Here is a 72089-nt window from a genome sequence, read left to right as displayed (position 1 = left end):
TGTCATGGAATATATATTCTAAGTACTGAGATGAAGAAATCAGAATTTTCAGAGGAGAAAGAAACAAGCCATGAACAGGAGAAAAAGATGATGGGTATAAAGTGCTATTGTGGTAAAGACAAGACACTTTTTAAAGAGATAAAAAAGTATGTGCCAGCTTCTTTCAGTTCTACACCTCAGGTCTTTTAAACATGTGAAATAAATATTTAAATCATAAATAGCAACAGCTTAAATGTGATCAATGTTTAATTCTCTTTCTTCTAAAACAAGAGGTAAACAATTCTAAGTACTTTGTGCTCAACCATTCTTTGCCCAGGAAATTTCTTTCTTTCTGTGAAGAATTGTAGTCCCAGATGATCATCCAATTCCAGAAATCCTGTGTGAATTTTCAGCATGAGTGGGGAGGAAGAGTGTCAGAATAGTACATATGCTAACTATTTATATGGCTTCCCTTTTAATAAGCTTTCCTCAGCCCTACCTAATAATTTCTACTCATATTTTACTGTCCACCTTGAATTACAAGAGAGGCTGGAAAATTGTCTTTTAGCAGGACACATTGCTCTCCAGAATAAAGTCACAATCATACTACTAAGAAAGATGATAGAGTAAATCTCACAAAAGCAACAAGAAGACGCTTCCTCAAGCAACAAGTTTTTATTTACTTGAAACCTGAGATATTGGAGTACTTGAAATAGAGACATGAGAAACTTCTATCAAATAGCATTAAGGGGAAGAGTATAGTCGACAGCTGCCACCCCCATCAGTCAAGTCAGGTACTACACTTCTGTGCATTACTGTGATTTATTATTCACCATTTAAGCTTCTTTAATGAAATTGACAGGAAAACTTCATTAACTTTTATTTAATTAACCTTATCTGATAATTAATTTAAAATGTTTCTACCTCCATTTATAATTTAATTACAGAGTGAAATAATAAAGTTCACTCTGATTTTCATTAGTCTGCACCAATACAATTCAGTTTATTTAAAAATTTTTAATAACATATATTTGAAATTTAGCTATAACCTTTAATAGTTTTAGAATTTGAATCAATGTCTTAAAATTTGTTTCCTTGTTTGATCATTATTGCCTTACTAATTAGCAATTGTTAGTAGAGCAAAATACTTATCTAGAAATTATAACATTATTTAATAGTGATAAAGGTAGTAATAGCTATCATTTGCTTCTTGCTTACTACGTACCAGACATTTTATCAATCTTCACAAAAACCTTAAAATAGTACTGTTTGTATCCCAATTATATGAATGAGGAAACCAAAGCTTAGTTAAGTATTCTGCCCAAAGCCACACATGTAGAGTTGGGGCAAAGTTCTGAATATAGGAGGACCTATACTTCTAAACACCATATGACTGACCACAATTCCTGATATTGAATCCCTAAGAGAATTCTAGAATCAGTATCTCCAAGTTTCCAGTAACATGAACAAAATAAATCATTATTTTGTAGGCCATATTGTTATGATATCTTATTAATCGTAGGAAGCTAAACTATAAACATCTGTGAATAAAATCTATTTTTCACAATAGAAAGGGTAAAAGATACAATTATAGAATGATATGAGGCAAAGTTTTTGTCATATATTTCATAAGAACTAAAGAAATATTATCAGATTTCTAAATGATATCTACCAAGCCAAAAATGGGAATACTCTTGAACATAACAAGTAGTTTTTTAAAAAAATTATTCTTATTAAATATTTTTGCAAGTTTAGAATTATTAATTATGCTTATCATCACCTATCTATTTTTAATGAGAGCTTAATGGTATTAATCAAGTAGTTATAATCTTTAGTTAATTTTAATATGTATCATCAGTTTTCTTACATCTTTGCTACTTTCAGCCTTGATTTTTTTTTTTATTTTCAGTCAATAATCACAACATAAATGTCTTTTGAGTCTTTTTTTAAAATATAATGTCTGGATGGCAACTGAGCTTAATGGAAAAAAGTTTTTTTTTTCATTTCATTTCTCATTTTTCACTCAGAGCTATTAAAACTGCTTTATCCTTGTCTATCATTTATTGTTAAAAAATTCTGTCTTTATTTTATTTTCCTTTAAGTAAACCTTTTTTTAATTCAGAATTTTTCATGTCTTTACTTTGGATTGTGTATGCATATGTGTGTATGTTTGTATTTTTTTTTCTTGTAATTATCTTGTAACACAGTGAAACTTGTCCTGAACCTGTCTTTATAGATTTGGAATATGTTTAACGTTGTTAATAATATTTTATCCTATTAATATTCTTTTATTTAAAATACTTGTTCCATATTTTCACTTTGCTTATTTTATAACAGCTAATATTCATGATTATATCTTCATGTATGTTATCTATGCCTACTATCCCCACTCCATTTTCTATGCATTCTGGAAGTGTTTCCCAAGTTTATTTGTGTTGTTAGTCTCCTATTTACTACCTCAAATTTTAGCCTCTGCATTGTTGAGTTCATTATTCTGTCTCATTATCTAATCATGTCTTCCTTTTATTTTAGTCTATTGTTTAAGAATAGAGAGGCAATGTTCATATGGTTAAGCACACAGATTCTGGGGCCATGTACACTAACTAATTGTATCCTAGGACAAATTACTGAACTTCTTTGTATATCAATTCCTCATTTTCAAAATAGAAGAGTAATAGCAATTTCCTCAAATGCAGTTGGGTGTTGAATGAGTTAATACATGTAAAGTTATTAGAAGACTACGTGGTACATCATATTGCTATATAAATACATACTGTTAATCGATATAATCTACTTCTGCATCTGATTAAGGGTATTAAATGGTCCACATTTAATATTTTTTTACATGTTCATAGCAGCTTTATTTATAATAGCAAAACACCAAAAACAACTCAAATGTCCATCACCTGGTAAATGAATAAACACCGTGATAGAACCATACAATGCGATACTAAACAATAAAAAAGAACTGCATTTAATATTTAATTATGTTTCCTGAAGTACCTATTCTTGAGAAAGACTTTTTAATAGGATATTTAGAAATTATTCTTCTCTTTTTTAGGTTGGAGAATGTTTTCACTTTGCCACAAGCCAAGAAATTCACCCCAGATAAAGAGAACCTGGATTTAGAAGGCATCAGGAAATCTGGTAACTTTGTTTATAAAGTCAAATGCAGAATTGAGAATATAGGGAGATTTTTCACAGAAGAAAGAGATCTTATGTTCTAACTCAAGACTCACAATATTCATCCTTATTTTAGAAAATGCTCAATGTCAGTCTCTGCCTTCACATGCCTATTATATGTCAGTGTTGTTTTAAGTACTGATGCCCTTTTCTCTTGGAGCTTAAAAATTTAAGTTTGGAGATACCAGTGATGATGATAATAATAATACATTTTCTTTAGAAAAGATAGTCATTAAAAATGTCTTGAAGTAGCATCAGATGAGCTCAGATCCAAATAACAAGAAGTAGTCAAACTATAGAAACATCTCAAGAGGGGGTCTTTCAATGTCTGACATCATCTGATGAAGTCTGTTGGGCTCAAGAAACAAAAGAAAGCCCATAGGACTATAAAAGTGACCAAAGGAGAGAGCCTTGACATGAGGTCAAACAAGATGTTGAAAGGAGGAAATCATATAGCAATGTGTAAAGACAAAAATATTATTTCATTTTAAAAGCTTATGAGATTGCTGGATCAAATGGTAGGTCTACTTGAACCTACCATTTGATCCAGCAATCCCATTATTGGGCATATACCCAGAAGAACAAAAGTCATTCTTTAACAAAGACACCTGTACCCGAATGTTTATAGCAGCACAATTCACAATCGCAAAGATGTGGAAACAACCCAAGTGCCCATCAATCCACGAATGGATTAGTAAACTGTGGTATATGTATACCATGGAGTACTACTCAGCTATAAGAAATAATGATGATACGACATCTCTTTGGTTCTCCTGGAGAGAGCTGGAACCCATTATATTAAGTGAAGTATCCAAAGAATGGAAAAACAAGCATCACATGTACTCACCAGAAAACTGGTTTCCCTGATCATCACCTAAATGCACATCGGGGAAGGATATCAATTGGATATCAGACTGGGATGGGGGTGGGGGGAGGGGATGGGTGTATGCCTACATGATGAGTGCGTTGCACACCCTCTGGGGAATGATCATGCTTGAAGGTGCAGACTCGGGGAGGTGGGGAGGGGAGGGGATGGAGGTATGACTACATGATGAGTGCCAGGCGCGCTGTCTGGAGAATGAGAACGGACGCGCTTGGGACTCTGACTCAGGGGGATGGGCAGGACATGGACAATGTATATGACCTGAACTTATGTACTCCCATGATGAGCTGAAATAAAAAAAAAAAAAAAGAAAAAGAAAGTAAATACTGAAATGCAATTTATTGCCATCATGCTATATTCTTCACATATTTTAGATACTCATAGGATGCTTTGGGGTAAATATAATTAAAACCAAGGAAATATAAAATGATTTCTCAGGAATTACATTCTAGAATAATAATTGAATGCTTATGCCATGCTAAAAGAGTTAGGACTAAATCTGTAGAACTAAGATTTGGGGAAAAGAAGTGGTGAGATTAGCCCACTGATTGACAGGCCAGAGGTCGTGCCTGTTAGTTTCAACGAGGCCACCGTGACACTAGAGATGCCCTGGTCTCCTGATAGGAGAATTAAGCTCTGATTTGCAAATGTTCTCAAAAGGAATAAATGTTACAAAAAAAAAAAAAAAAGCTTATGAGAAGTTTGTGGCTGAGTAGAATGAGTTGAAGCAGGAGCATGATATGATATAATTATTATGTTTATTTTATGGAAACTTGATTAAAGGGTCAAATATGTATAGGGTGGCAGAATATGACACACCAAAATATGCCACTTTGATATAAGAATGATTTTGAGCTGAAGTCAATTAAGAAGAAGCAGATATAAGAAAAACTTTCTGCCCTCTCCTATTTGTCTAAAAGCAGGACATAAGTTTGTAACAATTTTCCCCCTCCCCTTTCTACCAGGACAGACAAAAACTAATCACCACTGGCAATTTATGACACTTATCTATATAACAAAATTTACTAACTAGACATTATCTACCATTAGTTTCCCAGATTTTTGCTTTCCCACAATTTGTCACCCCTAAAAACTCAAAAGTCCTTTTTCTTTGTCTAGTTACAGTCCTAAAAATTCTTTTTAGATTTTGTTTTGTTTTATTTTGCTAAAATAAGCCCCTGTTCTAATCAATTCTTTGAGTTACTCATCTCTGAGTGCTCCCATGTGCAAGGACCATACACATACTAATAAATTTCTATTTGTTTTTCTGTTGCTGATCTTTCTTTTGTCAGTCCGATTTATAGGACCCCAGACAGAGAAGTTGTGAGGATAGTAGAAAACAATTTTTTTTATCCCTTACATATGATTAAATAAGCAAATACATTGTGGATAATGGAGCCAGGTGAAAGGAGCTACAAATACGGAACAGGTAAGAGAGTAAACCCTGCAGTACAAATGTGTAAACATTAACACAGGGAATCTGGGTGAAGGGTATAAGGGAATTCTTTGTACAATTCTTGCAACATTTCTGTAAATCTGAAATTATATCAAGAATTTAAAAACATTTAAATATGTTCTCGAATTGATCAATCTTCTCCTTTGCTTTTTTGTACACATACTTATTCCCTATTCAATCAAATATTCACCTATATTTACTACAGACTATTTTTATATCTTTTTTTAAAAATGGAGGTTGAATTTTATCAAATGTCTTTTTGCTTCTATTGAGATGATCATATTTTTCATTCTATAAGTTTTAAGTTTGTTGACACTCCTATTAGTTCTTGAATGTATTCAGTTTCAGTTAATCTTGTATGCTATTTAAATTCATTTTCTTTGGAGGCTTCCATTTTAAAGAGAAATTTGAAGGTGGCATTTCTCATGTGAGTACTTTCTCTGACCTCATAACAATTAATTTCTTTTAATATGAATTACAGTAGTATAAGATCAGAATTATTCAGGAAAAATCCAGAATAATATACAAATACATACATGTATATACTATATATATTGATGTATGCTTGTTAGAGTAAGTCCAATCCCCAAAATATAGGTTTACCTAAACAAGAACTAAAGGTATTGGTTTATTTCCATAAAATGTTGCAGAACATCTTTTGCAGCTACAGGTACTATTCAACATTCCACATGTTAAAAGTTACAAGTTATTCTACAGATCTGTAAACAAATAATACAAAGACACAGGTGTATCTAAATTGAAAGTTATCAGAAGACTTTCACCTAAAAATTCATTATTCTTTTAGTGACTGCTGAAGTTCTAAATATGTGGATTATGATTTTTGAAAATAACTAATTCAGAGTAATCCCTGATAACATTATCAGAATAATGGCAACTTTATAATTAAAGTATCAGGTGGTCAAAATTGTTCTATACTATTGTTTCAAAACTCAAAATCCCCAAGCAATGCCTGCTGTTTCTTTCTATTACAGCTTATAGAACAAGAGTAACAGAAAGCAGAAAAATAAAGATGTTCTTCCTGCTGTCAAGAAGCAGGAAGTGCTTCTAAAAATGAAGGAAGTGGTGTAAGGACAAGTAAAAATATAATAGAATTCATCTCAGAAAAATTAGTACCACAAACATAAATTAAAAGCAAAGTAGAACTAATGAGAACAGGGCAGAGAGATGGGGAATGATACAGAAATGTAGCAGATAAAAGTATAACTTGTTGCTGAGAACTGAAAATTGGAAAAAAAAACCTTTTTTTTTTTACAAAAGTTGCATTTCAGTTGAGCATTAACAGATTTGAGAGCAAATGGACATTCACATGTAGGGATAGAAAAAAATAGAATGTAGCAGTTTATTGTCCATGAAGCATATATTGTCTGTAGGAGAGTAGGGAGAAGTCAGACTGCAGAGGTAGATTAGGATTATATTTTTGAAGAACTTCCTACACATGGGGTGGCAGAATGAGGGAGATATTTTTCAGACAAAGTTTTAAATAAGAAAATCATTTATTAGACACAGTGCTTCCTAACATTAATTTGACAGAAATGGATTGTGTATGTAGAGGTAGGGAAGGTCTGGGAATTGTTGTACCCAGTTAGAGAGCTATTGCAACAGTCCAGGTCAGTGTTTCCTAAATTTACATAATGAGAGGAAATGTAAAATATGCTGGCTGCTGCAGGATAACTTCTGATGCAGAGAATAGGCTACACACTCAAAAACACATAAAACTATAGCAACAAATAGTGATTATAAGATAGGTGGGGTTTGAACAGGGCCAAAGAATAGACAAGAAATAGAGAGATAGGTAGAAGAGATAATGGAGGGAGAAGGAATTGCATGCACAAAAAGGAAAGGTCAAAAACTAAAAGATTGTTCAGGGAGCAGAAAAGGAATAAGTTAGTCAAAAGTATAGAATTTTTAACGCATTCTTTGCAGAAAATGATAAAAATTGGTTGGAGATAGGTAGTGGGAGGAAAAAGCAGTCATCAAAGATCATTGAGAAAAAAATTATTAAAAAGTGGTATTAAGAAGACTATTCTTACAACAGAGTAGGCATCTGGTAAATGCTAAGGCTGAAATCAAAGAAACAAATTAGGAGGTATAATATTATAGTAGTCTAAGTAAGAGATGACAAATACTTGAAATATGGTCAGGAAAGGAGGAATTGAGCGTAAAATATAAATGCTAGAGAAACCAAAAAAAAAAATTCATCTGGAAGTGGTGATTGATTATATTATTAAAGATTAGTAAGTTTGGTCAGATAGAAGGAAAAAACAAGCTTACTCTAAGATTTAGAGGCTGTTTACCTGGAAGAACAACGCTATCATCAAAAGATAGGTATAAAATTTGACATGAGGCTGTCTCCATACTTGAGTCTCCTATGAAATGAACTACAACCAAAATTAGTTCTTGAACAAACTGAAACCTCTCTTTTGTGTGTGTGCATAGATAGATAGATAGATACAGATATAGAGAGAAGATAGCCAGATCTTATCCAATCACAGTGAAGCTTCAGCCAATTACAAGCTGCCAACTGATCAGAGCATGCCCAAATAATGCAGATTCCTGACTATAACCAATCAAGCTATTTCTGAAATTTCCTTCCATGTTCTGTCTATACTCACTGCATAGTTTGCAGGGAGAAGCTCTCTGAATCTTTTCTGTATCTGAGTGCTGCCCAATTCATGAATTGTTCTTGCTCAAATATATTCTGTTAAAATTATTTTGTCTAATGTTTTTCTTTTAATACAGAGAAGCCTTGAGTGGGTGTCAGTTTGAGAGAGAAGGCCATGAGGCATGTTTTAAACATACTTCATTCGAAATAATGGAATGATAAGCAGGTATAAATGCCTAATTATCTTCAGAAATGTACCATCTTTCAGAAGGGAAGGAGGTTGTAGATGTAGATTAGAAAGTATCTGCATAGAGGTGATAACTAAAGCTATGAGATAACTAAGGTCCCTAAGAGAGAGAATGGAGGCATCATTTCTAGAAATATTCTGCCCTTGCCCTTTCCATTGCTTTGTAGAAGTTCATAAATATCTAGCAGCATATAAGGGAGTAAACCTGCTAGAGTTTAGCCATTTTTAAATTCATGTTTCTAAGTTCCATTTACATCACAACTACCACCAAAGTCATGTTCTTCATAAGTAAGGATAAGACAAGGTATGTGAATAGATTTTTCTTGGTAATTTCAGTATCAGCTAGTTGTATTTCAGATTTTTTTTTATTCAAGACATTTATATTCAGTACAGTACCTTTAAAGTCCACTTCTCTGTGATAGCAACATGTAAAGTGGGAACTAAATTGGTGTACATAATTTTATGTACCATTTTTACTATTTTCCATTTATATTATTAACTATTTTTACTATTATTTAAATTAAAAGGAATGAACCTTTATGGTTGTCCGTCAGAAAATAATTAAATATGTACTCTTTAATGGAGTAAATGCCATAATTTTGTTAGGTTACCTTCTTCAACTGCTTTAGAAAAAAATTTAACAAACCCTTTTCAGCTTTATGATTCTCAGTAATACTGTGTCTTGGTTTTTCAAGAATGATGGTGACAGAAAGGATCAATAGAGATAATCTGGCCTATACCCTATCTCCTAAACTGAAATCTCTCAGATAATAAGTATTTGTGTGTGTATCTCAAAGTTGGGAAAGTATATCAGACTCATTCAGGTGTTCCTTAAAAATAGAGATGCTGATCTCTTCCTTCAGAGATCCTGACTCAGAAGCCTGGATTAAGGAAGGAATCTGCATTTATTCCAAGTACCCCAGTTGATGCTGATACATCTGGTGAACCAAAATCTATTCAAGACTGATTTATTGAACCTTCACAGATTGCCTAGCATTGTATCCAATGACATAACTAAAAAACCTAAATATCTAGATGATTTTGGTTAATCATCAATTCCGCAAAGATTGTCTGCTAATTTGTACAGCACAAATTTAGGTTACATTAAAGGCCTAGACTGAGTACCTTTTATAGACTGACAAAGTGCAGGCCATTATCCTGATATGCAATTTGTTCAAATCAGTCAGTAAATTACTTTCATCTTCATAAGACTACTCAATATAATTTCTTCTTCATATGACTCATTTTCTCAATTATTTCTTAAATTTTTTAATTTTATTATTTTATATATATATGTGTGTGTATATAGTATTTAGGGTAATAGCAATTGATTACAATCAATATTCATAAGCTTATCATGTATTACAAAAGATTTAGACCACATAAGATTTTAGGTCTTCTCTAGTTTTAAAATATTCAATAATTACAGTGAGTGGGTAGGAAAAAATAAATTATCAATCTCCTAGATGATTTTTCCTCAAGCCTTTTAAAAATTCTTTTTAGAAATCTATTGTTTCAAAATCACACCTCTCACAATGAAAAACAAATTAAAACAGTCTTTAGGAGTGCTCTAAAATAGTTGTTAAGCAATGAAATGAGGAGAAATGTGATTTTGGAGAATTAGAGAAATTCATTAAGAGATGCTCTGAGTGGATAGTTGAAATTAACTACCATTTAAATTTTGAAAAAAAAAAAAGATACTGACTTTGACTGAAGTTATTGAAGGATCTAATTCACTTCTCCTCTTTTTGCCAAATTTCATTTAAAATTGAAGCATACCTGCAAATTTTTAATATATGTGAATGACACACTGAAATGGCAGACAATAGAACAGTTGTGCTTGTCTTTCAGAGCAACTGATATACATCCTGAGGAAGCCCAGCACCATTGGAGGTGCACCTAATGCTGTTGAGAACAATTCCCTTAGGCCTAAGCTCAGTTCAGAGACTTGAATATTTATACAGAAATCTCATCCTGGGGTCCCTCCTTACTTTGCTTCCAGAAGCTTATATCAATGTTTATAAAAACAATATACTTCAAAAAATGCCTAGTTTACATGGGCAAGGGGTGAAATTGAGCCACCTATGTATGATCTGTTATTTTTAATTTATTGTCTAGTGTTCTCATGAAAATGTATAGCTAAGTGAAACAGAAAGTTATTTTAGAAATTGCTGAGGTATTATATCTATGGATTCTTAGGGTACTCCATTTATATTTGCTAAACATTTTTTCCACAAAGATACAGTGTAAACCTAAACTTCATCCATGAAAGTTAATTAGAATTTTTATTTCAAGAGGCAATTACAGCACACCTAACATAATCTGTGATGACAAACCATAAATGTATATTCTGCCAGCATAACATATTATTTTGGAACTTCACACTTCATGCAGCTAGAAAATATTAAGAGGTAAATAAATAATATGTGAAGAATTGATATTAGTCCTTGCCTGACTAATCATAGTAAAAACATATATTTGTATATTATCTAGGATCTAGTTAAAAATCCACAAAATATATTTTAGATATAAAATTCTTGAATTAATTTCATAGCACAAGGATAATAATTCTCATAATAAAAAATAATATTTTTCTCCTGATGATGTATTCTAACTCTACTTCCTTGAAAGAAGTTTTAGTGTTTATATGCAGGTCTCTTCCTATTCTGTCATAAACCTACATAAATTCCTAGACTGACAAACTGGCTCTTGTTCATATGGTGCTGCCTTGCAGCTATGCACTCTAATTAGTCAAGGTCATTTAAATACATTTTGCATGATGCACCTAAAGCTCAATGTGCCATTTTGTGTATTTATCAAATTACTAATCAATATGCTACACCACAGTTACCACCAGGCTTTCAGCTACCAGAGAATGCCACATGAATTAAAATTGTCCAAGCTGTCATCTGCATAAAGAAAATTAGTGTATGTCATTATTTTTCATGGTACAGAGCAAAGGAATGTGTTCTAAATAGAAAGAATCACCATCAGTATTTTACTTAAGCTTAAAATGCTTGATTTTAAACTTTAACAAACCTAGTATTAAACTGGCTTCGATTTCACTTTCTTTCTCCACATATTACCTCCACTGTATTGGTAAAGTAATTTATTCCATCCTCTGTGGAGAGCCGGGATCTTATTTGCCAGCATATTTATCTTTCCTGCCACTGCACTGTCATTCATCTGCAATCTCCACAGAGGACCAGACCTGTGCAGAATTGCAATTAGGATTGATTCAACTAAATCCAGGCCGCAGAACTAATGCTGACAGGGTGACCTCAAGAGAATTTAAGATCTTAGGTTAGAAAACACATACACACACACAGAAAGAGAATGTGTAAATTCACAATTCATTAGATTCTTCATGTACTTATAATTTGGACCAGAATAGACTTTTTTCCATTTTTTGTACTACAACGAAAAGATCAATGGCTTTTGAGCAATTTTGAAAACCTAAAAAAAAAGAAATCCATGCAAATCTCTATGTTGAAGCTTAAACGGCACTTTGTAATGAACAGAAACCTGAATTCCACAGAGGTTGTATATCTTAAGCTTTCTCTTCCATCTGTGTAGAAAGGAAATAGAATGCAAAGCAATACAGATAAAAGTTGCTCTGCCTTCCCACCCTTTTTGTGACAGAGCTTTGGCAGTTTTATCATAATCACCGAAAGAGTATCACCTGTGTGTCAGTTAAATGGTCTAATAGAATTTCCTAAATAATTCTTGGTTCAGTAGGACAGTTTTGTGGTTTCAAAAGGCAGTAGCTGCAAGCACAAGCAATAACCTAAGAGTTTTTCTGACCTATCGTATATAACATGTCATATCAATCCTGAGTTTTTGTATTTTACATTACGAGTCACCTTTATAGATGACATGTCCTCATCCTTGTTACATAGTAGAAGGGAAGAAAGTTTGCCATTGGGGAATGAGTCAAACTTACTCTGTAAAGTAAAAAGGAAATTGGAAAAGGATAATAACAGTAGCTGAGTAATCTTCTCTAAGTAGATTTTCTTTACGTTTTTCTCTCGGGAGACAGAATTTTGTTCTCCCAAAGGGATAATGTTGGATGGGTAAGAACAATTTGATTTAATCTAATAAGGGAAATGAGAACATCACAGAAAGCAAAATTCAATAAGGGAAAAATCAAACTGTGCAAAGGGGAGGATTATGTAGTTTGGTGAATAGAATAGGGGATGAGGTGTCAAAACTCCATCATTCTTTTTCTTGCTTAACCAAGTCACTTCATGCAAAGGAACAAAAATAAAAGATCTCCTCCTCCCCCACAATATAGTGAAAGTCTGTCAAAAAGTGTCATCAAGGGCATTAAGATTTTAAGCTTTATTTTTGAAAAGGGCACTGCAATTAATTTTGTGAAGGAAAGAATCATGTATTCCATTCTCCCCACATAAAGACCACATTTTTCCCTGTAGTGAAAGAAACTATAATAAGCAATCTTTCCTATCTTTCAGTCTTGGGTCAAGAGAACCACTGAAATAGCAGCTGACACTTTACATGGAATTTTCAAAATTGTCCATAAGAATTCAAGAAGGAGAAGGTAAGATTTCATTGAATGTCAGTGAAACTCTTTCAGTTTGTGTTTACTGAAATCTTAGTTTTCAGACCTTTAAGTAAAAGACAAACTCCACAACATATATCTTTCATATTCACAATAGTATCATACATATAAACACTTTTTAGAGAATAATGAGATAGATTGCCTTTTATATGCTATACTACTTACCCACATTAATTTAAAGCATGATTCTATAAATATTTATCATACTGCTTTCCATATTTTCTCACCACCAATCAGAAAAATTGCCAAGTAAATATGTGCAAATTTTTTGTTCATATACTTGCTCCCTTGATATCTGAAGTAGCAAGAAGAGGAGGAAAGTATAAAGTATCGACAAGTATTCTACAAAATCATAAAAACAGTTGAAGAGGTACCATGACCCCACTTACAAAAGGAAATTATTTCCTGTTTCTGTTTAGAACTATTATACTGCTCTTATAAAGTATTCAGAAGTTTCACTAGAAGTGAAATTACAGAGCAGTTATGACACTCAAGCAGTTAAAATGATTAGAAAGAGAAAGAAAAAATATTCCATGAAGTATTTGCAGCAGTAGAGGCACTACACAGTCAAAGTTTGATTCTCAGTTTTGCATCATAGAAGCTTTTATAACCATGAGATGATTGGGGATCTAGGTAAGTGAGTCACATTAAGCAAACTCCCAAAACATTCATTTATACTCCTGAGTACTACCTTTTTAAACAGAGAATATGGGATATACATATTTAGTTAACAAAATGCAACAGTTTGTTTCTTGTAACACTATCATCTCAAAGTAAGATACCTGAAAAAATTGAACTTATAAAGTAGTTATGTGTGTGTGAAGTCAGAGCAAAGACAGTTTAATAGTTTTGCCTGCTACTCGAATTCATCTATGGTAAAGCCTGAAGCATTTTTAATAATAGTGATGATCAGAAATAGCATCTGAATAAAGTCTGAGAAGTACTTACTATCCATCTTCAATATTTCTTTTTGTTCAATAAAATTTTGTATCATTAGAACATTTCTATATAATGGACAAGTTTTCATTATAGATTTTTTATATTAATTACACTTCAGTTGTTGCTTTTCCTTTTACAGACATTCTTTAATGCCCTTATGAGATTAAATAAGGGACTGTAATCCAGTCATAATTGTTAATTACTTGATGCCCTCTTTATGCCTCAGAAGCTTTTCCTAGGTGGTTAATCTTATCTACTTTATGTTAAGTGTTTTTTATTTTTAACTTCTGGTATGCTTTTAAAATTGTAGGGTGTTAACACATTAAAACCTGAAGACTACCATGTGCTGACAACTACAAGTGTTATCTGTGTGGGTAGGATGGATGGAAAACTCCATAAAAAATTCTTATGCATCAATGATTATTAAATAGCATTTATTATTTCATAATTGATAATAAAAGAAATTCATGTTACAACAGTTTCTTCTAGAGTTCTTATGGCTTAAAGAGTTACATTTAAGTCTTTTATCCATCTTGAATTAATTTTTGTGAGTGGTGAGAGACATGGATCCTGTTTCATTCTTCTGCATGTGTCTATCCAATTTTCCCAGCACCATTTATTGAATAGAGCTTCTTTTCCCCAGTGTATATTGTTGTCTGCTTTCTTAAAAATCAGTTGGCTGTATGTGGATGGTTTTATATCTGGTTTCTCTGTTATGTTCCATTGGTCTATGTCTCTATTTTTGTTCTAATACCATGCTGCTGTTTTGGTTACTATAGCCTTATAGTTTGCAGTCTGGTAATGTGATGCCTCCAGATTTATTCTTTTGGCTTAAGATTGATTTGGCTATTCCGGGTTTTTCTGGTTCCAAAGGAAGCATAAAATTATTTTTTCTAGGTCTGTGAAATATGACATTGTATTTTGATGGGGATTGCCTTGTATCTGCAAATCACTCTGGGCAGTATGGACATTTTAACAATGTTGATTCTACTGAACCATGAGCATGATATGTTTTCCCATTTTCTTGTGTCATCTGTGATTTCTTTCCCAAATGTTACATAGTTCTCTTTGCAGAGATCTTTCACCTCCTTGGTTAAGTATTTCCCAAGGTATTTATTACCTTTGTAGCTATTGTGAATGATACTGAGTCTTTAATTTGACCCTCAGCTTGACTGTTATTGGTGTACAGGAATGCTTTTGATTTGTGTACATTGATTTTATGAACTGATAGGGAAGCAGAGGAAGTTAAAGAAAAGAAAAAGGAATAAAAGAAGAGATTTTATAACCTCAGATTTTGCTGAATTTATTTACGATTTTCAGGAATCTCTTGGTAGAATACTTGGAATTTTCCAGATATAAGATTATATTGTCAGCAAAAATGATAGTTTGCCCTCCTCTTACCTGATTTGGAGACCATTTATTTTTTTCTCATGCCTGATTGCTCTGGCTCGGACTTCCAGCATTATGTCGAATAGAAGTGGTGACAGTGTGCATTCTTGTTTTGTTCCAGTTTTTAGTGGGAATGCTTTCCACTTTTCCCCATTCAGTATAATTTTGGCTGTGGGTTTGTCATACTTGCTTTTATAAGCGTGAGACATGTTTCTTCTATGCCTTCCGTGTTGAGGGTTCTTATCATAAAAGGGTGTGGGTTTTGTCAAATGTTTTTTTGCATCTATTGAGATGATCTTATGGTCTTTGTTTTTACTTCTATTTGCATAATCACATTTATTCATTTACATATGTTGAATCATCCTTGCATCCCCAGGATGAAGCCCACTCCTAGGCAAAGAATTTATTTAGAAGACCCCAATGGCAATCACAGCAACAACAAGAATAAACAAATGGGATTTGATTAAAGTAAAAGGCTTTTGCACAGCTAAGGAAATAATCAACAGAGAAAATAGACAACCTATAGAATGGGAGAAAATATTTGCAAGCTGTATATCCAATAAAAGGCTAATAACCACCATCTACAAAGAATTCAAGCAAATCAGCAAGGAAAAAACAAACAACCCCATTAAAAAGTGGGCAAAACACATGAACAGAAGCTTTTCAAAAGAAGATAAGCAAATTGGCCAATCAACATATGAAAAAATGGTCAGCATCACTAATCATCAGGGAAATGCAAATTAAAACCACAATGAGATATCACCTTACCACTGTTAGAATGGCTTTTATTAAAATGTCCAAAAACAATAGATCCTGTTGTGGATGCAGAGAGAAATGCATGCTTATATACTGTTGGTGGAATGCAAATCAGTGCAACCCCCGTGAAAACAGTATGGAGATTCCTCAAAGAACTAAAAGTAGACCTATCATTTGATCCAGCAATCCCACTACTGAGTATTTACCCAAAGGAAAAGAAGTCATTTTATCAAAAAGACACCTGCACAGGAATATTTATTTCAGCACAGTTCACAATTGTGAATATATGGAATCAACCCAGGTGCCCATCAATTCATAAATGGATTAACAAAATGTGGTATATGTATATTATGAAATACTACTCAGCCATGAAGAAGGATGAACAATTGCAACAATTTGGATGGAACTGTAGACCATTATCCTAAGTAAGGTATCTAAAGAATTGTAAAACAAACACCACATGTACTCACTATTAAATTGGAACTAACTGATGAGCATATATGTGCACAGAGGGATGTAAGACTCAGCAGAAATCAAGCAGGGGGGAATGTGGAGGCAGGTGTGGGTGAAAACCTACCTAATGGTTACAATTAACACTATCTGGGTGATGGGCCCATTTATAACCTAACTCAAGCATAACAAAATTGATACATGTAGCCAAAACATTTGTACCCCTGTAATATTTTGAAGTAAGAAAAAAGAAACTCATGTTGTAAAAATTGAGATATTTTCAACTGCAGATTACAGAAAATCCTAAATAAAATGGCTTACAAAATAAGGATATTTATTATTTCATGTAACAAGAAATCTGGAATGAGTACCATGCCATAACTGGTATATTCTCTGCCTTAATGACATCTTTAAGAACCTATGTATTTACAATCTTTCAATTCAACCAACCTCAACATTAGGAGATATTCTATGTAATGGTGGTAAAATGGCTACAGCAATTCTTGGAATCACAAGCAAGATATCAATACCCAGCCTGAAAAGGGTCTATTCCTTCTTGCTTGTTATTTTATAAGAGCAAGTATATCTTTCCCAGAGGCCTCCTTAGCATATTCCTCTCACATCTCATTAATTAGTACTGTATATCATGCCCATGTCTAAATCAAGCACTAGCAAGGAAAATGAAATCAGAGTAATTGTTTTAGACAGACTAATAATTCCCAAACTTTGCCATGCATCAGAATCACCTAGAGGAATTGTGAAAACACAGATCACGATTCCCAGAAAAAAATGCATATTCTATATTTCTTAATGGGATGAGATAATTTACATTTTCATAAGTCCACAGGTGATGCTAATGCTGTTGCCCCCAGAACTACACTCTGAGAACTATTGTTTCAGCGCATACACCAACCAGTCCTCTTGTCGAATCTGGGAATACCTTTTACAACAGAAGAATCAAATTCAGTGCCCATTATGATGAGATATGCACAAAAGTTAAGTTATATTAAGAAACTTAAAAATAAATTTGATTCAAGATTCACACTGGTAGGAAAATTTTTTATGAGAAATTATGGCAATTTATTCAATGCATATTAAGAAAACACATTGTATTTTGAGTTTGTGTTCAAGCTCAAACTGAGACCTTTTGAAACAGGAAATGTAAAAGCAAGTACCAAATATCACTTAAAAACTCCAAGTATTTTTTCTAGTTTGCAAAAAGAGAAGAATCTGTTGAAGACCAATAGTTTGTCTGGAAAAAACAATCTTAATGGACCATGGGTAAAATTCTCAATGTAAATGAGATAAGAGAAGCATGGGAATTAACTAAACTGGGTTTTCCTTGGTCTCCACAAGATCCATAAGAATATCCAGGTACCTGCTGCTCGGACTTGCAACACCCCTACACTGGCGGAGTTTGGAACAGAACCATCATACAGCGCCTCTCAAACTTTAATGTGTTTGCGTAGCATGTGGGATGCATGTCTTGTTCAAATGTAGATTATAATTTGGAATGTCTGTAGCAAAGCATGAAATTCTGTGTTTCTAACAAGTTCCCAGATATTGGGTCAATGCTGTTGTTATCAGAGCTTATTTTGAGCAGCAAGGTTTCACAATCGGTTTCAAATACAAGTCTAGGTGGACCTACTTACAATTGGCTGTCTGTGTAAGAATTACTTAGGGACCTTATAAAATAGCAATGGGGAACTAGCGAATTGCTTTAAGAACGGAACTGAAGAATGAATTAAGGAGATTATGATAGGTAGTAGGAAGATGAGTAAAAAGAATATCTCAGCAGTCCATGAAAAAGCTGATGAAATTCTGAGCAAACTAACCATGAAGTTGAAGAGGAAGAAACATTTTTCAAGAGATATTTATGAGGTACAATAAATAGAAACTGGTAGATATAATTTATTGTATGTGTGAATGTTTGTGTGCACACATGCATGTGCATGAGGGAAAGCCAAACAAAGATATGACCAGGGCTGAAAAAAATTGGTGTTCACCAAGATAAGGTACAAAAAGAAAAAAAAAAAAAAAAAGGTTTGGAGAGAGATATAATGAGTTCAGCTCCCAATGTTTTGAATATTTGAAGCTTGAAAAGTACATATACTCAGGAGAGAATTGCATGGCTGAGTCTGTAGCCAGGCTGAGATCAAGATTTTGAAAGTGTCAGCCTGTAAATGATAGTTGAAACCACTGTGGTAAGATCATCCAAGCAAAGAAAAAAAGAGAGAGAGAAAAAAGATAAGAAGAAAATCATAAGCAATCTTAACATTTAAGGGACCCACTGAGAAAAATAATCTGACAAAAAAAAAAGTGATCAGAGAAGTAGGGAATAGTGAAATGCAACGGTTGCAATTATTTCAAAGAGGACTCAGAGGTTAAGTAAGACAGAGACTGATTATAACACACTGTATGTGGTTATTTAAAAATCACCAGTGACCTTGGCAGAGGGGGAAAAAAGAAATGGGATAAAAAGGATAAAGAATTTAAGCTTTTTTGAAAAGAGGGATAATAGTGTTAGATTGAAAAAATATGGTAGGGATTATATGTACAAGATATTATGGCATCTACAGAGAAAAGCAATATCTTAAGGGGGGGCACCTAATGGATGAACTCAAGGGAAATGTTTAACCTAGTTCAAATTCCCAGGAGCAAGGAGTTTTGCTAACACTTCCACATTATTAGAGCACTTGGATTTACATTTGAAAGTATGTCAAATAGAAAAAAAAAACTAAAACTGCTAAGAAGATTTTTGATAAGTCCACTGAGCTAAGACATTTCATGAATAAAGTCTGAAACGAGCAGCAAAAGCAGCAGACACAGTAGCTTGGTTAAAAAGATATTGTGAAATATTAACAGCCTCAGAAAAGTGGCAGATTGGTTTGGATTTTAGACTAGAGGGAAACAGAGACAGAGACAAAGGAATATTTCACTCTGAAAATGAAACAATCAGTCTAAGTCTGCTAAATGATTTTGATTTAGAGGTAAAGAGTATTAACTGATATAATGCACATTTGCTATAGATGTGGTTCAAGAACTCCATAGAATGTAATATGTAGTTAGAAATGGCCCAAGTGTTCAGGACACTGACCAAGTAATGTCATTCTGTTATCAGGGGTAGGACAAGCAAAAACACTTTAGTACAGATTGTCTAAGAACAAGAAGATACCAAAAGGATACAAATAGAGCCAAACCAACCTCAGAGACCCAGAATTAAAACTGAAAATGGAAAATCTTTTAGCATTGGCTCAGTAAAATAAAGGTAAGTGGGAGTAGGAAAGCAGACCAAGAGGACTAGAAGACAGTAATATAGAGCTTCCACAGAAAATAATGTTGGGATTAAGAGACTAGAGCAATGCAAATCTGAAATTAATGGAGAATAACCCAAGACAGAGTGTGGGCCTGTTTGAGAAAATACAATTATACTCCATGCTTATAAAGAATAGTTTTTGTTTTGGGGAAACATCTTGGGAAATTAATGAGGGAAAAGAAAAGCAGATAACTATAAATTCTCAGGAATTTTTACAAAAGTAAAGAAAGAAATTGAAGTGGGAAATAAAAGAGCAATAGAAATAAAAGGGTTAAAGAAAATAACATCTAAACCCAGCAAAAGATTCCGCAAATTATAAACCAAAGGCAGGAGTATGTAAAATAGATTACTTACAAAGAAGGCTGGAGAAACTGCCTACATAATTGAAGGAAGAACTGGAGAAATAGGAAGAAATACATGGAATTAAGTCTGTTGCTGTCTGGAACCCCCACCATATGATTGAATGCACAGATAAATTTGTTTTGCTTGTACTGTGTCAGTCTTTAGGAAGAATTGTAATTGTAAATGAGTTACATAAAAAAGGCATTTTGTTTTTTTAAATATATGGTGAAAATCAGAGGAGATAATGCAAGTGAAAGTGTTTTGATGAAATTAAGTGCTCTATGTGGAAGGTGTTATTATTATTATCTTTATCTTGTGATTTCAGTGCTGATTTTCAGTCCTTATACCCTTACTCATAGCTAAGCAATTTTAATTCATTCTGTGGCTGAGATGTCATTATCTTGTATCTAATGTTCTGCTAAATTTTAAATATATTTCATCTAAGTGTATATACCTTCTGTCAGCTCATTTTCAATACTATCAAGAAAATCTATCAAACAATTTGCCCAGCTTCACTTATTTTTGATTAAAAAAACTAATTTCCATGTACTTTCTTAAGAACATGGTTAGTTCTTAAATATTTGTGTTCCCACTTCAACAAGAAAAAAAGAGAGGCTGTAAACCAAAGACACTATTTTTGTAGGCTGAAAAACACAAGTAAAATGAAGCAGTAACCAGCATTCTAGAATTCTGTTATAAATAAATTCCTACTAAAACACAACTCTATCTTCCAGTTATGTTATTATAGCATAATTACTTCACAGAAATATAAGAAAATCAGAGAACAGTATATATTTTCTTTTTCTTTAAAAATGTATTTAGAAAATTGTCAGGTCACCCACATTGGAAAAAATATTATAGTTGAACCAAGTGAAATGGCTAGTATTTGAATTGTGTTTTTTGCCTACAAAATATCAATTTCTTATGTTTAAAACTATATCAAATATCTCTGATTATTTAGCATTTTGAAAAATTCCATCATAGCATAGTACCATGCTATTTAGTTACTATAGCCTTATAATATAATTTGAAGTCATGTAATGTGATACCTCTAGCTTTGCTCTTTTTGCATAGGACTACATTTTCCTGATGAAAAGAATCTGGCTTTACTCTATCCATATTAATCTCTTTATCAAGGAGTTACTTGGCCACATCCTTGGTATTCATTCCTGCTATTTTAAAACGCTGATAGGCTGAGAATTTTCCAAATCTTTATGTTCTGCTTTTCTTTTGATTATAAATTCCATTTTTAACTCATGTCTCTTTTCTTGCATTTTACCATAAGCGGTTAAGAGAAGTCACGCAGCACCCTTCGCCCGATATCCTAGTTCCTGGCTCTTAAAGTCTGCCTTCCACAAAGCAGTAGGACACGCACACAATTCCACCAAGTTCTTTGCCACTTTATTTATAACAAGATGAACTTTCCTCCACTTTCTAAAAAGATATTCCTTATTTCCTTCTAAGGCTTCATCAGAATTGCCTTTACTGTTCCTATTTTACCAACATTCTGATCATGAGCATTTACACTGAGGCTCTCTCAATAGTTCTTCATTTTTTTGAGCCATCACAGAATTGCCCTTAATGCTCTGTTCATGGCAATCTAGGCTTTTTGTAGCCTGCTCCTCCAAGCTCTTTCAGCCACTACCCATTGCCCAGTTTCAAAGGTGCTTCCACATTTTTAGGTATTCATTATAGCAATACCTTACTTCTCATCATCAATTTCTGTCTTAGTCCCTTTATGCTACTACAGCATAATACTTGAGCCTAGGTAATTTATAAAGAACATAAAGTTTATACATATGATATATACCATATATATGATTATATACCATATGTTCTTTATATATATGATATATACCATATACATGAAAAGCAACTCAATCTTGAATGCTAATCCACCATGCTGACTTCTGATTAACCCCAGTTCCCAGAATGCCTCTAAGACTTCTACTTTTTCTACTATTACAGTAAATCCTGCCCTTAAATTAGAATAGCCTAGACAATAAATCCTGCCCTTAGACAGATTCACATAGCATTCTTGCCTTTCCCTGAGGAATCAACTTCAATTGTCCTACACATTCCTTCCCTGGGGTCTATAAACCCTGGATCTGGGGGATAATGGCTCCAGGATCTATCTTGTCTCCTATTGCCACCACCCAAGACATGGCTTCTGTTCATAAGTCCCTATATAATGTTTCTTTCTGAGAAACTGGATTTGCTAGCCTCTTTCTTTGGCTTTTCAGCTTCCTCGGACTTTGAGGGTAGGTTTGTATAGATCTGCTCAACATGGAACAATATCTGAAGAAATTTTTCATGAAAATTGGTTTAGGCAACTATGGAGGACAAGAAGTCCCATAATATGCTGTCTGCGAGCTAGAGAACCAAGAAAGAAAGAGGTGTAATTCAGTCTGAGTCTGAATGCCTGAAAACCAGTGGAGCCAATGTAATTCCAACTCTAAGGTTGAGGGCCTTAGGACAGTGCGGGTGAGAGATACTTGTATAAATCTCAGAGTCCAAAAGCCAGACAAGCAGGAGCTCCAATACTGGAGGCTAGGAGAAGATGGATGTCCCAGGTCAAGAAAAGAGAGCAAATTTGACTCTCTTCCACCTTTTTGTTTTATTTATGCCCACAATGGACTGGATGATGCTCAACCACATTGGTGAGGACAATCTTCTTTACTCAGTCTACAGATTCAAATGTTAACGTCTTCTGGAAACACCCTCACAGATACAACCAGAAATAATGTTTTGCCAGCTATCTGTTGATTTCTTAGCCCAATCATGTTGACACATAAAATTAACCCCTAGCGATCTACCCTTAACAAAATATGTGTAGGATCTGTAAGCTGAAACTTATAAAATGCTAATGAAGAAAATTAAAAAGAAAACCTAAATAAATAAATATATAATGTTCATAGACTAGAAGACTCAACAGAATAAAGATATAATTTCTTCCCTAACTGATTTATAGACTTAATAAAATTGCCATCAAAAACCCAGCAAAGTTTATGTAGACATAGTCAAGTTTATCCTAAAATTTGGTGGAAAGACACAGACCCTAGACTAGGTAAAATAATCTTAACAAAGAAAAATAAATGGGAACAATTACTCTATTTGATATTAATGCTGACTATATAGCCAAAGTAATCAAAATAGTGTAATATTGGCTGGAGGCTAAACACACAAGCTAATGAAACAGAATAGAGAACCTAGAAATAGATGGGCAAAGATATGCCTAATGATTTTTAACAAATGTGTAAAAGCAACTCAGTGGAAGAAAGATAGCCTTTTCAACAAATGGTGATGGAGAAATTAGACATCCATAGGCAAAAATATGAACATGGGCCTCACTGAAAATGATGACAACATTAAATATAAAATGTGAAAGTATAAACTTTAAGGAAAAATAGAGGAGAAAATTTTGGAGTTTAGTATTAGCCAAAGAGTTCTTAAATGTGACACCAAAAGTATGATCCATTAAAGGAAAAATTGATAATTTGAATTTCATCAATTTTTTTTAATTTGCTCTATAAAATCCCATGTACAGAGAATAAAAGGACAAGCTGTAGAATGAGAGGAAATATTTGCAAACCACATACTCAACAATGGACTGAAATCCAAAATACATTAAAAACACTTAAAACTCAGCAGTAAAAATAAAAAGCTGATAAGAAAATTGGTGAAAATATGAAGAGACACTTTGCCAAAGAGGATATACAAGTGGGAAATAGCACATGAAAAAATGTTCAACATTAGGAAAACTGAAAAAAAAAAACCACAATGACAAACCACGATACTAATGATGAAATGAGAAATACTTTTCCCCTCAAAACAGAGAACAAGGTAAGGATGTCTGTTTTCACTATTCTGAACACTGGCAATCCTGGTGAGTTTAATAAGTCAAGTAAAAGAAACAAAAGAGAAACATAACAGAAAGGAAAAAATAAAACTGTTTTACTCAAAGAGGACATGATTGCCCACATAGAAAATCCCAAGGGATTTACACCCCCTCAAAAAAACCTCCTAGACCCTAATAAGTGAGTTCAGCAATGTCACAGGATCAACACACAAAAATCAATCACATTTCTGTATACTAACAATGAACATGCAGAAACTAAAATTAAAACAGTAGGAAGGGTTCTGGTGTGTATCCCTGAGTCCAGAGGCCGGACAACCAGGAGTTCCAATGCTGGAGAGCAGGAGAAGATATATGTTCCAAAAAAAAAAAAAGAGAGAGAGCGAGAGAGCAAGCGCCCGCATGTTTGTCTTTTATGCATGTACCAAAATTGCACATGGGTCTCCTAAATTTGTACAAATAAAATCCCATGTGAAGAAAATGAAAAGACATGTTACAGAATGAGAGAAAATATTTGCAAACCACATATTCAACAGTGGACTAGTATTCAAAATGTATTCAACACTTTTAAAACTCAACAGTAAAAAAACTGATAAGAAAGTAAAAATATGGAGAGACCATTTACCAAAGAGGATATACAGATGGCAAATAAGTACATGAAAAGATGTTCAACATTAGGAAAATGCAAATAAAAATCACAATGACAAATCACTAACACCTATCAGAATGACTACAATTTTAAAAACTAGTAAAAACACCAAATGTTGGCAAGGATTCAGAGAAACTGGAACATTCCTACATTGCTGGTGGGAATCCAAAATTGCATACCACTCTGGAAAACAGCTTTATGGTTTCTTATAAAAGTAAATATGCAATTACAGTATGACAATTGTACTGTTGTGCATTTATCACAGAGAAAAACTTATGTTCACCCAAAAACCTGTAAATGAATATAGCATTTTTCTTCATAATAGTCAAAAGCTAGATAGCCAAGTACTATTAATAGGATGGACACCCTTCAACACGTGAACATGTGAACAACATGTGACCTATTAAAGAGTTACATACACTGCGGAATACTATTCAGTAATAAAAAGAAACTCTATTGATGCATGCAACAACCTGAAAGGATTTCCAGGGAATTATGGTGAATGAAAAGATCCAATTCTAAAAGGTAACATGATGCATAATTCCATTTATGTAATGCTTTGAGATAACAAAATTTCACAAATGGAAAATAGATTAGTGGTTGCCTGAGGTTAGACAACATGGTGAGTGGTGGTGTGTAGAAGGGACATAGATGTGATTAACCAAGTGTAAGAGCTATATGAGTGATCCTTGTGGCCATGGAACTATTCAGTATCTTGACTATTATGGGTACTCAAATCTCCACATGTGTAAAAATTATATAAGACTAAATAAATGTAGACACACACACTCACCAGTGAGTACAGAAAACACTGGTGAAATCTGAATAAGACCAGTAGAATGTACCAATGTGAAATTTTGGCTCAAAGTTGTGCTACAATTTTGCAAAATGTTACCGTTGGGGGATACCACACCTGGTAAAGGGAAAAATGGGATATCTCTGTTATCTGAGTCTATAATTATCTCAATAAAAATTTCCAGGGCCGGGCGCGGTGCCTCACGCCTGTAATCCTAGCCCTCTGGGAGGCCGAGGTGGGTGGATCGCTCGAGGTCAGGAGTTCGAGACCAGCCTGAGCGAGATCCCGTCTCTACTAAAAATAGAAATAAAAATTATCTGGACAACTAAAAATATATATAGAAAAAATTAGCTGGGCATGGTGGCGCATGCCTGTAGTCCCAGCTACTTGGGAGGCTGAGGCAGTAGGATCGCTTAAGCCCAGGAGTTTGAGGTTGCTGTGAGCTAGGCTGACACCATGGCACTCACTCTAGCCCGGGCAACAAAGTGAGACTCTGTCTCAAAAAAAAAAAAAAAAAAAAAAAAATTTCCATTAAAAGCTATTATATTAGAAAGAAAGAAAATTTACATTAGAGAGACAAAAGCTAGCTATATTTGAACCATATTGCCATTTTTTCTCTCAGGCTGTCTATAAAACATTTTCTTATTATGTCTTATTTCACAAAATAATATAACATTGGGTAATTTTGATTGGAGAAAATTATTTACATACTGGTACATATGCAGCCACTGTGTTAGAGAAGAAATCTTTAAGTAATATTCATAATCATGTCAACATGACCTAAAAAACTGACAATAAATTACAATTCCAATCAGCTGTCACTGAAACCTATATATTTTCATTTATTATTTAGTATTTTACAGACATTTTAAAGCATTTCACCTGGAGAAAATCTTTCCTAAAAGACCATGTAGTAAAGTCAGACTGTGAGCTGGTACATCAGGCAGCATGTTCTGACAAGTGAAAATGCTGAGCATTGTAGTAAGTATATAAATGAGCTGGAGCTCTTGTTGAAGGCTGTGCAATCAATCTCACTTTGAAATGAATGGATTATCTTGATAATAGTTTTGTTTGTGTGTTTGGTACTCAACTGAATCTGTTAGGATAAATAAAACTTGGAAGTAGGCACTGAATCTCATATTTTCTTAGGTAATCAAACATCTTGTTGATGAATTGATTTTCAGAATCAAATTTAATTTATTTAATCTATTGACATCAAAATTATAACTCATAGGAAGGAAAAAACAAAAAGTGAAGACTGTTTACTGAAATTCAGTTAACATCAAATTATGTGTGCATGTGAGAGTATGTGTGTGTGTGTGTGTGTATAAATAAATAAAATTTATTAATTATGTACACAGAACATCTATAGCACGGACCATGCAGCCATAAGTCACACTACATGCAGTTGTAAAATCTCCTGCTTTCTTCCCTCCTGCAAACTCTAAGACCTTCCCAACTAACATCAGTGGGAAGGAGTACTGGGTCATCTACAGCTTTTAATTACACACAACGCTGCTGCACCTTTGTCATTACTATAGTGATAAGCAGACAAGTGGGGAAATCTGTATTCATGATGAATTATGTAGTCTATATCTCTGGGGAAAGGAGGGTGAAAAATACAGCGAGCCAATTACCTTATTGAAAGGAAAGTCTTAGCCACAACTAAAGCAATCCTAGCTAAACTTTATACAAATCCACAACCACCATGGCATAGATTTGTTTTGGTGCCACAAACTTCAAGAAAGGGAAAATGAGTATTAATGATTCAAACTAGCCAGAGGAACCTAGTAGATAACTTGAAATAGAAAATATTTTAATTAGCTAATGCAGAGGAAAAGAAAGAAAGAAGGAAGGAGGGGAGGGAAGGAGGAAGGAAAGAAGGAAAGAAGGAAGGAAGGAAGAAAGCCATACTATGAGTTGCTTAACATTTCATAGAAAGTTTTTACTTTTTCCCCCCACTTTGGCTAATTGGATCATTTCCATATGGATGAAATACATGCTGAATTATTTATAGATAATTACATGGCTATGCTGTTGCTAAAATATTAAGACACAGTTGTCCCACAGGAAACATTGCAACAGACACAGGCACATCACGAAATTAATAGCTGAGGGGATAATGAAGAGGAGTTATAAGAAAAGTCCACAAACTAGAGGTATTGTTATCAAAATGAATTTACTGTTTAGAATGTTATAGGTACTTTTAAAAACTGTTTTCATCCTCTAACCTTTCTTTTCAAGAATAATGGCTCATGTGTCAGCCCCTTAAATTTGCAAAATCTGAAAACTTGTATCAAAAATCAGTCTACAAAAATATTTTAATTAAATTTATAAGCAATATTCCCCCAATGAGCATGCTGTCAACCTTTCTATAGTCATTGACTATAGAAAGGAGGGGTGCCATTTTCTGTAGTACAACTGAAGCAAGCCAGCTTTCTATTTAATTATGTCATTATTAATATCTAAACAAAATGCTGCAGATCACATTAGTGGGCTTTGAAACTGAGTGACTGCATCTAGACTAATCAGAAATGGTAATTTTAGGTACTGCACTCTTCAGGCACTGTGGGCACTAATTAAGAAAATTTGGCATCATTCATCTTTAGTTAATTCACTTGATGCCATTTTTGAGATAAACAAATTGTGTATTAAGTCACAGATGTGACCTAAGAAGCATCGACTTCTCAAATATTAAGTTATTATGGGGCAAAATAAAATTTATTAAATTACATGTCCTCAATCTGTTCTCCCTATCCTCCACTGCCCACTAATAAAAATAATTCTGGCTTTTGGCTCTTGACTTTACCACATTTCTCCATCATTCAAGAGAAGTTCTTAGTCAGTATAATGAAGGGGACTGTGCAATCCCCAATCAATAGAATGGGGAGAGATACATTAATACAAACATCTAAGCTGGGATGTAGGATTTTTTTCATAGATACGAATGGAAATGTGTCCCCGTAATAAAAACCTATAAACAGAACAAAAGTGGAGAGCAAGAGGAAAAAAAAACTTTAAGCCTAATTTTAGGAGAGATTTTTGGGGGAGATATTGTTTTTTATGTCATTAGTTATTAATTTGAGGGTATAGCTTGAACAGAGAAGCTTCAGTAAATCTGCAAGATAAGAAAGATACTGTAGAGTGGGTGGGGAAAGTTCACTTTAAGAAATGATACTGTGGGCCGGGCATGGTGGCTCACGCCTGTAATCCTAGCACTCTGGGAGGCCAAGGTGGGTGGATCGCTCGAGATCAGGAGTTGGAGACCAGCCTGAGCAAGAGCGAGACCCCGTCTCTACTAAAAATAGAAAGAAATTATCTGGCCAACTAAAAATATATATAGAAAAAAATTAGCTGGGCATGGTGGCGCATGCCTGTAGTCCCAGCTACTTGGGAGGCTGAGGCAGTAGGATCGCTTAAGCCCAGGAGTTTGAGGTTGCTGTGAGCTAGGCTGACACCACAGCACTCTAGTCCGGGCAACAGACCAAGACTCTGTCTCAAAAAAAAAAAGAAAAGAAAAGAAATGACACTACAGATTATGAATAGATTTTTTTTTTACGATTTCTTAGAGATGCCAATAAACATTTTGGAAAGGTTTTTAAGTACTTTAGGGTTCAATATTTAGGGTTCCAGACTGTTACCTTAACTCCACCACTTCTATTTTGCCTAGACGTAAAAATTCAAATGCTCTCTTAATATGAAAAGATTATTTTCCTTCTTTTTCTTTTATTAATTTATTTTTATTGCATATATTTAAGATGTACAACATGGTATGTGTCTGTGCACATATATATAGTGAAAGTATTACTACAGCTAAGCAAATTAGCATATCCATCACCTTCCATAGTTACCTCTTTGTGTGTGTGTGTAAGAGCACCTAAAATATACTCTTTTAGCAAATTTTCAATATATGCTATGATATTGTTAAATATAGTCTTCATGCTGTACATTAAATATCCAGACTTATACATCCCACATAACTGCAAGTTTGCACCTTTGACCTATATCTCCCATTTCCTCTCACTCCATGACCCTGGTAATCACTGTTCTAGTCTCTGTTTCTATTTATTTGACATTTCTTTAGATTCCACATATAAGTGAGATTATGCAGTACTTTCTTTTGTGTGTCTGGCTTATTCCACCTAACATAGCGTTCTCCAGTTTCATCCAGGTTGCCACAAATAGCAGTTTCTCCTTCTTTTTTAAGGCTAAATAGTATTCCATCGTGTGTGTGTGTGTGTGTGTGTGTGTGTGTGTGTGTGTGTGTGTATCGTACAATTTCTTTATCCATTTATCCATCAATAGGCACTTAGGTTTTTCTCAATATCTTATTGTGAATATCATATGGCAGTTTTATTTTTAGTTTTTTGAGAAACTTCCATATTGTTTCCTATAATGGCTGCCCAATTTGCATTCTCACCAACAGTATGTGAAGGTTCCCTTTTCTCCATAGCCTGGCCAATACTTATTAATTTTTTAGCCTTTTGATAGTAGCCTATCTAACAGGTATGGGGTGATATCTCATTGTGATTTTAATTTGCATTTCCCTGATGATTGGTGATGCTGAGCACCTTTTCATTTGCAGATTGGCCATTTGCATGTTTTCTTTTGAGAAATGTCTACTTAGGTCCTTTGTCCCTTTTTAATTAGGTTATTCATTTTTTGCTATTGAATTGTATGGATCCCTTATATATTTTGGATACTAACCCCTTATCAGATATATAGTTTGCAAATATTTTCTCCCAATCTGGAAACTACCTTTATATTTTGTTGATTTTTTTTTTTTTTTTGCCGTACAGAAGATTTTTAGTGTGATGTAGTCTCACTTGTTTATTTTTGCTGCTATAATGTGTGCTTTTAATATAATATTCAAAAAAGTCATTGCCAAAATCAATATCAAGAAGCATTTCTCCTGTTTTCTTCTAGGAGTTTTACAGTTTCAGGTTTTATGTTTAGGTTTTTAATCCATTTCAAGTTCATTTTGTGCATCATTTAAAATAAGGTCACATCTCATTCTTTTGCATGTGGATCTCTAGTTTTCCAACACCATTTGTGGAAGAGACTATTATTTCCTCTATTGTATCTTGATGGCACCTAAAAAATTAGTTGAGCATATGTCTTTGGATTTATCTTTGGTCTCTCTATTCTGTTCCATTGGTTTGTGTGTCTGTTTTTATACCAGTACCACACTGTTTAATTAGTATATCTTTGGAATATATTTTAAATCAGAAAGTGTAATGCCTCCAGATTTATTCTTCTTGCTCAATATTTTTTTCCCCACTTGGGGCCTTCTGTGGCTTCATATAAATTTTAGGATTTTTTTTCTCTTTCTGTGTAACTTTTACATATATTTTAAACAAAAGGCTTATATAAAATGACTTACAGTTCTAATAGTCTATTTTAAGCTGATAATAACTTAACTTTCCTTGCATGCAAGAACTCTTATTTCCTTTATCTCTTCTCCTCCTACATTACATGCTTTTAATGTTACAATTTACAATTATGTAAATTATGTATTGATTAACATAATTTAGTTGTTGTTAATACTTTTGCCTTTTAACTTTTATAGTAAGATTACAATTGATTTATTCACCACTGTTATAGTATAAAATATTTCCTTTTTGCCATACAATTTACCTTTGCAGAGAGCTCTATATTTTCTTATGCCCTCCTGTTGTTGTTTAGTGTCCTTTAAATTCAGCATGAAGAACTCCTTTTAGCATTTCTTGTAAGGCAAGTCAAGTGGTGATAAACTCCCACAGTTTTTTTAAAAAGTCTTACCGCCCCTTCATTTTTGAGGAGCAGATATTCTGAATATAATATTCTTGTTTGGCAGTGTTCTTCTTTCATATTTTGAATATTATCCCACTTGCTGTTGGCCTACAAGATGTCTGCTGAAAAATCTGCTGATAGTCTTATGGAGATTGTCTTGTACATAATACGATGTATTCTCACTGCATTCACAGTTCTATATCTTTAATTTCTGACCTTTACATTACAATGTTTATCAGTGTTACTCCCTTTGAATTTGTTTTATTTAGTGTCTTTTCAGCTTGCTTCCTGGATCTGGATTTTTATTTCCTTCAAAAAGTGTGGGAAGTTTTCAGCCATTATTTCTTTGAACAAGATTTCTCTCTCTCTTTCTCCTCTTTCTTAACTCCAATAATGAGCAATTGTTCCAATTGATGTGTCTCAGAAGTTCCTTAATCTATCTTTATTTTTTCTTCCCTTTCCTGCTTGATCCTCAAATTTGGTGATTTCATTGCATTTGCTGATTCTTTTTTTTTTTTTTTCCTTCATTTAATCTGCTGTTAAACCCCTCTATTGAATTTTTCAGTTTGGTTATTTTATTATTCAGCTCTATGATTTCTATTTAATACTTTTAAATATTTTCTATCTCTCTGTTAAAATTCTCACTTTGTTCATGCATAATTCTCCTGACCTCAGTGTGCATATTTATGACCATCTTTCTTAATTCCCTATCAGGTAAATCCCATATATTCATTTTTCTAGTGTCAGTTTCTGGATTATATTAATATCATTTTTTATTTGGAGAAATTTCCTTATTTCTTCATTTTTCTTGACTCTCTGTGTTGGTCTGTGTGTTACATAATACAATCACCTCTCTCTGTCTTGTCAAACTGGCCTAATATAGGAGATACATTTCATCAATCAACTTAACCAGAGACCAGTATCTCTCAAATTTTTGTTCTTGCCCAAACTTCTGTCTTTGTTCTTAGTGGCCCCAAGAAATTAGGATGTACCAAGTCCTGTCAGTGTCTCAAGAGAGGCAAAATTGAAGTTAGTCTTTTGAGATGCAGCTGAAAAACTTGTGGTGTTAAATGTGTGTTCTAGTTCTTTCTAGCCTCAGGGAGATGCTGAGAGCTATAGTTCATCTCCCACTCACTCTGTACTAATCCAGGGAGAAAATCTGTGGCAAATGCCTGTACTCTCACTCAGGAGCCAATGGAGGTACACCTATCTAAAAACCATCATTTTGTTCTCTGTGGTCTAGGGAGACTTGGAAATGCAAAACCCCAGCAATTCTTAGAGCCAGTACCTTGGGTTGGAGCTATAAAAGTTGGGGTACTCAAAACTCCTTCCAGGAATAATCTGCAAGCCTGGATTTATCACTGGAGTGAGCCAGGGGAAAAAATACAGGAAGGTAATCACACTTTGATTCAGGTCTGTGGAGGTCTAATGTTTATCTGCCTTGTCAACTTTCAGATGCAGACAAGTTAGAAGCCCAATGCTTGAGCAGCATCTGGATAAGTGTGCAAACAAACTCCTTCCATAGAGAAATTGGGAGCTGGGCATGTTAGCCTGTGCTCTCCACAATGATGTCAGGGGCTATAGCTGCTGAAAGTGCTCATATGCCTATCAAAACCACTTCCTTGTTCTCTGTGGTCAAAGGAAACTCGAAAATGCTGAGTTCTTTCTGTTTCAGAACTAGATGATTTTACAGCCAAACTCTCTGGGGAGAATTCTATTACTTGGGGCACTATATGTGTGATCCAGAGCCTTCAAACCTCAGAAGATAGGAGTCAGGATTCTTTCCCAATTTTAAGGCACAATGTCCAGTGTGGGCTTTGTGTTCCAGTGTATCTCAGCTTTCCCACTCATTTTGATGCATGTATTTTCTCAGTCATCCAGTGAGGAGTCTCTCAACTAGTTTCTGGCTTTCTTTCAGAGGGGATTAATTCATGTATAGATGTTTATTCAATATACACATGGGAAGAGGCAAAGTCACTCCTATTGTACCATCCTGCTGATGTCTCCAAGAAGAACTCAGTTTTGTTTTTTTTTTCCTGGGTTTCTTTTGAAATTGTGAAGCCATCAATCTCTTTTCTGCCCTACTCTAAGACCTAACTTTTTTTTTTTAATAATCTTTTTTTTATTTCAGCTTATTATGGGGGTACAAAAGCTCAGGCTATATATATTGCCCATGTCCCGCCCATCTCCCTGAGTCAGAGCCTCAAGCGTGTCCATTCCCCAGACAGTGTGCCTGGTACTCACCATATAGTCATACCTCCATCCCCTCCCCCCACCCCACACCTCCCCGAGTCAGCACCTTCAAGCATGGCCATTCCCCAGACGGTGCGCAATGCACTCATCATGTAGGCATACACCCATCCCCTCCCCTCACCTCCCGCCTCAGTCTGATATCCAGTTGGTATCATTCTCCAATGTGCATTTAGGTGATGATCAGGGAAACCAATTTTCTGGTGAGTACATGTGATGCTTGTTTTTCCATTCTTTGGATACTTCACTTAATATAATGGGTTCCAACTCTCTCCAGGAGAACCAAAGAGATGTCGTATCACCGTTATTTCTTATAGCTCAGTAATACTCCGTGGTATACATATACCACAATTTACTAATCCATTCGTGAATTGATGGGCATTTAGATTGTTTCCACATCTTTGCAATTGTGAATTGTGCTGCTATAAACATTCGGGTGCAGGTGTCTTTTTTATAGAATCGATCCAGCAATCCCATTATTGGGCATCTGCCCAGAAGAACAAAAGTCATTCTATAAGACCTACCTTTTGAGGGTCACAAATATAGGTTTCTCATGTCATTCATCAATAAAAAGAATAAGTGTTTCTTGGAGAAATTGCTAAGTCTAAGACTTGGGCAAGCAATATACAAAATTACCATGGAGCATATTATAATGACAAAAAGTAAGAAAGTGCTAAAATAATGATAATAATAATAATGATAATAAATGCACAATGATGGTGGTATGTCAAAGAGAAATAGAAGGGAACTAAAAGAGTTATAAATTGCCAAAGGTGGAATAATTTGAGCAACAAAATAAAATGCTATTGAACTGTTCTCTAAAGTATAAATAAATATTGAGTACATGCTGATTATAAATAAATGACTGAATAAATTAATAAATATTTGAGAAGAAACAAATCTCCCATGCAAAAGAATTCCAAATAATTGGAGTAGATAATCTACCTTCAAGGAGGTAGAGCAGGATTCTCTTTTCCTTAAATGAGAACTACATATAGAGATTTCCTTCCAGAGAGTACAGTATGGAAAAAATAACTTTACTGAGGAGAAACCTGAAAAACTCTGCTTCAGCCAGGTGATCAAAGTCAACATCAACAGTCACAAATCATGTTCATAGTATCCATCCTTGACATGGTATGAGGCAAATGGCTTTTATCTCTGTGCTCTTTGTTTTCAAAACAACCTAATTATAGCTTAATCATGAGAAAAACATCAGACAGTTTTCAATTTAGGGATATTCTACAAAGCATGTGATCAGTATTTCTCAATACTTTCAAGGCCATTCAAAAATAAAGTATGAAAAATATGACAACTAAGTGTAATGTGGTATCCTGGATTGGATCCTGAAACAAACAAACTAAAAAAATTGAATAAATGGAAAAACTGGTGAAATCTGTATTAATTTTACAATTTAGCCAATAGTAATTTATCAGTGTCTGCTTCTTAATTTTGACAAGTATATCATCAATACATATAAACATACATGTATAAATACATAATAAATATACTATATAATATATATATTTAAGCCACAAGTATTAATATTTGAATAATAGCTACTTTGACCCTGAAACCATTTTTTTGAATACTTTATACATATTTTCAGGTGTTAGGACTACATTTTACCTGTAATATTTTAAATTAACACTGTCTAAAAGGACTTTCTGTGATGATGAAAATGTTTGATATCAGTGCTATTTAATATAGAAGCCACTAATTACATATGATTTTTGAGCACTTGAAATGTGACTAAAGAAACTGAAGAACTGATTTAATTTAATTTCAATTTAATAGCCACATATAATTATTGGCTACTGTATTAACATCATTTTAGATAATTAATCAGATGGCATGCTCCCTCAAAGCAAGGTATTATCATCATAATCATTTTTATATTTTAATAGAGCTATTAAATATGCTATATTAATCAAATAACTCTTATGGCTAAGAAATAAATATAGCATCACATCTATAAACATCTATAAAGAGAAAGAAACAATTGTAGTTGTTAGCAAGTCTATATTTGAAATCCAGGTGTTTGTTAACCTATAGATAGGTTATGGTTTTCTTTCTCTAATACTAAGCAATTGATGTTTCCTCTGTTTCCTCTCTTCTCTGCTTCTGGGGGAGGCATGTTGCTTTGAACTGGGTTATCTTATATTCTCTGTTTTCTTGAGACACAACCTGATGTGACCTGATGAAATGTGACACACTTGTCACTTTTTGTTAAAAGTGAGAATAAATAGACAAATATCCATGTAACTAGAATGTTTTCTCATTACTGGTTCCTGGCAGGTATTAGTTTAACAGCATAGCCCTACATGAAAAAAAGCATCAACATTTAAAAAGCAGCTGATGCCTCAACCAAAATAGTTAAAGCATTAAATTCAAAAGAAAGATATCTCCTGTGTTCTCAGGATTTTGTTTTCTTGCATTTCCATAGACTGTGGTTGAAGTATTGAATACTAATTATTTCTAAAGCAAATGATCAAAATATATATGTAGTTTGGGATGAGGGATAGGTAGCAGGAACAGATGAACTAAATACTAGTATTCCTTTTTTTGTGGAAAGCATATTTAGTGAAAAGGGAGAGAAATAGTGCAGACAGTGCATGATCTATGACTAGAAATTTTCCTTATTAGAATGCTTTTCTGACTTGTCCAGGAGGCATTTTACCTTAAGCCATGTTCTTAGTGATGCAGAAAATTTCCACTTATAATGCCATATGAATTCCACCTTCCACTATTATGAAAATGAGGAGTAACAGAAAGATATTCTATTTTCTTTCTGTTGCTCTCAAAATTATTAAGTTAATAATATGAAAAAGTATTTATCTAAATGGCTATCTTTTCAAAAGTCCATGCAAAGCAAAAAATAGCCCAATATAATTTGATTTAATTTATACATGGTTGATAAAAGATAACATATGGTTAAAAGAATGTAGTTTAGCAAGTAAGGGTAAAACTAGAAATCATTTCAAGGAAGCAGAATATTTGAGATTTACCTTTAACTGTCACAGATAAAAAGGATTAATTAATGAAGTCGGCACTCAATAGATAAAGGGCTCCATTGGTACTTTGTTAATTTTCTTGAAAGAGAAAGATAGTCCAGGTTGAATTTCTTCTTTAGCTTGAAATGGATTCCAGTTCTTCTTTCCTAATATCAGGAGAAAAGGAAAGCAGAGAATTAAAGCTAAAATTTAATCATAAATATTAAATCAGTAGCATTCTTTAAAAATTTGCCTAACTATGTAATATGTATAAAGTCATGAATCTCACATACTTCACAAGAAATCATCTAGAATTTATTTATTTTTAAATCTAGGAGTCTGAAATCTGTCATATTTCATATGATTTATAATACTATAGAATATTTACATTATATAGCGCAAAGTTAGATTCCATACACATGATGATGGAATATGATCTCTAATATTTATTCATTATTAATTTTATTTGAGTAGAAATAATGAAAATCTGGCACTTATTTTAAATGCTTTCTCAACACTGTGTCAAATAATATTAATGATACCTATGAAGTAGGTAGCACACACATACATAAAATGGTTATATTCATGAGTGAATATAACATATAACTTTGGAGGTGGAAGTAGTCTTACAGATGTTATGAAAATGTCAAAACCCACAATGGTCAATAACAACTTCTAATATTAGATTTGAGGTTTGACCGAAAACTGAAGATTTATCCCAAACACTCAATGTTGTGAGAATTTCAAGTGATTATTGTCAAATGAGCTGAAAATTAATCTGTTATTAAAGACAGGAAATATGGAGATTCCTCAAAGAAATAAAAGTAGACCTGCCATTCAATCCAGCAATACCACTACTGGGTATCTACTCAAAGGAAAGAAAGTCATTATATCAAAAAGGCACCTGCACCTGAATGTTTACCATAGTACAATTCACAATTGCAGAGGTATGGAAATCAACCTAAGTGCCTATCAATTGATGAGTGGTAAGAAACACGTGATACACACACACACACACACACACACACACACACACACACACACACCCCATGTAGTATTACTCAGTCATAAAAAGGAATGAAATAATGTCTTCTGCAGCAAATTGGATTGAACTAGAGAACACTATCCTAAGTGAAGTAGCTCGGGAATGGCGATGAGAACACCCCATATTCTCAATAATAACTGGGAGCTAAACAATGGGCACACATCATCATATAGTGGTGTAAAGGACATTGGAAACTAAGAAGGGGGATCGTGAGGGGGGTTGAGGGATTAAAACTTACATACTGAGTACAATGTACACTACTTTGATGATGTGCACACTAAAAGCCCTAACTCCAGCATTATACAATTCATCCATGTAAGAAAAATATTTATGTACCCTTAATATTTTGAAATAAAAATTTTAAGAAAGAGAAGAAATCCATAATTTTAAATTTGGAGAAAAAAATAATAGATTACAAAGTTATATTTTAAATACAAAATAGTTCATTTTAAATTGTAAATTTTATAATTGGTCATTACATGACGTTATATATGTTTCCAACTAAGAGGATTTTTAAATATTACAAAAAATTTAATGGGTTCTTCAAATATGTCTGAAGCAATTAAAATGAATAATAATAAAGCCTATTAACAGGACCTGTTAATATATTGGTTGGAGAAAATGGTTATGGAACGATAGTTATAGTTTTTGTTTCTAGGTGGCTGAGAAATCAAAGTTACTTTTATAAAATGTTAAAAATACAGGAGGAAATTATGTTTTTCAGGGACAATAATGAGAAATTAAGGACACGTGAAATACATAATGGAAGGACTCGGTAAGATACACATTAAACAATGAAAAATATGGGTCCTAGAGCTCAGGAAAAAATCATTAGAGTAACTGGATAAAGGAGAATGCAATTTAGCAATATTTAGAAACCATCTACAATGTTTCCTGTGCTAAAGCAGGCATTTTAAATACATGTAAATACATGTACAACCTGCAGAACGATTATTGCTACCCTCAATTTTTCAATTAGTAAACTGGAGTTAAGAAAATATATGAGAAAATTATTAAGTTAAGAAATGTACAAGTAAATTATTTTTATACGGTGTACTATTGTTCCTAATTTTGTGTCTCTTACCCAGTAGACTATATATCCCTGTTCTTTGCCATATGATTTTTCTATGCTTCCTTGAGGAAGGAATATATTACTTTCCCAGATGACTAACTTCATGCTTGTCTATCTGAATTCCTCCAGACATATATGTATGCTATATCAAATTAGAAACTTCAAGAATCGTCACATGGATATGACACTGTGCTCTTCCTTTTTCCAAAAGATAAGCTTTGTTCCTTCAGCCTGGATCCAGAATATAGAAGACATATGTAACAAAGCAGACCACCCTTGATATGAAATGTAAGGAAGGAAATAAAACTTTAATGTTGTAATCCTCTAAGACTTGGTAGTTGTCATGCAGCATAAGTTAACCACTGTCAACTAATACAGTGGCAATCATGGAGCTCAGATTCAAACTAAGTTCCATCTGGCTTTAAATACGTACAATGTTCTACATCACTCTATCTCTCAAGATGTAATATATAAACCCATGAGTGAATGATATAATTCAAAATTAAGTGGAAATGTCCAAGGTAATGCCTTAGGGAATCTCCATTTGAGGAGTTCACAACATATAAGGAAATATTAAAAATACTAAGAAAGAAATAAAAAATTTAATGGTAATATAGTCAGTACAGAAAGGAATTTTTGTAAGGAGAGTATAATCTACATATAAAATATGTAAGAAAAATGAAAAGGATGAGGACTAAGAGAATAAGAAGAGGTTTCTGGCTTTAGAAATCCGGAGATCATTCATCATCTTTCTCAAAGCTTGCTTGGTATATTTGAAGATTAAGATTTAAAGTTAAGGCAGGGGTTCTTAACCTGAGTACAAGAACATTTTAGTATGGATCCATGAATTACATGAATATTAATCACCAAGTGTATCTATTTTCTATTTCTGTTGTAATGAATTGCTATAAACTTAGCAGTTTACAACACAAATTTATTACTTCAGTTTCTAGTAGTCAGACATCTGATGCAGGTCTCACCAGACTAAAACACAGTTGTCAACGGAGTTTCTTTTGCTTATTGAGGCTCTAGTGAAAAAGCCACATCCAAACTCATTTAAGCTATTGGCCAAATTCATTTCCTTACAGTTGTATTGGTGGGGACCCCAAATCCTTGCTAGTTGCCAGTAAGGGGCTGTCCTTAGCTCCTAGAGACTCTCTCTAGTCACACATGGCTCCCTACATCTTCAGAACCAGCAAGGCATATCAAAGCCTTCTCACTCTTGGAATCTCTCTTGACTTCCTCTCCTTTTAAATCTATTTTCCCTTATTCTTCTGCCCCATCTCTCTGACTGACTCTTCTGATTTCCTCTTCTGTTTTAACAGCTCATGTAATTATATTAGGCTCAATAATCTGAGAATAATCTGAGAAAATGCCCTTAGTTTAATTAAGGTCAGCTGACTAGTAACCATACTTCCATCTGCAGAATCTCTTCATAGTAGTATGTAGGTTAGTGTTTGATTGAATAAACAGGAGACATGATACTTGGATGAAAGTGGAGTCTATAGAATTCTGTCTATCACACCAAAGACATTTGATAAAAATATTAATTCCCAAGGCTAGGATAATACACTGGTCTACATTTTAACAAACACTATAGGAAATTATTTTCAGAATAAAACTTGAAATCAGCTTTCCTATAGAGTCAATGGTGAGTTCATTATATCTAATATCCTAAAATTTTATTTTTAAATGTAGTAAGCATTTTCATTTCTCTAGGGTTAATTTACCCAAATTTTTAAAACCTAGTAGAGCTCTATGACCCAGGATATTTAATTTAAGGAATTAAATTTAAGGTAGTAAATATGAAATGAATGCAAGAGAATAGCCTACTCTTGACATTTTGACAGTAAAGTAAAGGAAATGGGTGGCGTGGTATTTTGAGGGGAAAAAATGGGTTGAGGGGATTTTTTTAGGGTGTATGAGACTTGAGCACGTGGGAAGGAAAAGAATGTAAGATGGCAGCATTCAAAGGCAGAATGGGGACAACTGAAGTGGCAACTTGCCTGCAACAACTGGATAAAGAGGACAGTTGGAAGATTTAATCTTGTAATAGAAGAAAGGAATATTTTTTTTCTTAGAGGAAAGAGAAAGAGGATAAGTAAAGATGCAGAGAAACTCTAAGATGAAATGGCTTCCATCTCTTCAATTAAGCAGGAGTAATAACTCTTCCTCTTCTAAGGTTTAGACAGCTTGAGCACTGTGAAATGAATCCAGGATAGAAGCAAAGAGAAAGAAAAAAAAGTAAGGATTAGCAAAAAATAGAAATTAAATAAATGGACCCTCAATGCTGCCTATGAAGAATATATTATATGAATTTTAAACAAAAATTATTTTTAATAATAAGATAAAGTTTAACCTTTATTTCAACATTTCTCTTCTGTAGTCAGATAGTTCAAGTGACCAGAGTACTTAAAATTGGGTATATAAATTCTATTCCTGAATTGGCAATTTCGATCATATTTAATAGGACACCAACTGTGCTGAAGTGTAGGACACCTGTATTTATACCCCAAATTTTTTTAAGTTTGTTAAGTGACTTCAGGCAAATCCTTTTATCTTACTCTGCTTCAGCTATCGCATTGGCTAAATAGGGAGAATACTGTTTGTTCCATGTGACCGACAGGGTAACTTTGTGAAATGAATAAATAAGAAAATTATAATGTATTTTTGACATTGGAAGACAAATGATAAACTGCATCCTATAAATTTATTGGTAGCTGCGAGGAGTGCTAGAAAATAGAATATTAATCAAACACCACAGATCTTCCTACCAACCAAACAGAAGCTTTGCTTTGAAATCTAGATAAAACTCTTTAACAAAAAAGAATGCTCTATACTTGAACTTCCATTTCCAGCCATATGATAGATTTAAAAAAATTAAATGTCTTTACTTCATTTGTCAAAAATACTGGATGAAATATAAAAACATCCATCATCTCTGGTAAAATAGTTTTCAATTGGCTGCACTCAAAGAAACACTTTGAATTGTAAAAAAGTAAAAAGTTATAATTTGTTTCTCTAAAGAATAAAAGGATATAATTTAAATAAAAAAATAGAGAAAACTACAAAGCTGACAAAAACAAAAAACATAAAAATACAGACTTCTCATTAACTATCATTAGGTTTACCCATTCAACCAAGAAAACACCCATCAAAAAATCTTAGAAACACACAAAAAATTAACTAATTGTATTAATTTAATTTAAAATGAAGGAAAACATGAATGTAACCTTTAAAATTGGCCAAAATTGGACAAAAAATTACAGTTTTAATTCATTTTATGCACTTTCCATGTACTGAAAATTACAGACATCATTTTGGTTTAGCTGTTGCAAGTTTTTGTGTTTGTTTAGTTCCCTAAAATTCCATAATTCACATAATACTAAATTTTTTGTTAATTTTGGAAAGGTCTAAATTAAAAATATATTATTCAAAGATTCAATAACTGAATATATGCATATGATAATATATTATAGATATTTAGTTAAAATAATATTAAATGATCAGATGTGTTTTGCAAAGATTTTCTCCCAGTTTTGTGCTTGTTGATTTTCTTAACTTTTAGTCAGTTTTACTAATTTTATGTAAACTTATTTTTAATTGAAAGATAACAATTATATATATTTATAAGGTACCATATGATGCTTTAATACATGTGTACATTGTGGAATGATTATATCAAGCTAATTAGCAAATCCACCACCTCACACATTTTCATTTTTTGCAGAGAGAACATTTAAAATCTATCTTTAGCAATTTTGAAATATACATTTCTATTAACTAGTTAATAATGAAAAATAGTAATCTTCCTGTAAAATAGATCTAGAAAACTTACTCCTCCTGTTTAACTGAAACTTTGTACTCTTTGGTCAATATCTTTATTCCCCAACCCCCAGCCTCTGGTAACCATGTTCTCCTATAAGTTCAACATTTTCTCCAGCCCACATAAAAGTGAGATCACGCAGTACTTGTCTTTCTGTGCCTGGCTTATTTTACTCAGCATAATGTCCTCTAGGTTCCCTATATTGTCACTAATGAAAGACTTTCCTTCTTTTCTAAGGCTATATATAAAAGTCATCACCAAACACAGGGACATTTGGATTTACTTCTATGTTACCTTCTAAGAGTTTTATAGTTTTGTGTTTGCGTTTAGGCCTATTATGCATTTTGAGTTGTTTTTTGTTTTATTTATTTTTTTATTTTTTTGTGTGAAAAGTGGAATGTCTGTATCTAGATACTTTTTTTTTTTTGTATGTGGATGTTCAGTCGTTCTAGCACCATTTTTTGAAAAGATTACCCTATCTCCAATAATTTGCCATCCCTCCATTTTCAAAGGTCAGATGGGTATATTTATGTAAATCTATTTCTGGGATCTCTATTCTGTTCCATTGATCTACTTGTCAAATCTTTTACAGTACCACATTCTCTCAATTACTGAAGCTTTATAGTACATCTTGAAGCCAGGTGGTATCAGTGTTCTGACTTTTTTCTTCAATTTGTGGTCATTTTGAGTCTTTTGCCTCTCCATGTAAACTTTAGAATCAGTTTGCCTACATCCACAAAATGACTTGGGATTTTGTTTGAGAATGCATCAAACCTATAGATCAAGTTGGGAAGAACTGAAATCTTAACAATATTGAGTCCTCTTATAAACAGACATAAATATCTCTCCATTCATTGAGATTTCTTTGATTTCTGTCATAAGAGTTTTGTAGTTTTCCTCATTTATATCTGGTACATATCTTTTAAGATTTATATCTATTTCATTTTCCTGGTGCTTACGTAAATGTTGTAATGTTAGAGAAGTACAGGAAAGCAATTGATACTTATATATTAATCTTATATAGTATCTTGTGATTTTGTATATTTCTTGCAACCTTCTATAATTGTTTATTAGTTCCAGGATTTTTTTGTTGATTCTTGTGATTTTCTACATAGACAATCATGTTGTCTGCAAACAAAGGCAATTTTATTTCTTCTTTCTCAATATGCATACCTTTTATTTCCTTTTTTTGTCTTATTGTACTAGCTAGGATTTCCAGTACAATATTGAATAAGAGTAGTGACAAAGGATACTCTTGCCTTGTTCCTGATCTTAGTAGGAAAACATCTTTATTCTCACCACTATTTATGGATACGATTTTTATCTTGATATCTATAAAGCTATGCTTTCTCAAGTTTCATTCTGTGTTAATATTTGCTCCTTTTTTCCATTAAGCTAATTAGAAATTAATCACTATTTATAGAACCATTTATTTTATTTTTAAATTTGTATTTTGTAATTTATTTACTTCTCCTTTGTTACTACCAATTAGATGACATACAGTACTCATGGACCTCCAATGAAGCTTTTAGGAGCATTATTGAATTTTTTAAAAAATAAAGGCAGTCCAATATTTACCTTCAGTGCCACATTCCAATCCTTTACAGGAGTCAACCATATGTATTTCCCCAGAATCTGCACTACTTTTGGTTTGGAGCAGATTTGCCAATTGGCCTTTAATGTGTTTCTTGTATCTTTGGGGTATTGCAGTTATCCTTAATGTTTCCTGCATGTGAGTTGCAACCTCTCCTAGATTCAAGGGTGAATACAGATTTTTCCCAGGTTGTCATTTGGTAATTTCATTGGCAACCTGGGAGAGGAAGAATTAAATTTCTGAGAACTAAGTTGCCTCCTCTCTTATAAGTTTCTGCTTGCACTTAAGACCTGAGTGTTATGTGGGAAGATAATAACCAGCGTGGAATACAGAGAAATTAATATACTTCATTTTCAGACACAGACTCTGTTCATTCATTCATTTACAAGAAAATACTACTTAGGTTTTGGAATAAGTATAAGATTCATCTCCAAGAATAGGCAAATATTAATCCAAATTCATTTGCTAAGGAAAAAGACTGACATAGACCATTTTCACATTGCAACTTATCTGCCCTTTTCATGTGAATTTTAAGGCAATATTTTAAAAGATATCTTAATAACTACAGAAGCCACTATGTCTGAATGCTTCCTAATCTTCCCTAAGGCAACATTAGAAAGCCTGCTTTTTACAGATATGAGTAAAATCTTTGTATTTGGGACTTATGGAAAGAGGAAGTAGTCACAAAAAAAATCATTTAAAAAGGGAAAGCAAATTTAGTTAAGAAAAATATGTATCCTAGTAGGAAAAAAAAAAGAGATTTTATAAATGAAGAAAATTTAAACATTTTGATGTCCAAAATAACCCCAAAATATTTACCATGTTATAAATTTAGTGAAGTCCCAAATATATGTAAAGTTTACGAACCCAGAACTAAGTGAAAGGGGTGATAGTTAATGAGACATTAAATAAATTCTCTATGGCCATTAAAACTTTGGAAAGGATGCTTAAACATTTTTGACTTGTATAAAGAAGATTTTAAATGTCCCTTAGTTTACAAATTAAAACTGTAAAAACTAACTCTCTCTCCACATGTTTTGCCGCAAGATTACTTAATACTATGATGCAATGGTTAAATTGCAGCTATGGAGTAATCTCTTAGACTCCTGTTTACAAATCTATTTTGTGATGACATGTTTGTTTATTTTCTATACTTTTTATGGAATCTCCAGTGAGAATATAAAGTAAACTTTCCCAGAATGAAAATATTTTACCTTTCAAAGCTATACCTGGGGCCTTCCTTGAAAATATAATGATAGGTCAGGCATCATGCTTCAGGTAATTTGTTTTAATCATTGTATTTTTAACAAAACAAAAAAAAATACATTTGAGAAGCTTTCATTATAAATTTAATGTCTGCAAATGTTAGATCCTGTATGAAAACCAGAATCGTATATGGCTATGATGACTATCTAATCATAGCCCATGTGTTCAGGATGATTGAATTTGTGTGTAATTTGTAGATTGATATAGTATTGAAGAGAAGTACACACACCAGGGAAAAGGAACAGCACAAGAGATTGCAATTATGTTTTGTGGCACAGAAAACATAAATGAGCTTAAGTGTATCTAAATGAACACTAATCTCTATTTTATAATGAAAATGAAAATATTACAAAGTCTTTTTCTAGCACAGATTGGAACTTTATAACAAATCTGTGATGTTGCTAAAGTTATCAAGTTCTTAAGGACTGCCAATCAATAGCTTCAAAGTAGTTGGAAACTTACATATGGCAAACATGTATTATAAGATTGATTTTTTACAGCAGAAATCTATATATCAAGCAGGTTAATTGAAAGCAAATAATAAAATAAATATAAGTCTAGAAGGGGAGTACTCAAGATGGTATGCTGTTAGCCATGGTGGCATATATTATAAAAGACAACTGAGGTGCGAAGCTATAGAAGGATAATCAATTTTTTGATGGTGTACAATGATTCATCTGTTTTCTTCTTAATACATTGTCAAAAAAGCAATGGGTATTTATTAGTCAGGAAATTTTTTTGACCAGTAGCAGTATTGCAAGAATCATTAATAACTGCCTTTCCAAAACATTTAAGGTATGGAAACCTAACAAGTAGGACAATTATTTCTTCTATCAGGATTAATCTTTAATACAAATACACAAATACAATGTCTTTTCTGAGTTTTCATAATGTCTTTAATTCCTAGATTAGGGAGAATGAATTTAAATTCCTGACAATCCTAAACCTAGAATGTTCTTCATTTCATAATTATAACAGAATAAATGCAAAATTCTTATAAGGCATTAATATCCATTTAGCATCTTTGAAAATTTTCATCTTACTCTTAGACAGGAAACCTTCAGGCTAATACTGAAATTTATCATAATTAATTCTAAGTAGTCACAAAATTTTTGGCTCTTTGCTATCTCTAAATACTAATGACAAATAAATAAAACATTTATAGTAGAGGAAACCAACACGCTGATTTGAAAATTCTTTTCTTTTGTAATTTATTTTTTAAAAATGGAAACTACAGTATGAGTTCAGCACTTGAGAAATTTAACTGCAATTGCAGCATTAAATACTCATTGTCTCTCAAGCTAGCAATCTACATTCTATATAAAATGTCTATTATTTATTACAGAAGTTCCCAACCTCTCTGACTTGTCAATAAGTCAATGTTATAAAAATGTTGTTTATCATCTCATGTCCAAGACTGTAAAATCATTAAGGCATTTTTCCAGCATGTTGATTTCTTTCCATTTACAAGAAGAATTTTGTGGCAAAATTCTTTTACTACTACCCTCACTCAGTAGTAATCAAAAGGCAGACACTGGTTTTTGGATAAGTTACAGAAGCCAATAAATATATATTTTAATTAGACAAACTCTGAGTGTTTGTAGAATTTAAATTTATTATAAGAGGCAGCCAGTCTTAGATGGTGATTCTCTTATACAGGAATCATATAAGTTAATTCTTCAAATTTAATTCATAACTGCAATGGAAAAGTATCAAAGACTATTTCTCAGGTAATCTGGTAGATTCAGGGGGGAAGAAAGCTGTTATAACCTTTTCTTTAAAGTCTCCTTTTCATCTAACATTGTTTTATTTTTCAGTCAAAGTTTTCAAAGGACGAGAAAACTGCTTTAAAAAGCACTATGAGTTACAGTTCACTAAGGAACTGAAATATGATCACAATTTTACCAAATATACAAGGCATGATTTTTTGGGTTTTGTTTTAATTAAAGCATGACCATCTAAACTTCATAAATGCGAGTGATGCTAGCAAAATTAATCAGTATTTTCTTTTAGTTCAAAGTATTTGGAATAAATTTGTCACAGAAGTAAAGAAAAAGTAAAAAACAGATCATAGTTAATAAAGTTGATATTTACCAATTGCTGAATTCTCTTTTATTTATTATATAGTACTCACTGTCATTGGTCTTAGCACTCAAGCATCACAAAAAGGAATAAATTGAGAATTTTATTATCACATTAAAAATTTGTGTTTGTCTTCTCTCAGTCCATAACTTTGCCAAATACTGCTACTAGATTCCATCTGGTGTATTCATTACCCCAATTTCAAACCTGCAGAATGACTCCAGTCAATGCTGAGAAACAAAGTGAATTGGTATTTGTTTTACTTCATCTTAATTGTGATGGTCATTATCAGGAATTCTTAACTGTCTGTTTTCCTAGGCTACAAATAGATTACATATTACAGAAGTCCTATATTTTTCTTGAGTAAAAAGAAGAAAACCTTATGCAGTTTTAAGCTAAAATTCATGGTAATATAATGAGCACACTATCATAAGATATTTTCAAACAGAGGTTATATGGCCATCAGTTAGAACCTCTACCCTGGGTTGGATGCTTTTCACTATCCAAAAGTCTAAAGTAATTTTTATAAAAAACTTCCAGAATTCGAATGAAAGAGTTGTCTCAGACTATTAATACTGTAAGGGCAAAACACATGAAAAAACTGCCTAAAATACAAAAGACTATGAAAATACAGAATTTTCAAAATGAGTAAATTTTTAGTTAGCATTCATGACAAACAGTAATTATTAAGGGTCACTCATCAATTGCCTAAATGCACAAATAGCATATTGTTACATATATAGGATTTTGTACTACTAAAGCAAATCAATTCTGAATTTAAATTACTTGACATTACACTCAGTGGACCCTATTTCCTGAATCAACATCTGGCAAACAATAAATTGTATAAACCCCCACCAAAAGCCATCCATAGATAGTTAAATCTGAGACATAGAGTTCTCTATTCCCTTAGGTAGAATGAAGCACCGTCTTCCACTATGTGATATAATGCAGCAAACATCTCACCTACAAGACATCTGTTTTCCAGCTGACAATGGGCCAAAACAACACTTCAGACTAGGGGAAAAAAATGCCTTCCTTTCAGAGTAGTGCTGACATAAATCTTAATGACCTGATACTTCTAACCACCTACTTTTAACAACCTCTTTTACTATTCTCTAGCAGGGTTTTGAAATGAGCTGAGAGTAAAATGCTACCTACACAACAAATTAGACCTGGGGCTTAATAACAATTTTTTTCACTCATCCTTTTTCTACTTTGTCTAATTATTGTCATCATTGTGCACTTTTTTTCTATAAGGGGAAATATTGACATTTTTGGAATGAAATATTGAAATGGTGCATTCATTTTATTGATGATACTGCAGCATCTAACACAGAACTAAAACGTTGCAGAAATCTGTTGATGAGGTTAAAAATTAAAAGCAAATGAAACACAAGAGTAAAACAGGACTTCCTAATTAATTAGTAGATTTTTCTCCAATCTTTCCTGCAAGAGAATCTAGGTATATAAAATAATTCTTAGTATCTGGCACTGATTAAAGTTCTAAGTTACCAAACGAAAGTAATAATGCTTTATTCATACATATTAAATGTGTTTTCAGAAATTTCTGAACCTAACAGAAAGTTAATTTTTGCAAGCCTGAGTAAGCTTTTAACAGTGCAGCTTCTACATCCTCAGCCTGATTAATGAGCAAGTTTTAGGGAAGCAATGTGATAAGGTAAAAATTAAAGGAGATTTAGAAGCCTTATTAGCCTACTGGTCTTGAAGCCTATGTATGTCAATTTCTTTATGCAATGCCCTCTAACACTACATTACTATTGCTATCATGGTCTTGCATTTCAAAAATTACTCTGACCTAATTCATAATACTGATCCTGAACTCTTTCATGTAAAAGAGCTCTTCCAACTCCCATCTTCCCCTAACTTTTGGGTTTTGTGGAGATTTCTCAGTTTTTAACTGAAGCAAAGCTGTAGTCATAAGTAACTTAACATTCTTGATCTTGCCTACTCCAGTTAGTATGTGCTTGATTATATTTTAGTAAGCTGATAATATTAAAGAAATTAAGCTTTCATCTAACGTGTTTCTAGCCAAAGGGTCATATTAACCACAGACGTTGATTTACCATAACAAGGCAAGTTTATTTCTATTTGTTCCTCAAAAAAGAACGAATTATTTTAACAATTCTTGCAAGAGATGCCACAGCAGAAAGGAATGTATCATTTAAAAATATATCTTTTTAAATTATTGTGTTTACAATTAGTTTTATTTATTATAAAAACACACAAGTGTTCTTAATATGACACTATTTTATTGATTTCAGAGTTCCTCACATGAAAGTCACCATTGGAAAAAAAAAAGCCTGATATACTGACTCCTTAGAGATAGTTTCAGTACAAATATCTTCTCTCAACTCAGTTTACCTTGGTAAGTGGTCATTTTGTCTCAAGATTTCTCTATAATGATGGATATATGTACTGAAGTGAGAAAAGTAAAGACCTACACATTCTAATCCCAAATCATTAACCTACTGAATGGCTGCAGTCTCATTTAAACTGCCTTTAAGGTAAATAACAGATGTGCCCAATTTTCTTGAGACTCCATGATTAAATTAATTGTATATTTGGATTTTAAAAGTTAAAACCATAAGATGTAAAAATTCTCTTTATGCCATTGTTGACTAGGTCAATCTGCTTAAGGAGGAGGATGTGAAAAGGGGAATATTTAATGCTGAGCATGAACAGATGCAGAAAGGAAGGCAAGTAGATAATTTTCCTGAAAGCAAACATCATGGCAGTCATAAGAAAGATAGATAGTTTAGCACCCAGAATCTCTATTCATAAAGATATGAAAAGTATACTTTTGTGTCTCCCTCAGGAGCAAAACAACCCTTGCAAATGGCTTAAAATTTATTTAAGGCTGTTTTCTGCCACACTTCCGCTACAGTAGTCTGGGCAAGTTTCTTTCATAAAAGTTACCTAGAGCATCTTAAAGTGTACTCATGAGTCTTTCTAATGGAAAAAGGGCACCTTTCTTAGTGGAAACAGAATCCCACCTCCCCTTACTCTCTCTCTATCTCTATGTATCTAGGGTTGTTCATACTCTCAAAGTCAGCATTCTTAACTAGAGAGAATAGCATTTGAATTGCCACGGACCATGAAAAAAGAGGGTGTGTTTAAAAAGATTTCATGCTGGCCGGGCACGGTGGCTCACGCCTGTAATCCTAGCACTCTGGGAGGCCGAGGCAGGTGGATCGCTCGAGGTCAGGAGTTCAAGACCAGCCTGAGCAAGAGCGAGACCTCGTCTCTACTAAAAACAGAAAGAAATTATCTGGCCAACTAAAAAATATATATAGAGAGAAAAAATTAGCCAGGCATGGTGGCGCATGCCTGTAGTCCCAGCTACTCAGGAGGCTGAGGCAGTAGGATCGCTTAAGCCCAGGAGTTTGAGGTTGCTGTGAGCTAGGCTGACGCCACAGCACTCACTCTAGCCCAGGCAACAAAGCGAGACTCTGTCTCAAAAAAAACTAAAAAAAATAAAAAAATAAAAAGATTTCATGCTGGAGGAACATCCTAACAATTATAATTGCCACAGATCCACTGAATCAGAATCTCTGTAAGTGGAGGCTAAAAATCCCTAGTAGTATTATTAAAAACCCATACAATATCAGAGACCAAAAATAGAAGGAATAGCCAGGCAAGTATTTAAGAAAAAGTCCCATTGATCACCTAAGAAAGAGTAAAGGAATTTGATAATAGGAATTGGGACCAAAGAGTAAAATTGTATAAGTATGCCCACTGAGTCAATCAAAATCACAAAATGTGATCACAATGCCTCAGCCCTCTCCTTTTTTTTCCCACATCTGTCCTTCCTCAGCTTTTATTTCATGTTCTATCACTTCACAAATAATCTTGCCAATAGTCTCTACGGTCTCAGTCCTTCTATCTCTTCATCATTCTGAGATGCCAAAACTCACCCTGAATGACTCTAATCCATGTACTTTCTCTAAATCTACACCAAAGTAGCTAATCATTGGTAAAAACTATAATGTAACAACACATTGTCAAATTCCTCATCAGAAAACCCAAATAGACTAGCATTAAGGCTCAAAAATTACTAGATGGTACAACCATCCTTGCCACTTCCTCTGACCCACCTCCCATATTTAAGGCATCAACAACAATGTATTTATTTCCCCAAAATCTCTCAAAATTTCACTTTTTACCTTTTCTACCATGACCACTCTAGGTCAAGCTACCATCATTTCTCCTAAGCACCTACTCACTGTCTATCTACAATTCCTATTGCTCACCCCATCCATTCTGCACACTAGAGCCAATGACCTATCTGAAATGTAAACCAATCTTTCTCATTCTCTCTCTCACACACACACTCCACCATCATCTTTTCCTTTCATTGGCTTCTTTTTGCTCTTAAGATTAAAATAAGATCCATTTAATAGGACCTGTGTATTTTGGCTCTTACCCATTTCTCTACATGAAAATTTGCTTCCACCATAGGATATTTACTCATATGCCATCTTTCTATTTGGAAAGCTATTTCTCCCCTCTTTGCCTAATTGATGCCTTTTCATTTATTAGAAATCAACAAAATCTATTATGTCATGATTAAGTTTTGACTTTTATTTATGTGGTTATTTGATTAAAATCTATCCCATTGCAAAACAATGTCATATCATTAAATAGTGGTATAAATAAAAAAATTAAAGAAAGATATTCTAAAAGAGAATTTAAGTGCCTGTACAATATAACCATGAAAGATATGTTCTTTATCAAGACAGAAAATGCAGAGATTATTTTTAAAAAGAGGAAGCTTTAATATGTAAAATTCAAATTGGGGAAGCAAGATAACATAAACAAAGTAAAAGATAGGTAATTATTTAGGAAACAAATATTTGTATACAAAGAATTTATTGAAAAGGATAAGATCTATAATATATTATACATCTACAATATAATGGTTAAGCTTTGTAATGTAATATGATATTTTTGTCAAATTGACAAAAATGGGACCAGAAACAAACAAAAAATCCACAATAAAGTCCACAATAAATAAATGGGCAAATGATAAAATGAGGCAAAACAGAGTAGCAAACTCAAGTGGTCAAAACCATAGGGAAAGTCAAGATGCTTGAGCATTCCATTAATCAGGGAAATACAAATTAAGTAAAAATAAGCATTTGTATGCATTAGCCTGATTGACATGTTAAAGTGTAATTGTACATATAGTTGTGTGGGATCTGGACAGAGCATACTCTCATACGTTATTGAAGAAAATATGAATTATCATTATTCTGTCAAAAGTAATCTGAAAACACCTATTAAAATTAAAAATTCAAATACCCTTTGATGCAGTAAGTTCATACTGAGTATCTATTCCATACTAATAAGTCATAAAAAATAAGGGGAGATTTATCCAGTGATGTCTTTTTTTATAGAGGGAAAACCAATGGCTATAAAATGATTACTAATCATTTAGGAGTAGTTGAATAAGTTGCTGGAAAACTAAAAACACATAACATGCTTTTAACATGCCTTTCTAGGATTTGGGATGCAGATAGAGAATGTGGTAAGACCAAGCTAAAAACTAAAATAAAATATAAAATTTCAGTTAAAAAAATAAGTTAATAAATATACTTTTTATAAAACAAATTCTGTAGGACTTGATCACTTTCAGACATTTGTGAAAATGTAAATAATATCAAAGAAGAAAGAAGAAATAGATGTTTGAATACAAAATCTTTATTTTGCTATTAATTTGTACGTTACCTCTGAGTACAAAGGCCAACCCTAGTGTTCACGTTTGGCCTACCGCCCAAGAAGAACAGAACCTCCTAAAGTCATTTTTCCTCTGAAGCACCCTGAACCACCTTTTGTGCATAAATCTCTGTTCTTGAATATATTTTGAATGAACTTTACTCAGTAATCATTATCAAATGCCTCCTGGGTAGGCATAGCTTTAGGATCAGAGGACACAGAAATAAATTAAATAAAGAGATACATTAGAATAAAATAAAATGCAGATAAAAATTGAATATAGAAGCAGTAGAAAATCCAGAAGAAATCAAATAAAAAACAAATGGAAGAAAATAAAATTGTCCAAATGAGTTTAGAAAAGATGATAGATAGGAAAAATATTAATATAACTTAGTAAGTTGATAGCACTACCAAGAAGCACAACAAACAGAAGAGAAAATGTATTTTAAATAAAAGAAAATAAAACTTTCCTGAAACAAAGACCTAAGACTGCCAGGAGGAAAAAAGAAATCCACAATGTTGTTAGAAAAATTAGCAGAAAGTAGTCAATACCAAGCTTTTGCCCAGTGGCATTCCAGAAACATAAATATTCAAGTAATCACACCAAATCACTAATAAGGAGTCCAGGGAGAGAAAGATTACATTGACCTGACTATTACAGAGCAGCATTTAATGCCAGAAGATTCAATGTCTGCAAGTTCTGAAGATGAAGATACAATGCAAAAATGTAATGCACAGCCAAGTAATGCTGCAATTATAGAACCAGCAGAAAGATAACCTCAAACACATAAGAACTACAGGAATATGGCCCTTAACGAAAACAAAAATAAACAAACAAGTAACAACAACTAAAAATATAATATTTCCTGAAATCTGGTCAAACAAAAAAGAATCAATATTAAGAACCCAGGGATAGAGAAACTATGGTCAAAGGACTGAAGACAAAACTAAATCAGATTAAGAATTGATTTATATCTATGGCTAGATAAAATAAAATCAATTGTGATAATTGTGATTTCACAACAAAAGGCAAGCAGTAGAGAAACTCTTAAAGGAGACTCTGCAGAAGTTGCATAAATTCAGTGGAACTTTTTGTTTGCACCTGCTCTAGGCTAATGCTAGCCTATGTACAGAAACTCAGAAAATCATACTAGTGTCTTAGGATATCTAGTCACATAAATATGATAAGTCATTTCCCAATTGGATTCAAGTTACTATGATTTATTCTTCTCCAAGTTATATTAATTAAGTTCTGGACATTGTGCCAAACTCATAGGAAGAGTTAGGTGTTACTTCAGTAAAACTAACATTAATGAACCTCTGTGAACTGAATTAGTGAAGTAGTTTTAACATATAAGTTCTAGAAGCTATTTATTAGAGTGCAGTAAATTAGAAAACAATAATATCATATTTTCCTTCTTCTCCTTACCTTGTTCCCAAAGTGAGACACATTCAGGATTGAATGTCAGCTGTTCTCATGGTTAGTTGTGGCCAAAAATAAATAAACATGATGATATTTACTATTCTTTGGACACTTATGAGCCCTCAAAATGATTATTTTACTGGGAAAGGCCAGGGATCAGAGTCAGATTAGACAAAACAAAAAGACATAACAGTATTTAGATTTGGCTATCAATTTTGAGGAGGAATAAAAGAGATATGCATGTTTTATATCCAGAATACATCTCTAAAATGATACTAAACTGGTAACAAAAACTTTTTCCAGAAAATAAACTGAAGAATTAGAGAAAGGGAAGAGAGATTTTTTTCCTTATGTATAATTTTATATTTTTAAATGACTTACCACATGCATATGTAACTGTTCAAATAAACTAATAACTTTTAAATAATCTGAACAAGTAGCAAGCTTGTACTTCGAAAGGATCAATAAGATTTGTAAACATATAGCCAAGCTAACAAAAGAAAAAGGAAGGAAGGAAGGAAGGAAGGAAGGGAGGGAGGGAGGGGAAAAGAGAAAAGGCACAAATCACTAATATCAGATGTTAAAGAGCGGGACCATCACTACTGATCACATGGACATTAAAAGGATAATAAAGGAATATCATGAAAAACTCTATGCCCACAAATTTGATAACTTAGATAAAAATGTATCAATTTCTTGAAAGATAAGAATTAGTAAAACACACAAAGAGAAGTAAGTAACCTAATAGGCCTATATCTGTGAAAAAAAGTGATTCAATAAGGAATAAGCTTTCAAAAAGAAAGCCATAGTTGTCAGATAAACATATGAAAAGATGCTCTGACATTTTTGCCATTAGGGAATTGCAAATTAAAACAATAGTAAGATATCACTACATGCCTATTTAAAAGGCTAAAATCCAAAACTCTGACAATTCCAAATGCTGGAAAGCATGCAGAGCAACAGGAACTGTCATTCCTTTCCAGAGAAAACGCAAAATGGTACAGACAGTTTGGCAGTTGCTTACAAAGCTAAATATAGTTTTGTCATATGATCCATCAATCACACTCCTAGATATTTACCTAATTGAGTTGAAAGTTTATGTCCGCAATAAAACCCTACACAAGAATGGTTATAGCAGCTTTCTTCATAATTGCCAACACTGAAAACAACCAAGATGTTCTTCAATAAATGAGTGTATAAATAAACTGTGGTACATTCATAATAAAAAAATGAAGTATCAAGCCACAAATAAACATGGAGAAAACTTAAATGTGTATGTATATAGTTAAGTGAAAGAAGACAGTGTGGAAAGGTTACGTACTTTAAGATTCCAATTATATAACATTCTGGAAAAGGCAAAACTACAGAGACAGTAAAAAGATAGATGGTTACAGGTGTTTGAAGAAGCGGGCAGGAATGAACAGGTGAAGTATAGGGTATTTTTTCAACAGCGAAACTATTATGTATGATACTATAATAGTGGATAAATGACATTATTCATTTGTCAAAACCTATAGAATTTTTCAACATAAAGTGTGAACCTTACTGCATGCAAAATGAAAAATAAATCATTCAGAAAGTCAAAGCATCCAAAGAAAGAATGTAGACTTTGATGAGATAATTTAACTGGATTACAAATGTATAAAACAACCTCACTAAAGGGTTTGAAGGAAAAAGTGCTGACCTAATATCCTTGATATATGAATGGAGTCTATCACACTAAAAGCAAAAGGAGCTCCACATTAGTCAATAAAACTGTTTCTCACATGGATATAAGTTAATAATTCTGATATCGCTGTACATGTATCCTGAACAATTAAGTAACTGCATGGCAGATGGTGGGAGCCATGTTTCTCACTGTTGGAATGGAAATATACAAATGAGCAAGGGAAGAAAACTAGAATGATCCATGTAGTAATGGGTTAGGATTGGAGACATAAATAAGAACTCATGTTTAATTTAATATCAAGACAAATGGTTGCATATAAAAATATACATGAGTGCATATACATGGGTTAGTAATACCCACATGTATTTCTCTGCTCTGTCACCTGAGATGTCCTAAAAGAGACAATATTCTAGTAGCAAAATAGTACACCTAGCACCCAAGATCTTGGCTTCTAATACCGTTCTCCAATAAAAGGATTCAGGGGTCTTTGGAGAAATGGCTGATTCAAACAATGGTCAAAGACTATACAATATGAGCCTGTCCAAATAATACATGTGATAAAATATTACTATCAAAAATATATAAGGAACTCCTATAGCTGAATAGCCATGAAAACAAATAACCTGATTTAAAAATAGGTGAATGACCTAAAGGCATTTTTCCAAAGAAAATAAACAAATGCCCAACAGGTATAGGAAAAGGTGGTCAACATTACTAATCATCAGCAAAATACAAATCAAAACCACAATGAGATATTACCTCATAACTGTTAGGATGACTATTATCAATAAATAAAAGATATCAAGTGTTGATGAGGATGTGAAGAAAAGGAAATCCTTGTATGCTGTTGGTGGGAATGTAAATTAATACAGCAGTAATGTAAAACTGTACGGAGGTCCCTCAAAAAATTTAAAATTAAACTATCAAATGATATCAGCAATTCTATTTCAGAATATATACCCCCAAAATTGAGATAAGTATCTTGAAGAAATTTTCTGCACTCCTGTGTTTATTGCAGCATTATTTATAATAGCATACATGAAAACACCTAAAGGTCCATTGACAGGTGAATGGATCAAGAAAATGTAGCATATACAAATAATGAAATATTATTCACCCTTAAAAAATGAAAGAAGTCTTTCCATTTGTTACAACATGAATGAACTTGGAGGACATTATGCTAAGTGAAACAAGACAGACACAGAAAGATATATCTATCTATACATGGTCCAAATTCATGACAAACCCATAGAAGTAGAGAGTAGAATGGTGGTTACTAGGGGGTAGGGAGAGAGGAAATCAGACAGGTGTTGGTCAATGAGTATATAGTTTCAGTTATGCAAGTGAGTAAGTCCTAAAGATCTGTACAGCATAGTGCATACAGTTAATAATATTAATTGCATACTTAAAAATGTGTTAAGAGGCAAGATGTATACATCATGTACAATGTTTTTGTATGTCATTCATATTTCAATTTAAAAGTATTCTTTAAAAAGAGACTTGAGCATCTTCTAGTGCCATAAGTTAAATGGTAAAAAAAATTTACTCTCACATTGGTGGGAGTACGCCAAAGGGTCACAGGAGCCGACTAAAAGAGCTTCCAGCAGCCTAAACTAGAACAATTTAAGGAAAAAAAATAATGAAAGCAGTACTGAATTAAACTCTAAAGTATAAAATAAATAGCCATGAGTCTGTACTGATATAAATAAGTGATTGAATAAATTAACATTTTAAGAACATAGAAATCTCCCATGCAGAAGATTCCAAATAAATTATATAGATATTCCATCCTAATGGAGGATCAAGTAAATTTCCCACTCCTTAAAATTGTGCCTCACATAGTGCCTTCCTTCCAAAGAGTAGAGTATGGGGATATCTTTACAGTGAAGAAAACTGACAAACTCTACTTCAAATGAGTGATAAAGGTCATCATCAACCTCAGAAATCATGTTGATAGTATGTACGCTTGATGCAATATGACGAAAATGACACTTAATCTCTGTGATCTTCCTCCTGAAAACCCATAACCCCTGTCTAGTTGTAAGAAACACATCAAACAATTTTCAATAGAAGGACATTCTACAATATACCTGGCCAGTACTACTTAAAATTATGGTCATCAAAAGCAAGGAAAAAAAGAATGTCTGAGAAATTCTCACTGCCAAGAAGAGCCTAAGAAGACATAACAACTAAATGTAATATGGAATCCTTGATGAGATGCTAGAACAGAAAAAGAACATTAGATAACTGCCAAAGAAATCTGAATAAAGACTGGACTTTAGTTAATAAAAATGTGTCAATATGGGTTCATAATTATAACATATATATCACACTAGTCATAATAATGTAAGATATTAATAATTGGGGAAATTGTATGTGGTAGGATGGTTAATGTGGGCACTTTTTACTAAATGTTCATTTTTTGTGATAAAAAACTATTACAAAAATAAAGTCTATTAATAAAAATAAAAGATAAATATCTGACAGCAAAGGATCACTAGTTGGAAAAATAATCAGTTAACTGTAAAATTCTATGGAAGACTGAGGGCTCATGGGCTACAAGTACTGTTATTTGGCAAGGTCATAGAATGGGGGTTTCTTAATGGTTACATAGTCACAGTCATATATAAACTACACATGATTTTTCCATTTGTACTTTTATTAAAGTCCCTATATTTAATAAAAATTCAATGAATTTTAAAATATCAAGAAGTATTACCATAGCTGTGACTTTTGGGTACAGTTTCTTTTATTCACAGCCCAACTTCATGCATATGAGGCATTGGACACTTTCTTTGAGTCTACCACTGTTACCCATAGAAACTGGATGTTTCTGTAGACACTCTTACCAGAATGGACTCTGTGAAGAACCTGCTTGCTACAGTCTCCCAAAATGCACATGCTGATAACTTAATCACCAATGTAGCAGTGTTGCTTTAGGTGGTAATTAGGTCATGAGAGCTCTACCCAAATGAAGGGATTAATGTTGTTATAATGAGAGTGGGTTTGTTATATCAAGAGTGGAGCTGTTATAAAAGCAAATTCGTTCCTCTCTTGCTCCATCTTGCTCTCATGCCTTCTTGCCATTTTGCCTCCTGCCATGGGATGACACAGCAAGAAGACCCTTGCCAGATGCCAGTGTTATGCTCTTAGACTGCCCAGCATCCAGAACTGTGAGCCAAATAAACTTCTATTGTGTAATTACCCAGTCTCAAGTACTCTGTCATGGCTCAACACAAAACGGATTAAGACACTGCCTCTTTGGGATACCAGCTTCTAAATCAGGTGCTTCCAACTACTGGAACCTAGGTCATATGACTGTGCTCTGGCTATAAGAAAGGCTAAGAAATTTTTTTCTGGCTTCTGTAGAGAGAGCTGGGACTCTAATAATAGGGAATTTTCTAAACACAAGAAGAACATTCAAAGATGCAGGAGGGCTACAAAAGTGGCCATTAAGATGATTACTATTAAAAAAACTTCCTATTGGACAAGAATAATAACCACCAGATATCCTCAATTTACTATTTAAAATACATTTTTATGCTAATTTTGGAAAACTTTAAGCTGCTCATTTAAGATACTGTTTTTCTAATACATACAGTGATACCTTTGCCAAGGAGGCAGTTATAATATTTTGTGTTCTCCACAATTTGAATTGTCATGAGATTAATTATTATAACATGATAAATTGATAATCATATTTTTGGCTTCACCAAGACTAAAATTGTTTACCTCACTGGCTGGAAGGTGTTTCATAGTACAAGAGATCCATTTTTTCAACCCTAGCACCACTATGACCTCACAATCCACAAAGCATACATACCCATATAAGCCTATAAGGGAAAATAACTGGAAGTAAAAGCATCAAAGTAAGAAAATCAGGACAAATATTTTGTGTATGAGTCTTTAGGGGATATGGATAATAAAGAGAACACAGGTAATATAGGTAAAAGGGCAACTCCCTCTCTCTCTCTCTCACTCACACACATATACACACACATCATGATTGATATTTTTGTGGGTTTGGAAAGACTTTGAAAAACAATATTGTGTCTTCTTATAGTCTAATTGGCTGGCCAGTCTACTTGGAGTCACACCTGAATCCTAGAGAGAAAGGACTCCTCAGATTTCCTTGGTATCTTTCAGAAAGAGCAAGTCATCATTTCTATACAGCTTTCTCCATTACCTTAATTTCAATCAAGTCTGGGGCCCCTGTCTGGCCTTGACCTAAACTATTCTCATAAAAGTCAAAAAAGAGTCAGACAACTTGTTAAATCCATCTCACCTCTGTTTTAGGACTTTAGTATTCGAAAGTCCCTAGTTTTTGTTTTTGTTTTTTTCTTGTTAGCAAAATAAAAAAAAAAAAAAAAACTTCCCCTCATGGAATTATGCAAATTAAAGTGGAATAATACATATAAAGGGCACGGCCCATAATTTGGTACCTCACATCCTGCTTCTTTCATTTAGAGCCTGACTCATACTGCTGCAATCATTAGCTTAGTTGTACGAATAAACTATTTTTGGTTCTGTTGCTGTTTTTTTTATTTCCAATATGCTCTCCTTTCTTCTTGAATCTTTCTTTCCTTGATCAAAACTACATTTCTGTTTCTGCTTAACTTTCTGCTTTTTTGTGTGTTTAATCAGTGAATAATGTCTCCTGTAGGCTCACTGCATTGTGTGCTCTGGGATAATTTTTAAATACCACAAATAACTAAAGAAACTTTACTATTAACATTTTTAGAATGTCTATTATCTCACAGACTAACTTATTTTTGAAATATGTGTAAAATGAGGTCAGTTTCCTCATACTATGAGAATAGAGCAGTCAATTACTATGGGCAACATTGAGAATCCATGGTCTGACTTTTCATATTTTAAACTGACACTGAGCTGTATGCCAAGCACTTTAATAAGAATTTTAGGAATCTGTGTTAACATAGTTTAATTCTCACAATAAGTATTTTCTATTATTATCACCCTCAGTACCATATTCCCAATTATGAAATTGAAATTTTTAGTGTAAAGTAGTCTACCCAAGAACACCAATTAATAATTAGTAGAACTGGTATTCAGACCTACATGTATGTAAAAACAGAGCCCACAACATTATACAGTCTCTCCATGATGAAGTCACAAAAGCTAAGTCTAAAACTCTCTGCTCTTGTCATGAAACTTTTCTCAAGAATGTAGAACAATAGCCCTGAGAATTCCAGGATCAATCTAAAAAGCAATGTTTACCACCATACCCGGTGGGTGCTTTCACAACGTATAGCTAATGGTATGCCCATCATAGCAGCAGAGACAGAGATAGCCAGTGGTAAATCTTCCCCTTTTACAGTGGATTCTGGTTTAAGAAGATTTACTTTTATAACAGCTGTGAAGATTTCTACCTTATCAACCTCTACTCCTTTAATACTTTTCTCCCAAACCTTTTTTATAGCCTCTCGTAGTGATGACAGGTCCTAAGGGTCAAAACTAGAAGCACTTTCTTTGTATCTCTCAATGTGTTTGATTTTGACAAATTACTTTTATTGTCTTTGCTCAATTTCAGAATATCCTTCATTTTACTTTGGAAAGTTTTCATGATGTGAAATTAAAGTGATATTTTTTTTCTTTTGTCCGTAAATCTCTAATTTCCTTATTGTTTCTCTTGTTTATATCAATGCAAGTCTCTTTTCTTGTACAGTCTAAATGCACAGTCCATGTGTTATCCAAATCTCCTGGTCTGGTGAAAAACTAATTCTGATTCCATAACTTGAGCTGAATAAGATCCTTTTTTCTCTAAAAAGGGCCACTTCATTTAGAGACACAGGTCTGTAAAAAACACCCTACTGGGGGCGGGGAGGAAGACTTCTCAAAGTAGAGAAAGGAATTAAGCATTTCAATTTATCATCCCTCCAAGTAGTTTGCTGCAGCATAGAAGGAGAATGGAGAGGTGGAAGCCAGTCAGAAGAAACCACAAAAGGGCTCACTTTTACTGTCTGTCAAAGTTTATACACTAGGTGTTTAGGACATGTCCTGTTAGCCTGGTATTTTGAAAGACAACTGAAACATTCTTATCAGTGGGCCTGTTGGATACAGACATTATTTTAACTGAGAATAGGCAGGATAGACAGCACAGAGAACCCTAATCATGTTCTGAGTGAGCAGTGGTTCAGCACAGCAACCATAGCCAGATATTCAGGGACTGGAGCACCACAGGAAAAATAAACTACTAATCTTTTCCTAACATGGAGCATGAAACCCTTTACCTTTATACCTTTTAACCCACACATGAGTAATAAATGCAAATGGCAATATTAAATATCTCATTGCTTTATGTCTATGGCCTATAGTCTTTAAGTACTTTAGGAGACAGTCTGGTAACCAAAGAATGAATTTCTCATTATGATGTGCTATTTTCTTTGGAAAGCATAGTCCAAAGGCAGGAGGTTGTCCCTGGGATACCCTAGCAAGACTCCAAGCATTAACAAATATGTTGTTAGTTGGTTCTAAGCATTTATTTATTTTCTACTCTCTCTTATTGAGAGGATGAAAACATCCCTAGATTATTAATGTTTTGTTAATAATATGGAAGAAGAGGTTGGAATAACACAATAAAATGTAGTAGGAAATCACATGCATGTACAGACATACTATCCATTTTATCAAATATCATTCTACAGTACAACTGTGCCATTCACACACTATTCTCCTTGCCCGAGATTCTCTTCATGCCATCTACTTTTTTTGCTTAGTAGACTCTGGCACATCTATTGTAATCCACCCCATTCATTACCTTTGTTTATGAGTCTTTCTCAAATTTATTGACAGCTCCTTTTCTCCAGTACCTTAACACTTTCTGTATAACTATTTTAAGATACTTCAATAATACATATTGATTCAGTCTACTTTGTTTTAGCATCTGTTGTCAATAATCAATATACTTTGGATGCTTTGAGGGCAAGGTCTGTGACAAAAAAAAAAAAATTTATATATATTGAGTTTTCTATGAACCAAGTCATGCTAAGAACTTTATAGTTCTTACCTAATTTCATCTTCACAACAAACCCATGTTGTGAGTAATGATATGATTTGCTCTTTACAGATAAGGAAAGAAGTTTATATAGTGAGAAACAGGGCTGCTCAGGTATATCTGATTGCAAAGTATGTACCCTTGACCCAGTCATGTGCTGGAAAATGTTTAACAACTTGTTCTTGCCACTTCTGAGAAGAAGGAAATAAAGAAAATTCGCTTTCTCATTTTCACCACGCCCATACTTCCATCGTGATCAATTTCAAGCTACCAACAGGATGTAATTGAACATGGATTTCAGAAGAGATGCTCTCAATGAGCTATCATGAGCCAATGCAAGCCATGTTCAGCACACCATTACCTTCACCACTATGTTTTTTGCTTCTTTTTCATGTTCGTAACTCTGCCTCCTCTGCAGGACTTGTACTAAGACTAGAAACAGTTAGGTGCTCAAAAAATACTTTTGAAGAAATGCTTGTAAATTTTTTAAAATGTCATTAGTATACAAATATCTTACTAAAATAATTTCCTGCATTTTGACATTTTTAATCTGAAAAGAGATTGCTGATAGTTAATCATTTGGTGGCATAAACAAATAGCATTTTAAAATAAGAGCAATATATATTCCAAGCACTGATTATTCTTAAAATGTTGAAGACTTTTTCCTCCAGGTTTTTTGCATTCAGATAAAATTAAGTAAGACTTTTATAATTAATCAGACAGATCAATAAATGTTGACTAGTAATGCTTACACATTAGTTAAAACTTGTCTGCTCTCTCTCATCTTTCTTCATAGTTATGAAAATGTTGCTATTATATATAGCTACAATAAATATAACAAGTCTCCATATACCTTTTATCATCATAATTAAAATGCTTTCTGTAATATCTAAATTATTTAGGTAAATCTACATGCCTACAAAGAGTGGGTCATGTAGACCAAGCCTCCACTCCTAGGAACTAACAAACTTTTAACATCAATGTAATTTCTACATTTATAAGAAAAAGTATCTGAAAATTAAAAGAAATTCTGCTTAAATTTGTGATCTTTTTTAAAAAATATTTTTCCATTCATAAATTTCAAATTTCACTTTATCCAAAATAAACCAAAAAAAAAGTTTTTAATTAAACTGAAAATATCAATATATAGTTTCTACTTCTCCACTCTCCTATATAAAATTTATTCTGGTATATGTTCGTGAAAAAACTGTATATTTCCTTCTGTATTTCATTTGAAAAATTGAGTGATGAGCTTTGAGACATACAGGCATACCTCGGAGATACTGCAGATTCAACTGAAGACTACAATGAAGCGAATATTGCAATTAAGTGAGTCACACAAATTTTTCGGTTTACTGTTGCCTATAAAAGTTATGGTTATACTACATTGTTGTCTATTAAGTGTGCAATAGTATTACCTCTAAAAAATGTGCATAACCTCCATTTAAAATACTTTAGCTAAAAATTGCTAATGATCATCTGAACCTTCAGAGAGTTGTGATCTTTTTGTTAGTGGAAGGTCTGATCTTGATGTTGTTGGCTGCTGAGTGATCAGGCTGGTGATTGCTGAAAGTTGGGGTTGGCTGTGGCAATTTCCAAAAACAACACAATAATGAAGTTTGCCTCATTTATTAACTCATCGTTTCGTGAAAGATTTCTCTGTAGCATGCAATGCTGTTTGATAGCATTTTGCCCACAGCAGAACTTATTTCAAAACTGGGAGTCAATCCTTTCAAACCCTGGTGCTGCTTTATCCATTCAGTTTATGTAATATTCTAAATCCTTTTTGTCATTTCAACATTGTTCACAGCATCTTCACCAGGAGCAGATTCCATCTCAACAAACCACTTTTTTTGCTCATCCATAAGGAACAACTCCTGTGGGAGTATAATCATGAGACTGCAGCAATTCAGTGACATTTTCAGGCTCCACTTGTAGTTCTCTTCCTATTTCTGCCACATCTGCAGTTACTTCTTCTACTGAAGACTTGACCCTCTCAAAGTCATTCATGAGGGTTGGAATCAACTTCTTCCAAATTTCTGTTAATGTTAATACTTTGATTTCCTCTCATGAATCACATATGTTCATAATAGCAGCTGGCATAGTGAATCCTTTCCAAAAGGTTTTCAATTGACTTTGCCCAGATCCTTCAGAAGTATCACCATCTATGGCAGCTATAACCTTATGAAATGTATTTCTTAAAGAATAAGACTTGAAAGTCAAAATTATTTCTCGATCCATAGGCTGCAGAATGAACATTTTGTTAGCAGGCATGAAAATAGCATTAATCTCTACGTACATCTTCATAAGGTCTCTTCAGTGACTAGGTGCATTGTCAATGAGCAGTAATGTTTTGAAAGGAATTTTTTTTTCTGAAAAGTAGGTCTCAACAGTGGGGTTAAAATAGTCAGTAAACCATGCTATAAACAGATGTGCTATCGTCCAGGATTTGTTATTCCCTTTATAAAAGCAAAGGAAGAATAGATTTGGCATAATTCTTAAGAACCTTAAGGTTTTTGGAATAGTCAATGAACATTGGTTTAATTTAATGTTACCAGCTGTATTAGCCCCTAATAAGAGAGTCAACCTGTTCTTTGAAGCTTTGAAGTCAGGCATTGACTTCTCTTCCTTAGCTGTGAAAGTCTTAGATGGTATCTTCTTCCAATAGAAGGCTGCTTCATCTACGTTGAAAATCTGTTGTTTAGTGTAGCCACCTTCATCAATGAGCTTAGCCAGATCTTCTGGATAACTTGCTATGCTTCTACAACAGCACTTGCTGCTGTGCCTTGCATTTTTATGTTATAGAGATGACTTTTTTCCTTAAACCTCATGAACCAACCTCTGCTAGCTTCCTACTTTTCTTCTGAAGCTTCCTTACCTCTCCCAGATTTCATAGAATTGAAGAGAGTTAGAGCCTTGCTTGGGATTAGGCTTTGGCCTAAGACAATGTTGTAGCTGCTTTGATCTTCTATCTAGACCACCAAAACTTTCTCCCCACCAGCAAAAACACCATTTCACTCTCTTTATCATTTGTGGGTTCACTGGAGTAGCACTTTTAATTTCCTTCAAGAATGTTTCCTTTGCATTCACAACTTGGCTGACTGTTTGGTACAAGAGGCCTAGATTTCAGCCTATCTTGGTTTCAACATGCCTTCTTCACTAAACTTGATCATTTCTACCTTTTTATTTAAAGTGAGAGATGTGAGACTTTTCCACTCACTTGAACATTTGGAGGCCATTGTAGGATTATTAATTAGCCTAATTTCAATGTTGTTGTGTCTCAGGGAATAGGGGAACCCAAAAAGAGAGAGAAAGATGAGGGAATGGCGGTCTATGGGAACAGTCAGAAAACACACAAAAGTTATTGATTAAGTTCACTGTCTTATATGGGCATAGTTCATGGTATCTCAAAGCAATTACACTAGTAAGATTAAAGAATACTTATCACAGATCACCATAACAGACATAATAATAATTTAAAAGTTTGAAATATTGTGAAAATTACCAAAATGTGACACAAAGACACAAAGTGAGCACATGCTGTTGGAACAGTGGCACCAATAGATTTGCTTGATGCAGGGTTGCCACAAACCTTCAATTTGTAAAAAATGTAATATCTGCAAAGTACAATAAAGCAAGTACAATAAAACAAAGTATGTCTACATTTTAAATGAAAAATGTTCAAGAAAAACACTCTAAATTTGGAAGAATTCTGTGTCAAGACATCTCTTTTCTAAAGTTAAAATTATCACATTATTTATGCTTTGCCTTTAATTAATTATTTTCTATTTGTGTTAATTCTTTAGTTTAAAACTTCTGTTTGATTCTTTGAAGATACTCAGCAATACTTGTTAGTGCCTGCCCCTGGAGTATTAACAAGTAGTAAAAGCAAACCCAAGACAGTATTTTAGTCTTAATACAAAGGAATCCCATAGTAACATAAGAAAATTAGTTGCTTTTATGTGAATTCTATATCTTTAACCAGACTGCAGTATTAAGTGGAATCACAATTTATGGTGTGACTAGGACATTGACATAAGGAAACAACCACAGCAGAATGATGGACAAGATGACCCAGTAACACTCTTCCTTGACTGAGCTGTAGGATTTCATGGAATGACACTATAATTACATGGGAAGTAATTGTCATCTATTTGCCAAGAAATTACATGGTTGATAGTTCTCTCTGAAAATTGTTCTGCATTTCTAGTGCCAATAGCTATGTTAGCAGAAAATGAAATTAGAAACAACCACAGGAGGTGTTTTCTACTCATTTAGAAAACTATTTCATTTAAGAAGTAAAATTTAATTTACAAGTAAATATTATAAAACTAAAAATAAAATGGAATGACTTAGAAATGTTCCTAAGAGTTATTGTTATTTGGTATAATGTTGGCTTTATGGAAAAAACAAAGTCATTTACTACACCTCAAGCTAATTATATATCCTATTTTGCAAGTGCCAGTACTATAAAGCCATCTTTCCTAGGTTATGCCTTACAAACAAATGCATGTCAGATTTCAATAGACCAAAATAGGAGTAACTATTTTTAAGCTTTCAACTTTTTGTCCAAGATAACATAAAAGCTATCTCTTATGATTGCAAGAGCTAATAGTGTAAGATAAGAATAATTTTCAATACAAAACTATGTTTAAATTAGCAAATGAGTGGTTTTATATTCTCATACTTTGTGACATAAATATAAAACTCTTAGAAACCAAAATCACCTATTCAAACCAAGGAAATTTACAAATGATCGTTATGCTAAAAAACTGCTGAAATTCTTAGTTGGCAAGAAACTTATTAATCACACAAACTTTGTGTAAATAAATAGTTCTAGAACTGATTTCTTACTAAATATATCTGTTTTCTTAATAATGTTTAGTCATACTCTATACGTCTTTTCTATATGCCAAAATTTAAAACCAAAAAAGATTTATTTAAACATACTTTCAAGAATTTATTTCCGAGTTATATAATAAATTATCTTCTCTAGTCAGTGTATTTAATACAAAAGTTTGCCATGTTATCTACACCTATACATATTTTATTTGCTAGTTAAGCAAAAATGTAACATTGTGGCGACCAGGAGAGATGTTTAGTGTCAAAGGAATCGAGTTCTCATTTTTTACTTTACATTTTACTAAGGAAGCTAGTTTTATTGGGAAAAGTAAGATTAAAATGCTCTGTACTATGAAAAGAAAAACTAGTATATACAATAGTATTTATAGTAGGTAACATTTGTTGAATAAACCAGATATAAAGAAGATAATACATAAAAAATATACTTCCACATACATAAAACACCTGAAACGTTACATAAAAAATTAGTAATGCTCTCCTGTAATCCTAGCACTCCAGGAGGCCAAGGTGGGTGAATCATTTGAGCTCAGGAGTTCAAGACCAGCCTGAGCAAGAGTGAGACTCCGTCTCTACTAAAAATATAGAAAGAAACTAGCTGGACAGCTAAAACTATATAGAAAAAATTAGCCGGACATGGTGGCACATGCCTGTAGTCCCAGCTACTCAAGAGGCTGAGGCAGAAGGATTGCTTGAGCCCAGTAGTTTGAGGTTGCTGTGAGCTAGGCTGACGCCACAGCACTGTAGCCTGGGCAACAAAGTGAGACTCTGTCTCAAAAAAAAAAAAAAAAATTAGTAATGCTGATTACATCTAGGAAGAATTACTTGGTAGTTGGGAAATCAGGGTGATGGGGAAGCTTAAATTCCATAAAGTATCTTTTTGTAACTTTTAAATTTTATCCTATGTCCATACTAAATTATCTATTCAACAATACATTTAAAATAGCAAAAATATAAATGTCATTCTCTTTGATGAAAGGACTAAAAAATTGAAATCAACAGTTCAAAGTAGAGGACTGTAGGTCTATAAAATGGAAGAAAATCATTCCTTGGATTAAAAGGAAAGCTGATACATCAAATTTACACAAGCAGTTTGAAATGAGGGCTGATATGGTTTGGATATCTCGCTCCTCCAAATCTCATGTGGAAATTTGATCCTCAGTGTTGGAAGTGGGACCTAGTGCCAGGTGTTTGGGTCATGGGAGCAGATCCCTCATGAATGGCTTGGTGCCCTCCCATTAGTAATGAGTGAGTTCATTACCACTCATTAGTTCACACAAGAGTTGGTTGTTTAAAAAACCTTGGTATCACCTCCTCTCTCTCTTGCTCCTTCTCTCACCATGTGACACACCCACTCCCTCTTCCCCTTCCACCTCGTTTGGCAGCTCTCTGAAGCCCTCATGAGAAGCAGATGCTGCTGCAATACTTCTTGTACAGCCTGCAGAACTGTGAGCTAAACAAATCTCTTTTCTTTATAAATTACCCAGTCTTAAGTATCCATTCATAGCAGTAACACAAACAGACTAACACAGGGGCCTTAAAAAAAAAAGAATGTGTCATATAAGTCCAAAGCCACATGGAACAAGGATGAACATGGACATAAATAAAGATGAGTAGCACATATATAACTCAAGAAAAGGAAGAAACAAGACCAACCCTCCTGTATGTGTGCATACACACACACACGTGTGTGCATTCTATTCTATGACCCTCTGGACATAGGCTGGCTCATACTGATCTTATCAGCTGAAAGGAGCCACCAATAGCCAATTTTTGCTACATGACAACAATTCGTTGAAATAAGCCTGATTGAAAATTAATCAATCTGATTCTTTTGCCAGGAAATGTCAGATCCCAAAAGATTAGCTATACTTTTGCCCTTGGTTTCTGCGAAACAATCCTGTATGAAGTGTGTGATTTACTCTAGGCTTTCTTCAACTGGGATTCCGTGAGATAAATAAGCCCCAGTGGATGCACTAAAGCCTCCATTTTATGTATAAATTAGCTTCTTTCTCCTATGCATCTAAAATGGATGTCAATATGTATTATTTTTTGGAAAATTGGGAAAAGAGTCATGAAGATCATTTCCTGTCTCCTGTGATTCACAGGGGAAGAATTCCCTTGAGACTAAGTTAAACAAAAGAAGCACAATTTTAATGCCAGAGAGTATACTCAAGATAACTCAATTCTCTATTTCAAGGTTTCAAATACTTTGCAAGGAGGTGTGCAGGCCACAAATCATGCCATCTTCTCCCAGTGTTTTGTTTCACATCACAGTTGCTTCATACTTCTTTTATCTCAAAACTATTCTGAAAAATTTTCTTTCCTCTCCACACAATTCCATCCTGTCTCCTATGTCAGAAGTGGCTAGTGGGATAATGCTTCTACCACAGTGATGCACTGTAAGATTGCCAAAGAATCAGCCAATGTGAGTCTCCAGATGTCCAGAATCCCTTGGAATTGTGGTAATTATATTAGGAGCCTGTGTGGGCAGATATGGGGGAAGAGTGCAGTGTGGGTTCTAGCTATGGCATGCTTGTGGGTCACCCTTTCCCCCACAGGAGGGCCACACTCTCAGCTCAGGCTGGGATCCTGGGTAGGGAACCTCCCAGGCCACAGCACAGTCAACAGAAAGTCAGCTGGCTCGACCTTATGTCTGCTGGCAGATGCCAGGGGAAGACCTCAGAGCAGAGTACTGGGGAGAGAGTAAGGCCCACTCCAGACTGGCAGATGGTGAATCTCGGATGGCCCTGCCTCCACAAGCAGACTTTCTGGTTGGGTGGGACCACTTCAGCTCTTTCCTGGTGGCTTTATCCAGAAGCTGGGAGCAGACCTTTGACCCCTGCCAAAACAGCTACCTTGCCAGATTTTGTGGAGCCTGAGGGCAAGCTCACCCAAGCCTTGCCCAGCCATGCTCCCCCACCCTCTTCTGCTGTGGCTGTGAATAAGAAATCACCTGAAGTTCCAGGGCCCCACCCACCACCTGGGGCATTCAAGTGATTCTCTATAAGGAGTAGAGCTGGCCACAGAACCCAAAAACAACATTGCAACTTGTTCCTTCTGGCAAGCACCACCTACTGTCACAGCAGTCAATTTGCATTCCCTTTACAGCATTTACTGACACAATTTTACAGGGTGTGTGGGGTCCAAGAGGTGGCCACTTGAGGAAGCACCTACCCCTCCCCACAGAAAAACTGCACTATTGGATAAGTGTGGAAAGAACCCAGCCCAGGACCTTAGCATACAAGTGTTTAGGCCCCTCCCCCATGAACAGCTCTCCCAGTTTGGAGAGCTTGTCCTGACTCTCCTACCCATGGCTCCCCCTAGTGACTGGAAGAGCAACTTCTGAGTCCTGCCGAGGCTTTGCAAACACTTTCAGGCTCCCACAACCTAGCCACAAGACGCCTTGCTCCTCCTCCCAACTTAGTGGTGGTGGTCACCAAGAAAGCCCCTGGAAGCTATAGGGTCCCTCCTAAAGCTAGGGGCACTCAAGTAATCCACGTGGGGGACCAGAGTCTACCATGGGCACAAAAGAACATCTTGACAGCTGGCTCTACCACACAAACATCAACCAATGACAGGGAGAACAATATAGCTCATCATCACATCTTCCAACTCAAGCAAACAGGATGTGGCTGATTCACACTCACAAGTACCACCCACCATCAGTAAGCTGGGGGACTTAACTCAGTACAAACTCCTGGGAACAGGGGCAGATGGCAGGATGGAGGCAAACCAAGAAGACGTTGAAACTTCAGGAGAGAGATATTGAAATCATAGCTAGCGGGTATAATGTACATTATCTGGGAGATGGGCACACCTATAACTTTGTGGAAAGCGGTATGAAAGGCAATCCATGTAACCAAAACATTTGTACCCCCTAATATTCTGAAATTTAAATAAATAAATAAATAAACTAAAAAATTATAATTAAAATTTAAAAATCAGAAAAAAACAGTACTGTAATCATTAGGTCATGATTTTTAGCATTTTTTTATTTAATTTCTCTTTGAATGTTATAAAATAAAACAATAACACATAAG

This window comes from Lemur catta, chromosome 1 (genome assembly GCF_020740605.2).
Source record: "Lemur catta isolate mLemCat1 chromosome 1, mLemCat1.pri, whole genome shotgun sequence".
Taxonomy (NCBI): domain Eukaryota; kingdom Metazoa; phylum Chordata; class Mammalia; order Primates; family Lemuridae; genus Lemur; species Lemur catta.
This window is presented reverse-complemented; position numbering follows the sequence as displayed.